The sequence below is a fragment of the Rhagoletis pomonella genome, unplaced genomic scaffold, assembly GCF_013731165.1.
Source record: "Rhagoletis pomonella isolate Grant_MI unplaced genomic scaffold, Rhpom_1.0 Rhpom_scaffold_00001, whole genome shotgun sequence".
Classification (NCBI taxonomy): domain Eukaryota; kingdom Metazoa; phylum Arthropoda; class Insecta; order Diptera; family Tephritidae; genus Rhagoletis; species Rhagoletis pomonella.
Genome location: NW_023458555.1, coordinates 62,860,770 through 62,932,858, shown reverse-complemented (window position 1 = coordinate 62,932,858; position 72,089 = coordinate 62,860,770). Strand labels below are relative to the sequence as shown.

The window sequence follows — 72,089 nt, the reverse complement described above, 5'->3', positions numbered from 1 at the left end:
AATATTCCACCAACATTTCTAGCATATTTGCTGCTGATTTTTGTTTAAAAGTAAAAACAAAACATTGATCAAAAAAGAAAAAAAACCTCTTTCCCGAGGACTCGAACACGGGAACAAGGGGCACTGCAGCGCTGTGACCACTCGGCCATTGCGACGTTGGACCACCGCCAGCAAAAAGGCATACATCTATTAGTTCACTGTCTCTGTTTGTTTTCACCACACATTTTTGGTGAAATTGTTGTGACTCTCTGGCTGTGTTTCATTAACCCTGTTCGCGTACGCACTATCCAGTAAATCCAGTACTAATTTTACTGGTTTTTCAGCGCCGAGCAGAGAGGATTTTTGAGAATAACTTTTGTGTGACGTCACACTGGTGCAATTGCGAGAGAGAAATGCCAAAACGTGAGCAAGAATGGAAGAAGAAGAAAAAATGTTACAAGGAAACGTAAACAAGTTGCACAAGTGTGACGTCATGCAAACAATGATTCTGTCAAATTCGTAAAGAGAGGAATAGCGGCCCGAGATCGGCGCAACCTTTGTATTCTCTCAATAGTGGTTTTTTACTGGATGACGTTTTCGTACGGAAAAACTTGCAAGAAAATAGCAAAATAGGGGAATTTGAGAGAGCAAAAATGACAGCTGAACTTGAAAGTTTTACTAGATTTTTACTGGATGAATTTTTACTAACTTCATGGCTTTTATCTGGCCATTTTTTACTTAAAATATTCATAACAAATTTCGGACAGGAACTATTAAAAGCTTACTAAAAAGCTTTAGTATTTCTAAAACAACTATTTGCCGTTGAAATATTACAATAACAGTGCAAAGGTCCATTTCTTTGAGAAAATTTCTGTGTGAAAATATGAGTATTAAGAAATTCATTTTAAATCGTATATTTACTCTATTAACTCTATTTGTTGGCGTACTACTTGTGTACTCTGATGTAGAAAATATTCAAATTTTTGCATTTTTCTTATACTAAACTAAAATTTTTACTACATATATGTACGTGTTTTGATGAGAATGATTTAAAAAGTTATTTACAGAAATCAGTTTCGCGGAACTTATCCAGTTTTTTAGGAATGAATATACTGACTTCTTTTTAACTTTAATTTTAATAGCCTATGACTTTTTCTAACCTTTTTTAAAAACGAAATTAGCTTCGCTTTTTGCGATCATCTGGACACACTGGTATACAATGCTAGCATAGTATATAAACCATATGTCTGTCAGGGCTATAAGTGGCTTGAGATGAGGCTGCATTACTGAATATCAGGGTTAGACTAGCTGGGAAGCAGACAGAAAATGCTAAAAGAAATTCGTAAATCTTGATTGCTATAGAATTTGTACGGGCTATCCGCTATGCGCTTTTCGTGAAAATTCTAAACGAAAATTTAATTGAAATTTTTCTCAATTATGGTAATTTTTAATGTGGTCTTCTCAATCGAAACATCCGGTCTTTTAACACAAAATTATTCGTAAAAATAAGGAAATAAGGGACTTTCTTGTTTTTCCCCGGGTTATAAAGTCTTTTAGGATGTTTAGAATACGAAATACTTGTAGCACCTTGACGCGATGCCAAAGCCGATTTTCGTGAGAAGGCATTTCGGAGACAGATGACGTTAGTGCCACAATCGAAAACAAGTAGTGATGAACATCTTAAATACTTTTGTATCGAAGGTACCTGTTTGAATACTAAATACTCAAATACTGAGATAAACTAACAGCGGCCGCTGTGGTGTAGTGATTAGAAGTGTGCTCTACCAATCTGCAGGTTCTGGCATCGAGCTTAGTTTCCGACAAACATCAGACCAGACCAAAAACCAAAGAAAATGAAACGTTTCCGACAAATATCAAAAACAATAGAAAAGGAAACGTTTATTTTAAAATCGCCACTCAGCAGGCAATTGGCAAACCTCAGAGCAGTGTGTCTGCGGGTTTGTTAAAAATTGTAGCAAAGAAGAGTTTTAAAATGCATCAATATGTACCACTTTTTTATTTTAAGTATCAAAGTATCAATATAGAATAAAACCAATATTTTTTATGAAAAACCATCTTCCAAAACAACTTAACATTTATTGATTGCAAAAAAGGCACACTAAATACTAAATAGCATAATAATAATATCGAAAATGTCTTACATGTATGAGTTTAACTGGGTATTAGTATAATATAAACAGCAAAAATGTCTTACCTATGTATAATCTTATTTTTAGTTTAAATACTTTTTGAACTTATAGGACTCAGAATTAAAATTTGTTGCTAATTTTTAAGGCGTTTCGAAAACATTATGCATTCCACTATTGGCAAAGTTATTTTGTTCTATTTGTTTTGATCAAATTCAGATCTGAGAAAATGCGCTCTGCAGCGGTAGAGCTGTGCGGCAAACATGACAAGTTCAAAATAAAAGAAGTTAGTTCGAAATATTGCTCTATGTCTTACGCAATCTATTTTATTATCGAATTTCAAAAGTTGCCATTGTATGCAAATCGTCTCTTTGTCGCTTTCTTTGTACAAGTTAGGAAAATTGTTTAAAACTGTTAAAAATGTCGAATTAGTGCTTTCTTTATGCGACAATGGATCAATACATGCAAGGCGTTTCAAAATTTCACCGTTAAAATCAAATATCTTCTTTATTTGCAAGCAACGATGAATATTTATAGCATTGATGAATATTTTTTTTATTTTTTAAATTTAGAGTTTACTTAAATGTGCTGTTCATATATACGTCTCTGCGGCACAAGTAATACATACTTCCTTAATAGGTAAATGATTATCTGGGTTACAAACGTCTATATCAGCTGGATTACTTGGCATACAGTTTAGTTTGACAAAAAAAAGACAATATAAGTTTACAGTTACTTTCAAAATTGTTATATAAATTATGCAATCTGTATGATTCACTTTGAAATTCTGTGTTCATCTGATTGACAGTATCAAAAATACTTGATAAAAAGAAATAATAAGTTTTTATTAGTTCGGAATGAATTTTTTCAGGAATAGCTCGAGCTTGGCTCACAGCGTCGTCGAAACAAGATGTGAAAAATAATTACAACGCGCTCCACTCGGACAGTAAACGATCAACAGCTTGCTTCATCGATAGAGCTGGGATACTATCGATAGTAATATCGATAGTATCGATAGTTGAAAACTGTCGCCTCTATCGATTGTTTTTGAAAACTATCGATGTCGGGTTTAGCGAAACTTCTCTCCTCACATCTCTTAACATTACATTAATTTTTTTTTATCCAAGAAAATTCACAATACAATCGGCAAAAAAAAATTTTAGTTATTGGAATTTTTAGCAACTATAAGCTTACACTGAGGTATAGTAAAATTGAATAAGCTATAAAACCGCTTACACAAAATTCTTATAGAAATTCGAATTAAAAAGTTTGAAATTTGAATGATTTTGTAGTTTTTTTATGTTTAGTACAACTACTAAAGTACTACTAGTAAACAAACAAAAAATAGTCAAAACTGCTAAAAATGTTGTGTTGCTATTATTTTGAGCAGTACTTTATTCGTTTTCTTATAATATGGTAAAATCTTAATAGTTTCCTTTGTCCGGATTTCGATATGCGCCGCCGCATTTGATCTCAGTTGAACTTTTATAAGTATGAGTTGTCAATTTAAACGAATATCTTTTGTTTTGTTTTGTAGTATTAGAAATGTATTATTATAGCCAATTTCACTTCTTTGCACTTCAAAAGGGACAAACATATGTATATATAATTCAGACGCATAAATGAAATAATTTTATTTTATTATGATAAGTATTTTTGGTGCACTCAAATTTAAACAAATTTATATAATCTCTTTAACTTACAAAATAATTTATAAATTTTATAAATTTATTAATTATTTAATTTTTAAGCAATTTAGCATTTCAATTCAATACCTCTCACGACGATAGTACTATCGATGCTATCGATGTTTTCAACTATCGTTTCGAAAACTATCGAGTGGTGGTACTATCGATAGTATCCCAGCTCTATTCATCGATAACCAGCGAACGTTTGACACTCGTAAAATTTTATGAGTTTTACCACCAACGTAGTTTTGAAACGCGGCAATTTACCCACCCTTTTAGTACTATGTGCGAAGAAATTGTAAACATCTCTGGCAAGTTTTTCGACTTCTACCGGAATTTTTTACATGATTGGAAAAGTATCAAAATTTAAAAATAAGTATTCCTTCAAAATTCATCGAAAGATGTATTACTTTTGATCGACTTGGATCAAAACGGTTACACTGCCTCAGAGTGAATTACCGAGTAAAAATAAATCATCGTTCGGAGGCGGCGCAAACTGTGTGACAACATCACGCCACAAATCGGAGGTGAAGCTCGGCCCAGCATTAAGATATTGTGTAAGCGCACATCAATTATTATGTCGTTAATTAAATTATTAAATTAAAATGTTTTGTTGGAAGATTTTCTCGGGATTCTTTATGTTTTACTTTTCGAAAATTTTAACAATTTGGAACTTGTTGGTACCTTTCTGTTTTCTTTCAAGACATTTCGAGATTCTTCGTGTTTTAGTTTTCGGGATTATTATTTCTATACAGTAATTAGAGAAGCCATAAAAGCAAGTTTTTTTTACGCGGTATTATTAAGGTAAAAGTAACTATACACTTTTATTAGGGCTGCTGATACCCGGGGCTTTTATTACCCGATTTGTTCGGGTACCCGGGTAATATACATATGTTGATGTCGGTTAAACGAAAAAAACACCCGACATAAAGCTTCTTGTATAATCTTTTTGGTGAGGATAAATATTTTTCTAGTGAGAAAATTTGTTTAATAGTTTTTTTTTATGTCTAAAACTTGAAAAAAGGCATATATTTTTGAATTTTGTTATGTACTCCCTTTATGAACAATGTGAAGGTCCTATTAAAGATATAAAAAAATACAAACAGTGGTCAAAAAATTATAGCCGAACCACTTTTTGCCAAGTTTTAAGGTATTATTTTTGTTGTTATTTGATTTAAGTTGTTTTTTTTTTTTACAAAAATACAGTTCATTCTTTAACAAAACCTGTGCAAATCCAAATTTCCAAATTTGTAAATTTTTTTAATTTGTAGTTTTTGGTGAGTAACGTACCAGTATTTAAAGTAGTTTCATGTCCCCTAACAATACAGTGCAAAATCTTTCTATATTCTGAAAAAAATAGCATAAAATATTAACTACTTTTGCAAAATTCGCTATAATACTTATGTATGTATTTATACACTTTTAAACGTCTCCATCTTCTGATGAACTTAGAAAACTGCAAGAAAACGTGGTAATTTCGGTGCCTAGTGAAAGGCGTCGTAAAAAAGAAGCAGATCAATCTTCATGGAAGAGAGAACGCGAAAAGCTAAAAAAGATAGCTATGCAAAAGTTACTGTTTCAAAAGTCGCTATATTAAATTTTTATATATAAAATTTGCAAAAACTACCACACTGCGATTTTGTTTTTTAATGTTATTAGGTTCTTGTTTATCCAAATTTTCAGATAATAAAGATAAATATACAATTTGGATGTTACTTGTTGTTGTAGAGGTTTTTTTTAATTTATGGCTTACTATTATAAAATCACATAACGCTGTTTGCAAGTGCAATATTAAAAAAAATATCAACAAACTTTCGTACAAATTTCGAACTTTTTTAGAAATTCTAAAACATTTAGCCATTTAAAACTTGTACTTTATTCTACCAGAATTCATTGGGCTACAAAACTGCATACCCAATCGTGTGACACTGCCTTTAAACTTGCATTTATACGGATGCTTCTAAAGAATGAACTATAAAAACTAACCAAAACTAAATAACAGCAAAAATAATATTTTAAAACTTGTGAAAATTTGGTGCGGCTATAATATGTTCGACTACTGTACATAAGTTGAATATGATTACTCGGCCGTAGCACAATGCCACTAACCACATTTCACAATTTTCAGGATCATGCGATTATCGATTATATATTTTGTTGTTGTGTGAAATATTTAGTTTTTATCAGTAGTTTTCTTTTAATCAAAATATATTGAAATAAGAGTGAAACTAAAAAAAAATTGTGCCAAAATTTTGGACTAATTTGCAATATTTTGTACTTCAGGTCCTGTAATTCTTCGATCTTCTGGGCGATAAATTCGTTTAAATCCTTCAAGGCGCCGGGGACCGATGGCATCATACCTACGCAGCGCCAAAGGGCTCTGGAGTTGTGGTGCAGTTGGTTGGCTCCTATTTATGCGAACTTGGTGAATACCGTATACATACATCCCCAAGGCTTGGAGGGTAGTCAATGTTGCGTTCATCCCTAAGGCCGGAAAAGGCTCTCTTGGGATTTTACGCCTATAACCTGTCTGCGTTTTTGCTTGGAGAAAGGGGGTTGAAACCAACCTAATAAGGTTTAACTACAGCTTACTTCGTGACAGCGGCGGAGTGGGGGGAGCGGCTGCAGTCAGCACAGAGTCAATGGGGGCACTCGGAAGGTAGTCTTCTATCTGCCCTGCTCTCGATTATGGTTGTAAACGACCTTCTAGAGGAACTGGAAAAAGTTGATTGTTTGGTGATCGCCTATGTAGATGATGTGGAACGTTTGGTTAAGGGACGATTTCTAGACACCCTTTAAAATCTGGCTCAAGGTTACCTGAACCAAGTAAGCAAGTCGGAGCTGGTATTGTTTACCAGGAAGTACATGATACCCGTTGGGCCCTTCCTTCGAGTGGAGGAGTTCGCCTGCGGCTCTCAAACAGTTTCAAGTACTTAAGCTTGATCCTCAATAGGAAGCTGTCGTGCACAGAGAAAAAAGCACTTAATGGAACAAAACTAATAAGATATCTCTTCGGTTTTTTGTTAAGAAGATATTTTGGATTTGGATTTTATAAGGTTGTATAATTAAATTTTTTTAAATAGAAATTAAAAAAGGTCCACGCCGACCAGTCCTCGAACCCGTGACCTTCTGAATGGCAGTTTACAGCTCAACCTACCCGGCTACGGTGGTCATCTTGCCAATGGTGTTCTATTGATTGGTATGAATGTAATATAAATCTAAGAAGTCATCACATGAAAGTAAGAAGAAAACTTTTCAACAAATTCAAGAATACATCTAATGAAAGAAAAAAACTTTTCAATAGATTCAAGAATACATCACATACAATTAAGAAGTAATTTTCATGAAGCACTATTACATTGGTTTGTTAAACATTTCCAGTAAGCATTAGCAGCGAGAACGTAAACACAAAATTGAGATAAAAGAAATAAAAATAAATCAATATACATACATACATACATATATGTATATAAAATAAAAAATAATAATAATAAAAATAATAAAAAAGATAAGATGTGAAACCAGAAGATTGCCATCTCCCTTAAAATAAGTAAACAAATAAATATTTGGTGCTAAAATATTTTTCTAAGTGTTTGGCCGAACTTCTGCTCAAACTTGAGGCATGAGTTCTGATTTTATAAGAAGAGTTTTCAAGGCAGAAATATACTCGAAGGTTTGCCATTGCGTGCCGAAGGTCGACTGCTATTTTGGGCTATGATCTGACCAGGTATTTAACCATGGTCCTATGGAGTGGAAGTACGCACATGTAATCACCCTGCTACGGCGGCCGCCGTAAGTACATGCTATACATATCGTCGTTTAAAGTACAAAACCGCGTATCAAGAAAATGCAAAACCGCGTAATTGCATAAATTATTTTCTAGAGAGTAAAGTCACCCATATTTCAAAATGGTTATCTTTTTTATAAAGCAAACGTATTCTGGCTAGTATATTTCAGGACGAATGGATAAGAATTGAGCCAAGAGTTTTTGTGAGCAAATCTAATTTTTGGCAGCCAATGTCAGTCACACGGTTTTGAAGAATGACGATACGCGGTTTTGTACTTTAAACGACGATATATATGTACACATATTAGATTATTTATTCTCAAAATGCATGAAAACTATAGTATGCTTGCAAACAATTAATAACATTTTGTGATAAACAGTTTTACAAATGTATTTGCACTTCAAATTTGTATTTTAATAAAGTATTAATTAAATAAATTATTATTGTAAATTATTATTTTAATAAATAGATATAAAGATATTTATACTTGGCAACTCTTGGACTTTTCTTCATTTGTAACAAATGACAGACGTATACAAAATAAAAAAATAATTGTATTTTTACAAATTTAAAGCAAACGGGCGTTCTTTACAAAAAAATGTAGTTATGGATCGAATTGCGCATATTTTTTTTACAATATCAAGTGCGCACAAGAAGTGTTAAACCACTAAATAGCTTAAAAAACGCTTTCGAAAATTCGAAACGAGAGTGAAGTGCAGTGTTCAATTGTGATCGAAATTGCAGTCAAAATGTGTGCGTGTGTAATTAATGTTTTACTTATTTGAAGAAATGTTGCCCGTTGTTATTAAAAATAAGGAAACCAAGACCCCCGCTTTCCACTGGTGGTTACATAATACTTGAATAGCTCCTTAATTAACATGTGTTTGTTTTGAGCACGCACGGCCAGTTAAACAGGCAAGTCTGAATCGATTTCCTTCATCATTCTTAGCAATTTGATGTGCATTTTTATTGTTATGTGTCGCAAACAGACATTTTAGGAACTAAATAGGTTCTAAAATCTCTGTACACAAGCGCACTTATTTTTAACAGTTTCCAGTTTATGTAATATTAATCAAAACAGCTTTTATTTATTTTATGTATTATGTGATTTCTGGAAGCGTCGAATACAAAAAAGGGCTGTGACTGGGTTTATGTAATTTGAAATTCTATTGATGATTACTAATAATAATAGAAAGGCGCTTACATATCGACACAACTAAAAATTTCATATATTTCAGTAGAGCCAATTAAAGATTTTTTGTTTCGTAATTTAGCAATAATATGTCTTGGAATGTAATTATTCCGGATTATATGCAGTCATACTGTAAGCTTTCAAATTATGTATTTTTCTAAACCTGAAATTTTGAATTGTGCCGTTATTGCAGAGGACCACCGACATATGTTAGGGCTACTCCTCCGATTGTGGCATGCGCCTTGGCGTTGTCGCACAAAGGGGAGGGACCTACAGTTTTACGCCGACTCCTGCCGGGGGACGACCACTATTACAAAAAACATTTTCTTTTTTTTTGGCCGGAACTGGGCTCGGACGCTCACCCTGCGGAATGGTAGTGCGCACTTCTAACCACTACACCACAGCGATCGCTTAATTAATTTTAATCATTAATCGCGATTAACCATTTATTCGTTAATTTTTAGTCATTCATTGACTAACATTTTGTCGACAATACTCGCATAAGATAGTCCCAAATTTTCACAAAAGAGAAAAGTGATTTTGTTCAAAACTTTTGAATGACGTGTTGACTGAACTTACTAATTCGGAATTTCTACTATTACTTATAGAGTAGGCTATTCATAAAGTCTGGGTAATGAAATAAAAATTTTTCTATTATAAGTTCCATAAATATAAGGAGACTTTTATTGTTTAATTTATTTTTTGCACATAAACTTGTATCTTGAACTTCTTTTTCCAAAAAGTGAGGATGTCAAAATTTCAATAGATATCGGAAAGAGATCTCCTAATAGATAAGTTCATGAAAATTATTCCAAACGAAAACTTAAAATTGATAAAAAAAAATAATAACTAAATTTAACTAATTTATATTAGAGGTTTGAAGTTTATCCCACTGTAAGTATGAAATCTTCAGCTATGTGTTTCCATTGTCATTTTTTCGTAGCCATATCAACAGCCTGACAATTAAGAAGATTGTGACGTTTCATGCTACCATACGCAATCTCTTAAATCCTTCAAATTTTATTATTAACCTTTTGTTTGTTAAAAACATTTTCTTCTTAGATTCGAAACTTGATCAAGCAAAATTGCCTTTGTGTTTGACTAAGAGATGCTCAATAAGCTCAGAATTGTAGTTCTCATTTGCATACATAACAATAAATTATTAATTTTTGTTTCACACCAACTCCAATATTGAATAGTAAAATATATTTTAATCTTACCCAAATAAACAACGATTTAGTTCAATGGTCAATCACATATAGAGTATAGGGTGGTAATGTGTTAAAGTTTCAAAGTTTTTAAACGTAAAATTACGGCTAATACCTTTTTAAGCGTTTTGTAATTTAACCAAAACTCATTAGCATCCACTCAAGCAAGGAATTATTTACTTTTCAACATGCATTAGCAGAGTGCACTTCTCTTTTGTTTAGAATTCGGTTGTCAAACACACTACATCGGATCTTTTGACAGATTTACCAGAATTTTCCACCAGGTAGCTTCTGACAAAGAGATGACCTTACGTACTCTCTTATTTGTCCTCTCAGTTGCCAGAAAACCAAGTACGATTTCCGGTAAAATCTGGAAATTCTGGTAAAAAATGGTAATTTCGGACTCATGCGGGTTCACAACTAAATAATATTGGGAATACTTTTGAGGTGTTTGAAGAGGGTTGCGACCTGTTTAAAACTAAATTTATTTATAATAATCATATTTTGGCCTTGCCACTTTTGCTAAGTTTTGGCCGAGCTTCTCCTCCGATTTGTAGCGTGCGCCTTTGCTGTCACACAAATGAGAGGGACCTACAAACTTACGCCGAACGGCGATACAATTTTTATGATGAGCTATTTTTTTATTAAAGACACTAAGATTTTTAAAATATTTTCAATAAAATTTTATCAACCTAAATGTAAAGCTTATGCGAAGTAGTTATCTAATTTAATGAAAATTTTAAACATTTTGAAGGTAAAACATGAATTATATTTAAAACGTAAATGTTAATACAACTGTTTTATATATAATCCCAAACATATGATATAAAATCGCCTCTACCAAAAAACTTAAATTGGGTAACGCCGGTTTGAATTTTTACAATTGAGCAATTGTCAAAAATCTTCCTTTTTATCAAAAAGTTATTTACCAGGGTGTCTTTGAACTAATGATTGGTACTGAGTTAAAGAATGCACACACATAAAAGATTGCAGCCTTTTCAATACTCATTCAGTGTTAAACCTTTTTTTGATTGGGCATTGGTTTTTTCAATCTTGCTATGAATATGTTGATGTGTGAATTCATAACTGCTTTGAGAGAATGGAAAATTCAAAAATTTTAAACCTCAATCCTAAGCGAAGAATAAGTAATGAAAACTGGATAGAAAAAAATTTTTGATTTAAAATTGAAAATGATATCACACTTACACAGCTCTGTGGTCTACTGAGAAAACATGGAAAAATACAACCTTCAATTCATTGTCAAAAAATCAAGAAGAATTTACACACGAAATTAAGAAGAAATCTCTATGGAATTTTCTTCGTTTTTTCGTCTATTTTACCCCTTAGCCCAGAAATGTTTCATAAAGACAATCCTCTTGTTTATATGTGTCATATTTTTCTCTGTGAAGCTCCTTCTCTACCTATATTCCCCTCCCCCTCAAACATTTAAACACACATTTAAACATTTTAAAACATTTTTAATACTTATTATAAGTACTTCCAAGGAATTTAATGAATAATACTGTTTTCACTTTTGTTTGTATTAATCAGTAGTAAATATTTACATTATTTTAGCCTGTATCCATTCGCGGACAGTATTATTTTAAAGGTTTGAACTTAACTTGTCAAACTATTTAAGTATGTATGAACTTAATTGTAAGCGGAACAGTGTAATATGTATGAATTGAGAAAATAATACATCACTCAAAGCGCAGTTAGCGTATGGAGACCACAGGGGGAAAAACCTATTTTCCCTCAAGAGAGGACTGGGTAGGGTGGGGTTACTCGAAGAAGGAAGCGGTAAACTTCTTCACGGACGGATCGAAACTTGGAGAAAAGGTTGGTGGGAGGTTTTTCTGTCGGAAACTCTCCACCGAAACTATATTCAGGCTTCCATACTTCTGCAAAATCTTTAGGTGGAAACAGCTGTCATCAAGGATGCGATAGATTTACTGCTAAAGGGTGTGACGGTGCGCTTAAAATCGGTAAAAGAATGTCTGACCTCTCTATCAATCGCGTTGGAGTGCTTCTTAATAAGGCTAGTTTCGGTTCTGAGTCACAGTGATCTCGCCGGAAACTGCGTGCCTGATTACCTGGCGTCGGAAAGGCACCCTAAAAACGTTATCGCCAAGTAAGGAACAAGTAGGGACGCCTCTGTCCTCCTGCGGTACACTCTTGGATGGTTGGACCTAGTGTTAGCTCGGCGAGCGCTGGATTAGCACGCATATTTCGTACTCGCGATAATGAAATTGAATCATCTACTATATACCTAATAAAATGGAAAAAAGAAAGCGATGCTCCTTTTTCAAGCGCAAGACACAAGTCACCCATCGTTACCCCTTAAATGTGCCGAAGAACACGTTACCTCTCAAGTGCTGATATGCCATTGTCTGATTCGTATTCACGCGGTAAGGCTAGGAATTTCACCTGATCCCTTTTGTATCAGCTGTCAAGAAGAAAATGAGGTGGAATCATCTCCACACTTTCGTTTAGACTGTCCAACCTTCGCGAGGTTAAGATGGAAGCATTTTGGTTCGCACTTCTTAACATTCGCTGACTACATTAAGGCCTATATTATGATTCACTGCTTTCAAGATAGTTGAGTTGTAAGTTGTAAATTGATATTATGGGACACAGCTCAACTCAGCTATGAAAACATAGGTGTCTGGCAGTTGTCTGGCACCAGCATCCTCGGACTTATTAGTAAAACATAATCCATAACTGATCTCCAGTTTCTTGCTTTTAATTGCTTTAATATGCATAATCAAAATAACATTATATGAATAAAATATCAAAATTTGTATCAAATTGCCAACTTTTTCAATGGCTACAATCAACTGAAAATATATGTGAATGGCAATAGCAATAAATAGTTGAGTTGTCTACAAGTTGAGTTGTCTCAGACAGAAGAAGAATCACAAAGGAAAATCTTTTAATTGACCAAGTCTGTCCGTTGCCTGGGGCAACCACTTTAACACAACCCAACCTAACCTGTACTTCTTTGACCTATGAAATAGTTGGTCACATTAACCATGCTAGACAGTATGCAACGGATCGAGAATACTCCCAATGTATTTTCGTTTGAGATAGGGCCCTTTTCAACCAAATTCTGAGATAGGGTGTTTTTCAATAAAATTTTGAAATCGGGCGTTGTTGAAAAGTTGTCTGAGATAGGGCGTTTTCGAACAGGCTGCCGAAATAGGACAATCTTGCACTCAGCCATCGATATGTAGTATTTTCAAAAGAACTAACTACAATTTGACATACTCTGATAACCAGGGAACGGATTTTTAGGACCTAAAAACCTATAAACAAGGCAAAATAAAATAACGTAATAGGGTGGAAAGGGCAAAATAAAATAGCGAAAAAAGCAGGAAAAGGCACTAGGTATTGCAAAAAAGGCAAAAAAAAAGCAAAACAAAATAGCGAAAAAGGCAGGAAAAGGCACTAGGTATTGCAAAAAAAGCAAAATAAGGCACTAAAAAACGACAGAAAATACGAAGAACAATCAAAAAATACATTTATTTTGAAAATGTTTATATTACAAGTAAAAAGAGAAAACCTATGAACTAGTTTCATTATACGAAAAATTTGTACTTTGAATCTTTGACTATTTTATCCTTTCGAGTTTCTAACTCATAAAACTTCAATCTGTATAGTTGTAGTAACATTGAACCACAAGATGCATTTTGACGTTTTCTGGCAGCATTTTCATTCGATTTTCGCGAAGAAAAGCCTTGAATGTACTAAATGTGCGCTCGACGTAAGTTAATACAAGTGGAGCCCAATTTAAATATGGAACGTTTGAAACGTTCATATTATCAGGAATAAGGGCGTTTCCCTCGCCCTTTGCAATTTTATCCACACCCCTTATTGTCTCCAAGCCTACGGTAGCTGAGGAAACGGCTTTGAATTTTACCAACACCAATTTGGCAAGAGGTCCCTGCGCTTCAATAAGCCGCATGGGCATGTGTATATTTTTTAATCATAAAAAAAAAATTGTAAATGCTTTAATCACTTTTTTAAAGGTAGAAAAGGAAAAAAAGGCAAATGTCTTAAAAAAGGCAAAAAAGGCAGCAACAAATGTGTATATATGGAATCAGGGAAAGCTAAATCGTGGACATTCTTAATCGAACTTACTCTATCTCCTAAGTAGGAAAAAAGGCAATTTCCATAAAATCCGTTCCCTGCTGATAACAAATGTTGAACTTAATATTATGCATTCACAACAGCTCATACTCTTGAACTAGTGAACTAGTCGCAACCTACCGATTGATCTACCAGAACTATGATTAACACACCACGAAAATTAGCTGTCAAAAATCTCATGCCCGCGTGAGATTTTGAATTGACGTTTCGCTCAGTGAACATCTAAAAAAAATTGACGGAGTGCGTAAACAAACGGCTTGCGTTTATATTGGACTGTAAAATGACATGTATTAATACACTTGTACATAGATATGTACATATGTAACTTTTAATAGTTTGCCATCCACACTCTTGTGCTTTTTGTTAAAAGAACTCCATGACTACAGTCGCATCGACGTTGTGGTAGTGGGAATTTTCGGTCGCAGCGTATTTTTGCAGAGTCGGCTGCAGATGAGACGCCAGAATGCCACACGGAAATCGATGCTGTAAAATGCATAAATGAAGGGATTTATTGCACTGTTGATCCATCCCAGCCAGGTGAGCACATTTGTTAGGGTCCGGCTGACCTGAGGCGGCTCCAGAAACGGCGTGAGCAGATAATAAATGAAGAATGGCAACCAACAAGCGATAAACCCACCCACCACAATGCTTAAGGTTTGTGTAGTCTTATGCTCCTTTCTGATCGAAATTATGCAATTCGCCATCGAGTTCAATTGTTGATGTTGCGGTTGAGAATCGCTTGTCTGCAATTGTCGTATCAAACCGGGTGGACATGAGTGGGCGTATCGGTGGCGCTTGACGTTCGAGGAGTAGTGAAATACGGCAGCTGGCGGCGATTTAAATGACACTGGCCGCATCAACTCACAGCTATTGCCTTTACCGTCTTGTGTCAACGGTACACTGAGAAGTGGCCGGGCATTCTCCACATCTGGCATCATAACCTCGTGCAGCTTATTAAGTATGGTTTGATTCGGGAATCTGCGCTCACCCGTGCTCTTTTCACAAGTCAGCTCAAAAAAATCCTGTTCAACATATTTGTCCGTATCGGTGGTGGTATACCGCCTTAAGTGCTGAAAATGAAAGAAGTACATTAATCGTATGTACATATGCATGGGAGATGTAAAACTTGTCTACGTGTCTAAAACTATGTTCACATTACCAACATAAAATACTTAGTTTCGTTTAAAATACCTCACTAAATTAAGTGCGTTCATACACGCGTTTCTTTATTAGTCTTGACAGCTTTGTAGCAACCCTGTGTGTGTATTTAACGAAAAGAGATCGCGAATGTGAGTAATTGCGTATATTTTTATATTCTGAGTTGTTTGTGGTAATTTTTTAGATTTTAGATGAGTGATCAAAAGAGAAAGCTTCTGGAAATATTTTACAAACTACCACGCGCGATTATTAAAAACAAAAACGTCCAAACACAATGGCATATCAGTTGTGGGACAATACTTTTTTCGATTATTATCGATAAAATTAGAGCCGACACTGATTTGTTCGTGATTTGGTTCTTGGTTTAAGATAAACTACGTACTTTCATCTTAATTTACTGAGAGACTTTACAAGGCGAAATTACTAAGTTTGTACTTAATTTATGCGTAAATTAAGATTGACCTCTAAATTACGCCATTGGGAACATAGTTTAAGAAAACAAGTAAGAAAGTCTAAGTTCGGGCGGAGCCGAACATTAAATACCCGGCGCAAGTATTAAATATATGTTTTTTCACCTTTCCGAAACCTTCCGCTAGATGGTAAGCCGGGGTGTATCAATTTTGAGTAAATTAGCGTCCTTCAATTTCGAAATATTGAAGTTTCAAGCATTTCTGAAATTTACCGTTATATGAGAAGCGGCCGTTATTTTAGTCCGATTTCAATAATTTTCAACGTTTTGCTTACATGTGGCAAGCACAATAACCACACCGAGTTTGGTACAAATTGGTAGAACGGTTACCGATATACTTATATGTGATCATAAGTGGGCGGTGCCACGCCCATTTTCCAAAATTTTACCATAAACGTATTTCTTGGTAAAGAATTGTTGCAAGCATCAATTTTGAATAAATTAGCTTCAATATTTACTGATTTATCGAAGGTTTTTTTATTTCTAAATTACCGTTATATGGGATGTGGGCGTGGTTATTGTCCGACTTTAAAAAGTTTCAGCGATTTTTTATGCTGTACCAAGGCCAACAACTGTGCCAAGGTTGGAAGAAATTGGTGCAGCGGTTACCAAGATATACACATGTAACCATAAGTGGGCGTGGCTACGCCCATTTTCCAAAAATTTATAATATTCTTATTTTTCGTCTAAAAATTATTGTAAATATCAATTTTGAGTGAATAATCTCCAGTAGTTACTAAAATATCGCAGTTTTCGTATTTCTGAAAATTACCGTTATATGGGAAGTAGGCGTGGTTATTGAGCGATTTTAAAAAATTTCGGCCATTTGGTATGTTATACACATGTAACCATAAGTGGGCGTATCTACGCCCATTTTCCAAAAATTTATAATATTCTTATTTTGCGTCTAAAAATTATTGTAAATATCAATTTTGAATGAATTATCTTCAGTAGTAACTAAAATATCGCAGTTTTCGTATTTCTGGAAATTACCGTTATATGGGAAGTGGGCGTGGTTAAAGTCCGATTTCGCCCATTTTCAATACAAACCTACCTTGGATTAAGGGAAACCTACATACCAAATTTCGTTGAGATATCTCAATTTTTGCTCGAGTTATCGCGTACACAGTCGGACGGACAGACGGACAGACGGACGGACAGACAGACATGGCTTAATCGATTTCTTTTTTCATCCTGATCATTTATGTATATATTTGTCTATATCTATCTCGATTCGTTTTGGCTGTTACAAACAACCGTTATGTGAACAAAATAATATACCCTTGTGCACAAGTGCGCTCGGGTATAAAAATCGCGGAGTCAATTTCAATATACAAATTTAAAGCATTAAAAAAGTAACAGTGAAGGATATGTTGAAAATATTCCCAAGTTGTGGATAAGTTCTAGGACTTAAAGTACATTTACATATAAATATAATCTGAATCAAGCTCGCTTGTTAATCACCCCGTTTACACAAACAAACGTCAGATTATTAGCCGACAGATTTGTTGTGCTTGTTATTCTCGCAACTCAAAGAAAAGCTTGGTTTCTTCTCTGTGCAACCGTTGTAACTTTTTTGTTATATTAAGCAATTCAAAAATATTTTAACTTAGTATTTTATTAAAAATACTTTTCCAACCCTCTTTTCCTTGCTAGCATCCATTTTTGTTTACTTTTTAACCGACTTCCAAAAAAGGAGGAGGTTATCAGTTCGTCGGAATATTTGTTTATTTTATTTATTTATTTATTTTTCATATATGTTACCGCATAACTTTGGACCACGTCAACCGATTTCGATAATTCTTTCTTTTGCATCGGAAAGGTAGTGTCTCAGAGGTGGTCCCATACTAATCTGGTTAAGATCCGATGAGTGGATCATGAGATATATATATATATATTTTTTTATATGAGACTTGAAGTCGGTTTTTTTTCTAAAAATTACTTGTACATTTAATATTTCTTCTCTTGTTTGCAATAATAATCGATAAAGCTAGTAGCGCAGTAAAATTAGATAAATTTGCTAGGAAATTAAAAAAAATTGTAACAGCGATTTTTTATGCAGTTTACTTCTATTTGACACGTATATCATGGATCCACAGTCTTGCCCCTAAATTTCATTTGGCAACATTCCGCCATCTTAGATTTAAGTTTTTTTTAGGTTTTTTGCGATTTGCAAGCTTATTTTGCATTTTTCATAAAAAATGGTTAAAGGCAAATCTGTAGAGAATTTAATTTCACACATTTGTCATATAGAAGGTTTTTTTAAAAATAGCATTTTTTATTGTAAATAAATATTCATTTCCGTATCACGTCAACCGATACAGTACGATGGCCAAAATTTTATAGGACGGATTACAGAACTTGACGAGGATTCAGATGCTGAGCTACAAAGCTGGGAGTCTACAGACAATGAAGATGACTTAAATCTTCCAACTTATCCTACAAAACGAACAAGATTCTGATGAAAATTAACCTTACTTCACCAGCTTTCATTAAAAAAAACGTTGCCCGTGGATTAGGCCTACTGGGGAAACCATGTAAAAAAACGCGCCGAAAACTCTACCTCATCGGTGGTATGGAAATGAGTTTTACGGCGCATCCCGTACATCGCTGTGTTTATCGCGTTCCCGGCCGTAATCTAAGCGTCGTACAAGAAAAAAATTTTGTACAAAAGTTGTGGAGAATGAAATTCTCTACAACTTTGGAATTTCAATATGCTATGTATTTTCAACAGAAATTGTCAAAAAATGGCGAAAGCCGTGACAATGTAAATTTTTTTCGTAGTTTTTGCAAATTATTTACAATAAAAAAATGCTATTTTTAAAAAACCTTCTATATAACAAATGTGGGAAATTAAATTCTCTACGTATTTACAATAAAAAAATGCTATTTTTAAAAACCCTTCTATATAACAAATGCAAAATAAGCTTGCAAATAGCAAAAAACCTAAAAAAAAACTTAAATCTAAGATGGCGGAATGTTTCCAAATGAAATTTAGGGGCAAGACTGGATCCGTGATCTACGTGTCAAATAGAAGTAAATTGCGTCAAAAAATCGCTGTTACAAATTTTATTTTATTTTTTGAGAAAAAGTCTAATTTTACTGGGCTAGTTGGACACCGAAAAGTTATCGGATTAATCTAAGACTATTTTATAACTAGCAGACCCGGCGAACTTCGTCCCGCCCAAAATTTTTATATATTTTATTGAAACTTTTTGGTCCAAAATTTTCACCAACAATTCGTTTACGATTTTCATTGCCACATTTATCTGCTAAGATTAAGGTTTGGTGGTAATTTTCCGCTTTAAATAACCTAAGGAAAGTGTTATATCCGTTCTTGAAATTCTCCAGTTGTGCGGCATTTCATTGCACGATTATTCACAAAGCGAAATACATTTTTTCCTCTTCACTCCCTGGCGGCAACAATGATCCGGTTCTATAGTGAATGTCCTAGAAGCTTTACAGTATAGTAGGTGGCAATTTCAAAATGGGTGCGAATCATTGTTTTACAGAAATGCAATATACATATACTTGATTCAAACGAAATACCTTAAAAGTTTGAACGCATAATAATATTGGAAAATCACATCCATTGGGCCAATTGCAACGCAGGAGCGTTCGATATACTAAATGGTGCAACAGGTCGATTTAATCTGACCTTCACGTCCTCTTTTCTCACTTTGCTATTTTTAGTAATAGCTCGACCTCAGCACCACTTGGAAGCACGTTTTTGCAATAGTATTGCATATATATTTAAAACATTAGCCAAATCGGATCATAAATAAGATTTTTAGTAATAACTCAACTACAGCGCCAACTGCCGGATTAAATTGTGAAACTAAACCATCCAGAGACCCACTCAAATACACAAAAAGTTTCGTTAAAATCCGTACAACCATTTAGGAGGATTTCACTCACAAACACACCTACGCCTCACACCCCTTTTCAAATAACCCAAATTTTCTCCATGAGTATGGGCTTGATTTCAACTATATACATATCGCCATACGAAGTTCCAGTACTGTACCATGAATACTTTCAGAGATATGCAGTATAAAAATTCGATTTATATGGGAGGTGCCACGCCCCCCTTTCCAACAGCTGCCCTCTTTCTTCATGAGTATGCGAATGATTTCGTATATCTCCATACCAAGTTCCGGAACTCTACCATGAACACTTCCAAAGATAGGCAGTATGAAAAATTCGGTTTGTATGGAAGATGCCACGCCCCTTTTCCAATAGTTCCAATTTTTCTCCAAGAGTATGCGATTTATTTCGTACATCTCCATACAAAACTCCAGAACTCTACCAAAAAATTTCCAGAGATAAGCAGTATGAAAAATTCTGTTTGTATGGGAGATGTCACACCCCTTTTTACAATAGCTTAAATCTTTCTCCAAGGGTATGCGATTGATTTCGTATATCTCCATACCAATTTCCAAAACTCTACCATGCACACTTTCAGAGATATGTAGCATGAGAAATTCGGTTTGTATGGGAAGTGCCACGCCCCCTTTACATATAAATTTGTTCAGCCTAAAACCATCCTTGGGACACGTGCGGCAGGTGGCAGTTTCAAAAAAATCGGTTCAGCCGCTCTCGAGCCTTGCGAAAACTAACAAACGGCTTTCTAAATAAATATTAGTTGACATATATTATATATTATAATTATATTTTGACAGTATCCGTTGTTTCAGATTGGCGCAAAAAAATCTTGCCTAGTGACGAATTCGCCCCTTGATATGGTCGTTACTTAAAGCTATTTATATTCGAAATTGCATGAAAATTGGAAAACAGGAATCTATAAGCTTATCCAGGCAAAAAGCTACCTACGTACCGAATTTTAAGCAAATCGGACCATAAATACGATGTCTTCGAACAGATCGGTCTCTAGTCCACTTCTCTGACAAAATGGATCATATATGCTAATATATGCTAAAAAGCTACCTACGTACCGAATTTTAAGCAAATCGGACTGTAAATACGATTTATTCGAATAGATCAGTCCCTGGTCCACTTCTCGGAAAAAATGGACCTCATATCCTAATATATGCTAAGAAACTACTTACGTACCGAATTTTAAGCAAATCGGACCATAAATGCGATTTTTTGGAATAGATCGGTCCCTGGTCCCCTTCTCGGAAAAAATTGATCACATATGCTAATACATGCTAAGAAGCTACCTGCGCACCGAATTTTAAGCAAATCGGACCGTAAATTCGATTTTTTCGAATAGATCGGTCCCTGGACCACTTCCCGGAAAAAATGGGTCATATATGCTAATATATGCTAAAAAGCTACTTAAGTACTAAATTTTAAGCACATGGGACTATAATAAGATTTTTTTCGAATAGACCGGTCCCTGGTCCACCTACCCGAAAAAAAGTAAAATTTTTTTAGCCTAAAACATGGTGGTTACCGAAAGCTATTTGTATACAAAATTTTATGAAAATCGGACCAGCCGTTCGCGAGATTACCTGTTACAAAAAAAAGGGACTTCTCTTTATATAATTAGTATAGATAGTATAGATTAACGAGGAACGAATTTTTGTATGGCTAATCTCTGTTTCTAATTACACATTAAGTTAAGCTCGAAAATGAGGGTAATCTACTTATATGTAAACATAGTATTAAATTTTACGGATAAATATAAATAGAGTAGTGGGAAACGCTTATGCTTTACTGCGCAAATTAGGGGTTTGCGCTATATTTACTCCAGTGGAAACCAGGCGCAAATCAGTGCTCCACTAATTTTTGCAATCGTCACCCTCTCTGACGCTGTGTACAGGAAAATAGATTCGATATATTGCTATGAAGGCAAAGGTCTTGGTATGTAGCCCTACGAACTACCTGACAACTAGAAGTTGTATGTTTATGTACATATGTACAAACCTTCTATGTGGACGACGCGAACCCCTCTGTTTGAGAAGTTGATACAATAAAGTTTCGGGGACACCACAGCCTTATCGTTTTAAGGTTTAATTACCATACCTCCGTAAAGGCTGGCCTAAATAGATTCAGCTATAAGACATTAATTATTATCTTTCCTTTTAGGTAATACATAACTCATTGTTCAGGAAAAGTTGTCATTTAATTTAGATTTAGATTTAAGCCATCATTATCATTTTAAATCCCCTGTACAGTATACGATAGTTTAAGTACTATTAAAATACCTCAGCCTCATACGAAAAATAAATTAATATATCACTTTATTGATTTCGCTTTTTAATGTCTTTTATGTTGCAACTTATTAGTCTTAATTGATTTACCTTATTATGTACACTAATGTGAGTCATTTTGTCATGCCTCGTAGCGATGACGCAGGAAATACGAGCATAAACATAAATCATCACAATCATTGGTAGAAAGAAAGAGCCGCAAGCCGAATAGATGACGTATCCTTTATTTTGATTATAACGGCACTCGTTTCGGTCACGTCGACCTGGTTCATACCTATGGCATAATGGAAAAATATATAGAAATAGCTCTAATTCATTTGCAATTTAGATAAAAGGTAACCATAAAAAAGCATTCATTGGCATTTTCAAATATTTTGCAACGTCACCAGCATTCTAATCCAAGTCGTGCTACTTCATTTCCCTAATGAATCCATTACATTACATTAAAGCGCCCAAACTGTGAACAACTTACCAGCCAAGCATTGGCGGACACGTTATGGCCAGTGCCATCAGCCATGCAAAAAGAATCATCCATAGTGCCAAGCGTTTAGAACGACGTTTGCGTGAGTACTTTAATGGTTTTGTTACAGCCAGATACCTGCAAGCATGGTAAAAACTGATTATACATGCACATATAACATACAATGTATGTATGTATGTTTAAGTATGTACATCCAAAGAAGGTAGACCGGAAGCAATCAAAGTGTTGTAGACGATTTCACCCTGCTTCCTAATTGGTTGCGGCAAGCGAATGGGCAAATTGGAGAACTCACCTGTCCACGCTGATGGCACACAAGCTGAGAATGGACGCCGTGCAAAGCATTATATCGAGAGATACCCAAATATCGCAAATTATCCACCCCAGACGCCAAGACCCTAGAATTTGTTTAAAGAGATCAATTGTGCGCAAATATATTAAAACTTACTAACTAAATCGAGATAAATATAGACATATGTATGTAGACAATATACGTGCAACCGTATCAGTACCAAACGGAGGAGAATTCCCCGATTTTGGTGGAATTTGAATTTCTCGGGTGAATCGGGGAATGACTTTAAATTTTGGGGGAATTCAATTTACAAACGATTTTTATTGAAAAATTCCTACTGAGAATAAAATTAGAACTTGTGATAATAATCTCTCATTACGTTATTACGGATTTAAAACATAATGTAGCTGCATGCAACTGTGTGGATATTAAATAAATTGCAACCGTGCTTAGCGACGCTTTTCACTTGACCTTTATATATGACACTCTCATTTTCCACTTCGTTTTCGGCGCCAAGCCAACGTCTGGCAAAGTATTGAGTAGTATAATAAATGTAAGTATTTATCGTTACTAGAAACGACTAAAGACGCGCGTGTTTTGACGGCGAAAAAGGACGCGTAAAAAAACTACGAAAAAGGACGATTAAAAACTTCGACAAGGACATGTAAGCATAGATTTATGCCTGGCCAAGGACTGTCACTTCAGCATCATTTCCCAAAAACTCTTCGAGGAATTTAAATACTGTTACACTCGCAAACATTGTTGACCGCGAAAATAAGTTTACGCGTCTTTCTTCGCCGTCAACTATGTTAAGAGCTTTTTTTCGCTGAATTTTTTTTTATGCGTTTTTTTTCGCGGGCAACTTATAAGTTCGCGCCTTTATTTGTGTCTAATTAATTAAAAAAAAAAACGCAATCAGAAATAGGCTTGGCGTTGAGTCAATTTTACTTACAAAACAACTATCTAAAAATAAAACGCCTTATCATTTAGGTGCGACTTCTGAATAATTACAAAAATTGTATCAAGAAATATATGATTATAGGGAATAATCAATCTATGCCCGGTATTCTTATATGATAGATATGATTGATATTCTCAGAAGTACTAGTTTATTTATTATTAAAATACTGTACTTATTATCTCATTATAAGTAATATTTTTTCCGTTTTTTTTTATAAAAATGAAAATAAAGTAAATAGCAAAATGTTTTTTGGGGGAATGCCATTGAAAATAGGGAATGTTTTCTGGAATTTGGGGGAATTAGCATTAAAAGAGTGGCATCCCTGATAAGTATGCACATATAATGGCGGTTTTTCAATGTCTGATTAATAGCCCTGTTATGCATACTTAGCGTTGCATGAGAGTTGTCACATAAGAATCTGTTAAATGGGCTTTTCGTGTAAGCGGTTACCCAACGCATAGCACTTCACATGTAGAATTCTGTTGGGTTTTGATTTTACGTAAAAATGCTATAGCAGTGCAAGTATGCATAACTGGGCTATAACACAAATCAATGTTGGCAAAATGGTAATCTGATTAACGATTAAAAATTAACGACTAAAATGTTAATCGCGATTAACGATTAAAATTAATTAATCGTAATCATCCGTTCGATTAATGATTACATTTTTTAATCGTTAATCGTCGGTTGTGATTATGATTAATTAATTTCAATCATCAATCGTTAATCCAATTTAAAAAAATTTGATTAAGTCTAGTTTGTCCGAATTTGAAACCAAACACGGTTTATAGTTCCTTTGTTTTGTGTTTAACGCTAATATATAAAAAAATAAGTATTATTATCATTAGTAATGTGGATTTTTATAACCCATCGCACATGTGCAGAGGGATAATAAAAACTAGTTTGCTTAGCGTCTGTTAAAATAGATCTTAATGAAAGTGCACACCAAATTGCTTAGATTTATGAGGAAAACCGACTTTGCCATACCCGTGGCCTTGTGTGCTTAGTAAAATTTCAGCATAAATTAATTAATCACAAAACCTACTTTATCAAATTAAGGGTTAATGATTAAAAATAAATTTTTTTTTTAATCGCGGTTAACTGGCCTTGTGTGCTTAGTAAAATTTCAGCATAAATTAATTAATTACAAAACCTACTTAATCAAATTAAGGGTTGATGATTACAAATTATTTTTTTTTAATCGCGGTTACGATTAACTGTTTAATCAATTTAAAATTAATCATAATTAACTGCAATCGGATTGAATTTGATCGAATTAACAAATTAATTAAAAAATCAACCGATTAGTGCCAACACTGACACGAATCGAAGGTAGAAGCTCTGGTTACAGACAACGACTGCTTTATCGATCACATGTTATATGCATGATATCGAAAACGTCGATAGTGTTGTGGTAGTGATAACCAGACAATGAACAACCGGCCCAAAGTGTTTCCACACATGCATGGGCATAGTCATGAAGGGACAGGAAGATGTTCGGGCTTTATAGTGTCGAAATTTTGGGTGTAAAAAAATTGTTTAGATCCGCTAAATCGCGTTTGTTTGCTATAACTTTCTTTATGTCACTGAAAAGGTCTCGGTCAGGACTTTTAAGTTACACTTCACCAAATTTTGAATTACTATCCCTAGATTTTTATTTTTATACTATAAATCTAAAGCTCTCAAAAACGATGAAGACCATGCTAAAAAGGGTTAGGCTGTCCTCAGTTAAAGTTCTGAGCGAGGCCTTTTCGGTGACATAAATATTTTAAAAATCGGATAGGAAATAGGAAAGTTATAGCAAAAAACGCGATTTTGCGGTTTTGAGCGGGTGCATAAAAAAAATGTACATCCGAAATTTCTTCTCGACATAAGTGTTCAAATAAAACTGACACGATAAATTTTTTTCCTGATACGCCTTAATGTACCTATGTACCAGGGTTGTTGCGAATATTCGCATTCGCTTTCGTATTCGCAATAATCAATGCGGAGCTTTTGCGAATGCGAATGTTGTGCAAGTGCACTGATAAAACTTATATATGGCAAACAAAATGACAAATTGTAGCCAATATTTTTGTCTGTGTTCGTGGGAGTATTTGTGTAACAAAACTGGTCAAATGTCGAATTTATCAACTTTGGTAAAAATGTCTTTAAACATATTATTTCTTAAGCCATATAACCGAGCTATCAATGGGCAGTAGCGTGGGCCGAAAACCCACTTTCTTAGAATTTTGATTGGTAATAGCAAAATTATGGTTTATTATGCTTTAAAAAAAATCTGTGTGAAATTTGGAATTTAAAAATAAAAATTTATAAATAAATTATTTAATAAATTTTTTTACGAAAATTGCAATAATCTTCTAAAGTATCAGTCCTACATAATTTGGTATATGGACCTTTTTTGTAGAGAATCGAAGTTAGCTAAGAAAAAAATTTGTTTAGTACTTGAACTTTGATGGACGTAGGCGAGCCTAGGATATTGACCAAAAATTTTCACATTTCAGACAGATATTTTTTAAAGCATAATGAACCATATTTTTGCTATTACGAATCAAAATTCGAAAACATCGGATTTTCGGCCCCGCTAATGGGCAGCCATACAAGTTTCAACTTCTACTTGACCTTTGATGTACGTCAAAGAGAACATAGTCTTTTTAACAATGTGTTTTTCTGTGCTTTAAACACCTGCATTGCTTTCATTCTTTATTATGACTTTTTTGGACCAATCTTAAAAAAACTAATAGACACAAATGAAGAAAGTGTGCACTGCAATTCTTAACCAAGTTTTCGTGATTTGCTTTTGATGTTACATATATTCGTTTCAATAATTTCAAATGGGGCTCTATGGGGAATTTATTATTAGCAGGGAACGGCTTTTTAGGACCTAAAAACCTATAAAAAAGGCAAAATAAAATAACGAAATAGGCTGAAAAAGGCAAAATAAAATAGCGAAAAAGGCAGGAAAAATCACTAGGTGTTGCAAAAAAGGCAAAAAAAGGCAAAAAAAAATAGCGAAAAACGCAGGAAAATGCACTAGGTATTGCAAAAAAAGCAAAATAAGGCACTAAAAAGACAGAACATACGAAGAACAATCAAAAAATACATTTATTTTAGAAATGTTTATATTACAAGTAAAAAGAGAAAAACTATGAACTAGTTTCATTATATGAAAAATTTGTACTTTGAATCTTTGACTATTTTATCCTTTCGGGTTTCTAACTCATAAGACTTTAATCTGTATAGTTGTAGAAACATTGATCCACAAGATGCATTTTGAAGATTTCCGGCAGCATTTTCATTCGATTTTCGCGAAGAAAAGCCTTGTATGTACTAAATGTGCGCTCGGCGTAAGTTAATACAAGTGGAGCCCAATTTAAATATGGAACGTTTGAAACGTTCATATTATCAGGAATAAGGGCGTTTTCCTCGCCCTTTGCAATTTTATCCACACCCCTTATTGTCTCCAAGCCTACGTTAGCTGAGGAAACGGCTTTGATTTTTTGCAACACCAATTTGGCAAGAGGTCTCTGCGCTTCTATAAGGCGCATGGGCAATGTGTATATTTTTTAATCTTTGAAAAAAAATTTTAAATGCTATAATCACTTTTTTAAAGGTAGAAAAGGCAAATATCTTAAAAAAGGCAAAAAAAAGGAAAATATCTTAAAAAAGGCAAAAAAAGGCAACATCAAATGTGTATATATGGAATCAGGGGGAGCTAAATCGTGGACATTCTTAATCGAATATACTCTATCTCTTTAGCAGAAAAAAAGGCAATTTCCATAAATTCCGTTCCCTGATTATTAGCAAACATTTTAAAAACAATAATTTTGTTTACTTTTCGGGCAATATTTTTTTCATAGGGATATACATTGGATCCTTGGCTATAAACTTCTGCGGTAAAACTGTCCCTTCTTTGCTATTTAAAGCCAAAGAGTAAGCTCCTTCAATAGAGATTTCCGGCAGAAATGATAAACGTCTGGCTGTAAAGAGAATCGATGCTCAAATAATTAAAAAAATATAGATCTGACCTTTAATAAGATAAGAATTACGTAACTATCTGAGATTCAAATGCTTATAAAAAACAGGGTGCTTTTTTTAAATAACAACATTCTGATCTGATTCGGCTGGCAGCCACGACTTTATAAACAGAATTTTGTTCAAAATTTTCATTCCTGGAAAATAATAATTTATTTTTCATATCCATCTATTTAGCTCGCTATAAGCACAAATTTTTCAAACCAGTCGTAGAAAAAAAGTATTAAAAATTAATTACAGAAATTAAATCGAAAAACGTTGATGAAGTTACAGAGTCCTCAAATTCGAAACAGCCAAAGTAATGAGAATGAAGAATTCTTTTTAAAAGTTTTAGAAAAACCTGGCACATCTGGTTTGGCATCGCCCTTACGCTAGATTCTAATTGTTTCTTAAAAATACTTGACATTCGCATTCGCATCCGCGGATGTCTAAAATTCCACATTCGCAACATCCCTGTAATGACTGTAGTATTGGTTGCAACACTAGCGTACGGCTCAGGCTGACTTCCAAAACGTCAATACATACGTACAAAGTATAATGTTCCATAACACCGAGCTACAAAATATTCACAATGTATACTTGTCCCAAAACGCATCCGAAAAGTTATCGAAACGCATCGCTAGAGCAATCAGCGCATCAGAAACAAAGTTAATGCTTCGTTTGTTATTGGTTACCATTGGTGTTTTAAAAATGGAAAATTCATAAAAATTGTTCATTGCTATATTTAATATATAAACAAGTAAGAAAGTCTAAGTTCGGGCGGAGCCGAACATAAATACCCGGCGCAAGTATTAAATGTATGTTTTTTCAACTTTCCGAAAGCTACAGTAAATTAGCGTCTTTAAATTTCGAAATATTGAAGTTTAAAGCATTTCTCAAATTTACCATTATCTGAAAAGCGGCCGTAATTTTAGTCAGATTTCAATAAATTTCAACTTTTTGCTTTAACCATACCTAGTTTGGTACAAATTAGTATAACGGTTACCGAGATACATATACGTGATCATAAGTGAGCGGTGCCACGCCCATTTTCCATTATTTTATCATAAACGGATTTCTTGGTAAAGAATTGTTGTAAACATCAATTTTGAATAAATTAGCTTTAATATTTACAAATTTATAGAAGATTTTGTATTTCTATAAATTACCGTTATATGGGAGGTGGGCGTGGTTATTATCCGATTTTAAAAATTTTCGGCCATTTGTTATGTTGTGCGATGACCAACAACTGTGCCAAGTTAGGAAGAAATTGGTACAGCTGTTACCAAGATATACACATGTAACCATAAGTGGGCGTGGCTACGCCCACTTTCTAAAAAATGTATAATATTCTTATTTTTCCTCTGAAAATTATTGTAAATATCAATTTTGAGTGAATTAGCTTCAGTAGTTACTAAAATATCGCAGTTTTCGTATTTCTGGAAATTACCGTTATATGGGAAGTGGGCGTGGTTACAGCCCGATTTCGGCCATTTTCAATACCAACCTACCATGGATAAATGGAAACCTACATACCAAATTTCGTTGAGATATCTCAATTTTTCCTCGAGTTATCGTGTACACGGACGGACGGACAGACAGACATGGCTTAATCGACTTCTCCATTCATTCTGAGCATTTATGTATACATTTTTCTATATCTATCTCAATTCGGTTTGGCTGTTACAAACAACCGTTATGTGAACAAAATTAATATACCCTTGTGCACAAGTGCGCTCGGGTATAAAAATGCAATGTATATGGTTGCAATGTGTCGCAACTCTGCATATACAAACAGTTTGAATACCGCAGTATAACAGTTTCCAAACATTGTATTGATACGTTTTGGAAATCAGCGGAAATAACGCCATATGGCTTTATTTCCATTCACATTGAGAAATAAGACCATATGGCTTTAATTACATGGGGAAAGTGAAATAAAGCCATAACCAAAAATTCTACATAAGTATGAGAAATAAAGCCATACGATCTTATTTCAATACAAAAAGTAAATGTTGTTTCGTTAGCGATGGTCCGCGTTGACTCTCCACCCCGCGGCCGAACGCGACGCCCCCCACGTAAATAAAACTGTTGCTTTCCTCATTCTCCCTGCTTGTCATGATATACATACATACATCAGGTTTTCTTTTAAATCAGTAAGATATCTTCACTAGACACGAATAAAGGGGCGCTGGTGTTTTGACGATGAAAAAGGCTCGTAAAATAGTTTACGAAAAAGACGCTTAAGAAAAACTTATCGCTTAACTTAGTTGAAGGCGACGAAAGACGCGTAAACATAGGTTCATACCTGGCCAAGGATTGTCACTTTAACATCATTCCCCAAAAACTCTTTGGAGAATTTACATACTGTTACACCCGGAAACGTAGTTGAAGGCGAAAATAAGTTTACGCGTCTTTCTTCGCCGTCAAATAGGTTAACGCGTCTTACTTCGCCGTCAACTTTGTTAAGAGTCTTTCTTCGTCGAAATTTTTATAATGCGTCTTTTTTCGAGGTAAATTTTTGAGCATGTGACTTTATTCGTGTCTAGTGACGGTATATTTATATATCTGTATACATATATGCATATGAGGTTGAGGTTTGTATAAAATGGTTATTGACAAAACAGAACAGTACTCCACATAGCAGACTGAAAACTGAATTACTACAAAATATAAATAAAGTGGCAGCACTACACGACAGCTTGCATTTTCTCGCTTCAGTTCGGGAACATTGTTTACTTGTTATTTGAAAACAAAATAAACAATCTGTAGTTGTAAAAATATGTGATTATTGAATAAATTTTTGAAATAATATACATATTTAATAGTGTTTCAAAAGTGAATATTGATAATTTTTACCATGCAATTGCTCACAAACAAGAGCGATATTCCAAAAAAAAGTGTTTTAATAACTTTAAACGGTTAACAACATTAACTTTCTACCTCCGAATTGTTAATAACATTTTTCTTTTGCTAGTTGTACCTTAAGCTAGATAATTACCGAGTTACTTTTTAAATGCACACCAGCAGTGTACTGGGTAAACATTACGCAAAAAAGTATCAAAGGGTGCAATAATGCCATAATGGCTTTATTTCACTTTCACAGTGAGAAATAAGCCATTAGGCGTTATTTTGTATGGCTTTATTGCACGGCACTCTAGCGTACATAACAAGTAACCAATCGAAAACATCGCATTGAAACGGAATTCATGTGCAGGCGAGAACAATTGTATGCAAAAGTCGAAATTTGCACATCTCTATAAAAGTGCCATGCCATGCGATTTATTGAGAACAAGTAAGAAAGTCTAACTTCGGGTGGAGCCGAACATTAAATACTCGGCGCAAGTATTAAATGTATGTTTTTTCACCTTTCCGAAAGCTACCGCTACATGGTAAGCCGGGGTGTATCAATTTTGAGTAAATTAGCGTTCTTAAACTTCGAAATATTGAAGTTTCAAACATTTCTGAAATTTACCGTTATATGAAAAGCGGCCGTAATTTTAGTCCGATTTCAATAATTTTCAACGTTTTTCTTTTACGTGCCAAGCACAATAAAAATACCGAGTTTGGTACAAATTGATAGAACGGTTACCGATATACATATATGTGATCATAAGTGAGCGGCGCCACGCCCATTTTCCTAAATTTTACCACAAACGTATTTCTTGGTAAAGAATTGTTGCAAGGATCAATTTTGAATAAATTAGCTTCAATATTTACTGATTTATCGAAGATTTTGTATTTCTCTAAATTACCGTTATATGGGATGTGGGGGTGGTTATTGTCCGATTTTTTAAATTTTCGGCCATTTAGTATGCTGTACCAAGGCCAACAACTGTGCCAAGTTTGGAAGAAATTGGTGCAGCGGTTACCAAGATATACACATGTAACCAGAAGTGGGCGTGGCAACGCCCATTTTCCAAAAATTTATAATATTCTTATTTTTCGTCTAAAAATTGTTGTAAATGTCAATTTTGAGTGAATAATCTTCAGTAGTTACTTAAATATCGCAGTTTTCGTATTTCTGAAAATTACCGTTTTATGGGATGTGGGCGTGGTTATTGTCCGATTTTTTAAATTTTTGGCCGTTTAGTATGTTGTATCAAGGCCAACAACTGTGCCAAGTTTGGAAGAAATTGGTGCAGCGGTCACCAAGATATACACATGTACCCATAAGTGGGCGTGGCTACGCCCATTTTCCAAAAATTTATAATATTCTTATTTTTCGTCTGAAAATTATTACAAATATCAGTTTTGAGTGAATTAACTTCAGTAGTTACTAAAATATCGCAGTTTTCGTATTGCTGGAAATTACCGTTATATGGGAAGTGGGCGTGGTTACAGTCCGATGTCGCCTATTTTCAATACCAACCTACCTTGGATTAACAGAAACCTACATACCAAATTTCGTTGAGATATCTCAATTTTTGCTCGAGTTATCGTGTACACGGACGGACGGACAGACGGACAGACGGTCAGACGGACAGACGGTCAGACGGACAGACGGACAGACGGACGGACAGACAGACATGGCTTAATCGATTTCTCTTTTCATCCTGATCATTTATGTATACATTTGTCTATATCTATCTCGATTCATTTTGGCTGTTACAAACAACCGTTATGTGAACAAAATTAATATACCCTTGTGCACAAGTGCGCTCGGGTATAAAAATGATACGACGGGTAAGTGAGTAAATTAATAGTAATTAAATATTGTTTTAACGATTTCATTTTGAAGTTTGTCACCAGAAGCTCAAAGCGGTCGAAAACAGAGTCAACCGGAGATGAATCATTGTGCAACCGTTTGGAAGACCAGTTGCTTCCAATATTTGATTTCAAATGCTTCTTGTCTGATATGTATATAAAAGCCTGTTCCTGAGTACATTTTTTATATTAATGAAGACAAAGAGCAGCAAGTTCAACTAGGTCATTGAAAAGAGAAGACACATCCTGGTTCGAAATTTAAAATTAACTATTTTTAGCCCTACTTCTATACCTAAATTAAGAAATATTTAGTCATTTGCCACTACTTTCGGGGTGGCGGAGGGGACACCATAAGTCCTACCCATGTTATAAAAAGTGCATATTTCAAACCGAATTTGTGAAATTAGTGCTCGGAAATTTTAAAGTTTTGGTTTAAATTTAATTACAGTCCTCTTACTATACGTGTAAGTCATTATTTTTTAGATCGGGTCAATATTAGATTTCGATACAATAACCCGATATCAGTGAGCAAATAACTATTTGTTAAGTAATCAGCTATATTTTTATAAAAAAGAATAAACATAAATAAACTAAAGCAAAATACCCAAAACTTGCGTCCCAGTGTATATTTGAGTCACTGTATTTTTTCATAGAAGGTAGCGGGGATATTTTGACAAAATCTTTGTTATGAATGGCTTAACCAGAGGTGGGCACTACCGCAAATAAGCGTTAGCTAAAAGTGAGAATGTGTTAGTGTGCCTAATTCATATTGCGTCCCTGCAAAAAATTGGACTAATCCGGGATGACCCCGGAAGCAATCGCAAAGGAGCATGCGACTAATACCACTTTTGATCTCTTTATATGGAATGTACTGATCACTTTTGTTCGAGCATGTCCTATGAAGAGACAATTGTTCACCTTTATACCCGAACGGGTATAAAAAGCGACTAGTCACTTTTAAAAAATAAAAATAAAAATTTGCGCCAGCACTCTCTCTGTGTGCCAACGCCGCACATCAAATTTCATTGACTAAGTGCGTACATATCATTAAATCGTTAATAGTACCGGTTAGAGATTAGTTGTGGACCAATTGATCTCCAATTATACCCATAAGGGATGAGTCGAGACTAATTGACCTCCATCAATACCCTTGTGAGACTAGTTGGGGCTAATTAATGCCGAATTGTACCCGATTGAGAGTAATTTCGGAATACTCTCTTTAGAGATTAGTCGCACAATTTTTTGTAGGGATGCTGTTGCGTTCTCATCGTTACGCTCTTGCTTGTATATGTACACAGGATGATTACGCTCTTTGAGCGTGTGCTCGTTCTCTGCCCATGCCTGGTCTTAACCTTCATCTGGTCTTCGCGTCAAAAATGACGCATGAGGGTCGACAATGCAAGTTTTTTTTAGAGCTTATGAAGGTTAAATTTTAGTGTGAAGTTTTATTCGCAACACTTGGAAAAAACGGATATGAGAATAAAAGAGCACGAATTTCCATGTGAAGCAAAACTCTCTGGGAAGACAAAATCTATGAATCAAGAATTATAGAATACAAGATTGCGCCGATTGCAGCAGAATTCGTGAGAGTAATTTTGGCATGACGTCATCGTAGAGTTGACGACTGAGAACAGCAAATAAAACTGCTCTTTAGTGATGTGCTGAATTGTCGGTACCCAATACTTAAAAAAGATTTCGGTACCCAGTACTTCCTTTTCGGTACCCGATACCAATTTTTTACATTAAACATTCGCCATTATATGCATTTCAAGTTTAGAAAAAACTTTCATTACTAATTTAAATGATATCGGCTAAAATACACTTGACCTTATCGCAACAGAGAAATTTTATTTTATCAGTTTTAACTAGTGTTGGGAAAAATCGAGTGTTTTGAGGATCGAGTTCTTTGGTATCGATACTCTTAAGGATCGGGTATTTTTCATAGTACTGAGTACTTTCTTTAAATATACACTTGTTGGTAACTTTTAATAAAATTTCTATCTGTTCATATTTTTTGCTTTAACCGATATGAGTGCCTGGAGGCACTGTTTCATTTATCTCACCTGGAAGTCAAACGAAGCGACAAAATGGTATATAGATGACGACATTGAGTTTATCATGCCCAAGTTATGCCAGAAAAAATTCCCAACCATTTCTGATCACTATCTCAAAGTTGCCGGTTTGAGGGTTAATTGCTTTTCTTACAAATGTCGGCTGTGGCGTCACGTGAAAACTACTGGTTCTGGTTCTGGCTGGGATCGTAGGTTCGAGGCCGCTTGGAGGTGGTTAAGATTTTTAAAGTTAAATCAATGTAAGTAGGAATAATTATTGCAATTTAAATATAAATAACAAACTTAAAAATCTGGTTACATTACAAAAAAAAAAGAAAAAAATATGTGGAAAGTAATACTTGTGCCTAAAAAAATAGATTAAAAAAAATATTTTTTTTTAATTAAATTTAAGAATAACAAAAAAAAAACCCCTAAATCTATACTAATTATATAAAGAGAAGTCCCTTTTTTTGCAACAGGTAATCTCGCGAACGGCTGGTCCGAGAAGTGGACCAGGGACCGATCTATTCCAAAAAATCGCTTTTATGGTCCGATTTGCTTAAAATTCGGTACGTAAGTAGTTCCTTAGCATATATTAGCATATATATGATCCATTTTTTTCCGAGAAGTGGACCAGGGACTGATCTATTCGAAAAAAATCGTATTTACGGTACGATTTGCTTAAAATTCGGTACGTAGGTAGCTTTTTAGCATATATTAGCATATATTATCTATTTTGTCCGAGAAGTGGACCAGGGACCGATCTGTTCGAAGAAATCGTATTTATGGTCCGATTTGCTTAAAATTCGGTACGTAGGTAGCTTTTTGCCTGGATAAGCTTATAGATTCCTGTTTTCCAATTTTCATGCAATTTCGAATATAAATAGCTTTAAGTAACGACCATATCAAGGGGCGAATTCGTCACTAGGCAAGATTTTTTTGCGCTAATCTGAAACAACGGATACTGTCAAAATATAATTATAATATATAATATATCTCAACTAATATTTGTTAGTTTTCTCAAGGCTCGAGAGCGGCTGAACCGATTTTTTTGAAACTGCCACCTGCCGCAAGTGTCCCAAGGATGGTTTTAGGCTGAGAAAAATCTATATGTAAAGGGGGCGTGGCACTTCCCATACAAACCGAATTTATCATGCTACATATCTCTGAAAGTGTGCATGGTAGAGTTTTGGAAATTGGTATGGAGATATACGAAATCAATCGCATACCCTTGCAGAAAGATTTAAGCTATTGTAAAAAGGGGTGTGACATCTCCCATACAAGCCGAATTTTTCATACTGCTTATCTCTGGAAATTTTTTGGTAGAGTTTTGTATGGAGATGTACGAAATAAATCGCATACTCTTGGAGAAAAATTGGAACTATTGGAAAAGGGGGCGTGGCATCTTCCATACAAACCGAATTTTTCATACTGCCTATCTTTGGAAGTGTTCATGGTAGAGTTTCGGAACTTGGTATGGAGATATACGAAATCAATCGCATACTCATGAAGAAAGAGGGCAGCTGTTGGAAAGGGGGGCGTGGCACCTCCCATATAAATCGAATTTTTATACTGCATATCTCTGCAAGTATTCAAGGTATAGTACTGGAACTTCGTATGGAGATATGTATATAGTTGAAATCAAGCCCATACTCATGGAGAAAATTTGGGTTATTTGAAAAGGGGTGTGAGGCCTACAAACGTACCGACCTTTAGCTATCTTTGAATGAATTTTTTTATTTTTCTGTAGGTGTGTTTGTGAGTGAAATCCTCCTAAATGGTTGTACGGATTTTAACGAAACTTTTTGTGTATTTGAGTGGGTCTCTGGATGGTTTAGTTTCACAATTTAATCCGACAGTTGGCGCTGTAGTTGAGTTATTACTAAAAATCTTATTTATGATCCGATTTGGCTAATGTTTTAAATATGTATGCAATACTACTGCAAAAACGTGCTTCCAAGTGGTGCTGAAGTCGAGCTTTTACTAAAAATAGCCAAGTGAGAAAAGGGGACGTGAAGGTCAGATTAAATCGACCTGTTGCACCGTTGAGTATATCGAACGCTCCTGCGTTGCAATTGGCCCAATGGATGTGATTTTCCAATATTATTATGCGTTCAAACTTTTAAGGTATTTCGTCTGAATTAAGTATATGTATATTGCATTTCTGTAGAACAATGATTCGCACCCATTTTGAAATTGCCACCTACTATACTGTAAAGCTTCTAGGACTTTCACTATGGAACCGGGTCATTGTTGCCGCCAGGGAGTGAAGAGGAAAACATGTATTTCGCTTTGCGAATAACCGTGCAATGAAATGCCGCACAACTGGAGAATTTCAAGAACGGATATAACACTTTCCTTAGGTCATTTAAAGCGGAAAATGACCACCAAACCTTAATCTTAGCAGACAAATGTGCCAATGAAAATCGTAAACGTGAATTGTTGGTGAAAATGTTGGACCAAAAAGTTTCAATAAAATATATAAAAATTTTGGGCGGGGCGAAGTTCGCCGGGTCTGCTAGTAAAAAATATAAATAAAAGAAATATTATAAAAAAATAAATAAAATTTTCCTTGCGCCCGGGCTTGAACCTGGTACCTCAGGCATACAACACGAGTGCGTTGCTCTGTAGGCCATTTCGACTGTTGGAGCGCCGCGAGCAAAAAGGCTTACTAATGCTTTTCATGGGGGATGAATTGGCAGACTATCTCATCAACTGGTATGATGCTACTAGTATTTCTACTAACAGATGCTGATGCATAGCCTGACAATTGACATCTCGTAGGACATCGCAATGTTAAAAATACCAGTCGCTAACATTGAAAAATGGTAGAACGTGAACTAGTTGGGCTGAAACGCAAACTGGTAGAATTCTAGTTCACAACTAGTAGCTTTCCCTGCAGGGTACCTTCTGTATAACAAAAAATCGCATATCTGAAAAATCAGTTGTATGGGAGCTATATGTAAAAGTGACCCGATCTTTGTTATTTTCCCTGTAAGTATTCTGTTGATAATGGGTGGAAGTATTGCAAAATTTCAAGCTTGTAGCTGCTTAAATGGAGGAGTTATAACGAAAGTTCTCATAACTGAACAATCAGTTGTATGGGTGATATATGTTATAATGACACGACCCTTGTTATCTTCACTGTAAGTATTCTGCTAGTAACGAAAACGGTGCGAATTTTCATGTTCCTAGTTGCATAAATGGAAAACTTATGGCAAAAAATCTCATATCTGAACAATCAGTTATATGGAGGCTATAGGTTATAGCGACCCGATCTTCGCCATTTGCACTGAGTATTCTTTTGATAATGAGTGACACCAGTGCAAAATTTCATGTTCCTAGCTACTTAAATAGAGGAGTTATAACGAAAAATCTTATATCTGAACAATCAGTTGTATGGGAGCTATAGGTTATAGTAACCCGATCTTTGTAATTTTCACCCTAAGTTTTCTTTTGATGATGGGTTGAAGTACTGCAAAATTTCAGTTCCTATCTGCATAAATGGAGAAGTTATAACGAAAAATCTCATATCTGAACAATCAGTTGTATGGGAGCTATATGTTATAGTGGTCCGATTCTTCCCATTCCGACACATGATTAATACATTATAAAAAGCAACCCCCCTACTAAATTTCATCCGGATATCTCGAAAACTGAGAGACTAGATTGCATACAAACAGACGGACAGAGGACATGGCTAAATCGACTCAGCTCGATGTTCTGATAATTTAAGTATAAGTAGCAGCTCCAATCCAGCAAACATTTAAGTATACATTTTAATGGGTGTATCTCTCCTAATTCTGGTACTTACAAACATCGGACCAAAGTTATAATACTATTTCATGCTCATGAAAGGTATACTAAGGCTGACGTTTTTTTCTCGAGTGTTGTTAGTTATCTCGAAAATAACTTTCAGTTTAATAACAAAAAATTTGGATATTCGAATGGCTTTTGCCTACGACATAGTTTTGCATGCAAGACATAGAGTTTAGACACTCTTTTCAGCGAATTATTAGTCTTTCAAAGTTTTTGTCTAGTTGAAAAAATTAACTTAAGCCATGAGGAAATATAGAAGAAGTCTTTAAATAGTGGTACTTTTCCACAGTTTGAAATATGTATTTTTTTGTTGTAATTCCACACTCAAACGAATCATCTGAGAGTATAAAGTTTGCTTCCTGGCGCAAAGAGAAAAACCGGATTCTAATTAAATTTTTTTAAAGTAAACTTCAAATTAAAAGTAATGTTAAAATGAAATATATAGAATTCTTTTACTATTTAAAAGCTCAAGATGGAAATGATCTCCTTATTGCTATTCAACAATGTCACAAATATAAAATAATTTATTGGCTTCTGTGTACAATGATATGTAAACTCATGTTAAAATGAATGACACTTTTATTTTTTATGAACTAGGTTTTATTTATACCCCAAAATATTGTTAAAAACAAGTACTCTGCTGTTTTAAAGTATTGTCTGTTACTTACATTCATAATTTTGCTTTGAATAAAAATGTACTAAAAAGTACTGATTTTTTAGCATGAAAAAGTCTAACGTACTGATTTCCTGCATACAAAATCTGGCAACCCTAGTTGTGGTTATCAAACCCTCTGCTTGACACTGGCTAATGCTTTGCTCGATTTGGCGAGAGAGAATAATGTTGTTATTGAACAAAAATATCTCGAACTCGGTCATTCGCAAATGGAAGTCGATTCCATTCATGGTGTAATAGAAAAGAAGTTGCATGGCCGATAACGAGATATTTTTGTTATTAGTAGTATAATTAAAGCAGCAAAGCAAGATCCTGAGCCCTATAGAGTATTTTATTTAACCTATAAATACTTCTATCGCTTTTCTCAGGGCAAATATGAAAGCTTGAGGCCGGGAAACAAAAAAGGTGATCCGTATGTTACGAACATTGTAGCGTTACATTATAAACCCAGCGAGAGTAAATTTAAATTCAAAACTGACTGATCAGTCATGTGAATATTTACCTAGAAGACCAATGACAACTACTTCCGTACGCTCAAGTGAACGCCCTCCGCTTTATCAAAAGCCACTGACTATAGAAGTAACCAAATTTGAGCATCTTTAAGAAATGAGTACTTATACCCTCATATCATCATATTGTCTATGATACCTTGGAACATGGCTGCTCAGGTATTGAAACATGCCTTCATATTCGTAAATTTTAAGTTTTACTGTGTCTTGGCTAATCCTTAATTAAGTAAATACATATGCACCGGTCAAGCAACAAATTCGTAAAATAAACCATAAAATTTATGTACACTTTTTGAAAATTCATGTTATCTTTTTTAATTTTAGAGAATAAAAGAAGTATTGTATGTTTTACTAATTGTTTTATTCAAGATAGGCTCAAGACGATATATAATGGTAAACTACAATTTTGATATTGTAATTTCTATACCACGGCATAATGTACAGATCTATATATGTATAAACTAAATTCTTTGGTTCTGCAACCAACAACAAAAATTAATTACGGGAAAAAAACAATATAATTTGCCTAGCTCAAAATTATTATTAACAGGCCCTATTCTGCTTTGGTCACAAAAATTTTGTTACCAGTAAATAAAGTTCCTGGTAATTTTTAAACTGTTTTCGCATTCTGCGCACTGGTAGATTTTGTTACTCATAAGCAGGTAACAAAGTATTGTCCCGTGAAGTATGCAACACCGGAATTTATACAAAACTTCATAGCTGAATTTCTGAATAGATTAAATTGCGATTAAAAGAAGTGGTGTTATTTTTTGATAACAAAATTTTCCGGTGTCAAAATGTTCGGTAACAAGCAGAATAGGCCTGTATGTAGAAATTATTATTTTCGATTTAGGTTTTTGGACCAAGCCTTGATATACATTCTTTATATGTGACAGGACAAGTTAAAAGAGAGGTTTATAAGATCCATTTCTAGCTTATTAGCGATTTTTATAGTAGATGCAGCGCTCTTTTTGGCTAAATTGTTGCTTTATGATTCAATAATTAAAGGTTCGATAAACTGACAGTGGTCTCTCTCGCACCGCTCCGTCAGCAGAGGTCATTGTTGCCAGTTTAGCCGTGTTCCGAGAAATCTCGATTTAGCCGGCAGCCGATTGGTTAGCCGTTTTGCAAAAAAAGTTAGCTGTTTTTAGCCGATTTCGCTATTTGCCGTATTTCATTAAAATTCAAATATATAAACATATAAGTTTCCATTTTTACAAATTTAGCGACTCAAAATGTAATAGAAATTGCTAGTCTTATCTCGGAGAAAATTTTCATGTCGGGCTGTGTTAAGTATATGGAATTGAAAGAATTTTCTATAATCCAAAAAGTCTTAAAATACTGGGCCGATTTCAATTTTTTTTATGTGAATATACAGTGACCCAAACACGAACTAGGACGCGATATTTTAGCTTATTATTTTTTTATGAAATTATAGCTGATTACTTACAAACGCCATTTAAATCCAAATTTCATATTTTATGCAAAAATTAAAAAAAAATCTGCATTTTTAGTTTAAAATTTTAGGATAGTAAAGTGCAAATTTGAGGTGGCTGGCAATTATCGTAGATTTTTTTTGCAATTTTTTGTTGACGTGTTCCGCATTGTTTTCCGTATAAAAAAATTTTAGAATATACTTTGTATGGAAAAATTTCGTACACTTGAAATTTTGCAGAATATGCATAATTTTTGCACAGTCTGAGAAAATGAGACTTATATGGTGTTTGTTAAGTAATCAGCTACATTTTCATAAAAAATAATAAACATTAAATAAACTAAAAAAAGTTCAAAAAAGGACGTAGTGGGGACTTTCTTTATACAATTTTTGTTATGAATGGCTTAAATTTAAGTGCGAAGTTTTATTCGCCACACTTAGAAAATAACGAATGAGAATAAAAGAGCACGAATATCGATGTTTAGCAAAACTCTATGGGAAGACAATACCTGTGAATAATTGTATCATGGTGCCAACATACTTTATTGTTGCTTATTATTGCTCCCATACAGGCATGTGAGAGAGTGAGTAGGACATTAAAGGCAGGAGTTTCGAATATATGGACATCAAAATACAATTAAATATTTAGTTGAGTTGTTAAAAACTTGAAGAGCGACCGGCTTGTTCGATATAAATTAATGGCATTTTATTTTCTCGAAATAATGTTGGCCTGTTTTCTGCAGCCCTTTCACAGCTTCACGAGTTCATTTCTCAAAATATCGCCCTCTGACTAAACAAAATACTTAATACTAATATATGTAGTCATTTTTCAGGACGAAAAGTTACCTAGTGCAAATGTTACACTCTAAGGCAAAATTGTTCAACAAAAAAGAAAATGCCATAAGTTTGTAATTGATCTCTTTTTTATATTTAAGAACCACAAACATGACTTCTGATCTACGCATAACGAGTTCTTACTTACTAGCGATTTCTTTGAATAAAATATGTGAATTTTAGTCGAAACATTTTAGTCTTTTTTAGCCGGGAAATATGTTGTTACCTGCTCATGAGATGTTAACAAAATTCACCGGTTACAAGAATGGTTTCGAGTTTACATAAAACTCATAGTAATTATATTTTAATTTTGAGCCCTTTTTAGTTTTTATACCGCTATATAGCAAACAAATTACATAATTCACGTAGATACATATCTTAAAATCTCGTTCAATATTTCTTTTAAAATGCCAAATTTCTTGCAAATACATTACAATTTACAAAAGTAATTTCACCAAATACTAATTGCATACTTTGCGTATTTTTCTACTACCATTTTCGTACCAAGGGATTTCCTTCTTCCCCTTTCTCCGTCTTTCGTAAATGCAACCGCTTGTAAGGGAGTGTCAAACCGCCGCTGTCAATAATTATCTAACCTTTTATTTTTGAATCATGCCTAGTGATATATCGATACAATTTACCAAGTAGTTTTTTACTCGATACTTTTTACCGCGATCCAAGTAGGTATCAAAAAAAAGTACCTGTATCGGAAGCGCAAAACTTATTATGCTTCAGCATCTTTTTTGAAAAGCTACCTATCAGAGGAATGGGAAGATATGCGCACTACATTTCCGCAGCTATATAAGCAAGCCCGTCTATACATAACGGTTGTTGAGTCATCTGTCCCTTGCTAGAGGCTTATCTAAAAAACAGGTACAACTATCAGGCATATTCTAAAATTCTAAAATTTGAAATCGACTCGATATCAATAATTTTCCCGATGTTTTTAACCCAAAAATTTACAAGTCGCGCATTAAAATGACTTATTCCATATCGCTGCTGCTTCTTTTACGGTTTTTAATTAGAATATTCACTCTTTTCATCAGATATAATTAAAAAGCATTTGGCAAATCGAGTCGAGTTAAAAGTTTCGAACTTCAGAACATGCCCGTATATCAAAATCTCTCCTTTCAGGAAATCATTTGGAAAAGTTGATTTTTTTGGGAGAAATATAACAAAAAAAGAATTATTTTCTCAAATTTATTTTATATGAAAAAACTTTATCTATTAATCTGGTAAAAATGTATGCTATTGTTTTGGTATGAAAAAATATTAGAAGATAAATAATCTTGTAAAAATGCATATTTTTTGTGAAAAAAATTCAATAACTTTGAAAAATTTGCAAAATCGTAGTTCTAAGTACAAGTACTCGATACCTTTCCGATACTGAGTAGGTATCGATACCTTGTTTGATAAAAGTACAAGTACTGATTTGAGTAATACCTTGATGGTATCGATTTATCCCTAATCATGCCTATAACCTAGATTTATTTCGTCCCTCTTTTTACTAATTTGCAATATTTGGGGAGTTCGTACTGATATCAACTTATCTTATTCCACCATGGTATGTATAAGTCAAAAAATTAGAGTTTTGAATTGTCTCTCTTTAGATCTAAGTATGCGATATATGTACATATACTACATGTATAAACAACTCTCACTTACCCACTAAATGCACTGCTACCGCTGGCGGCATCACGAATACTCCCACCAAGAAGTCAGCCACTGCTAGACTCATAACAAAACAGTTTGTAACAGTTCGCAGACGTCGCGTGGTTATTATGGCTACAATAACTAATGTGTTTCCCAACACAGTGATCACGATGAGCACACAGAATATCGTTATCAGAAAAATACTTTGCCAAGATATCATCAAGTCATAGAAATGCGCCCACTGCTCCGCGGATGAATTTGTCATATGCTCCGACTTTGCGGATGTGTCTGTCCCTGTGGTGAGTACCATAGCAAAGTCCGGATTGTTAACAACTTGTTCATTCAAAACAGGCTGCGACATGTTTGAGGTCTTCGTTGCGAGTGCGGTATGGTATGCGAAGGATGTGTGGCTTAAGATAAATGCATTTTTGCTTATTTCTTTCGCGTGTGCATCCATGACTTTTTTTGTTAGGTTTAATCTTCAGTTATATATGTACTTACATACATATATAATTGCGACTTTAATAAAAAAAAGAATAAAAATAATTGGTGAGGAATTAGTTAGGTAAAATGTGAATGTCAATTAGTTACAAATATGCCTAGAAATCTGTATCTAAATGAGTTCATTGTACAAATCGTGTGATCCCTGCTTTAGGGAGCTGCTTCCAGTAACTGCAATTTTTCTAAACTGGTTGTTTCGGCTGACTTTCTAAGCAAAAACAAACTGCGTTGTAAGCAAAAGCAAATGCTTATACTATTTTGTAGTCAGCAAATCAAACTCTTCTGCAGAATATGGTCAGATGAACTCTTTCTCGACGAATGGAATTTAGGCCTGCTTGCTGACCTGCAAGTGCAGCACACAATTCATCGGAGGTCGACACAGAGCTACATGAAGCTCACAAAACTCCAACGATGCCTCCGAGAGCAGCAACAACAACATACCCGCCCCTACAATAGGTGCTGGAAAAGCCCAAATGAACGTCGGACCCATCGCATCTCCAAAGCCTGCAAAACGGCCACCACTACGTGGCAGCTCCAAAGCGGCTACTTCCAGCCGTAAGGGCAAGGGAGACCGAGGAAGCGGTCTTGCTGGAAGGAAACAGTGGGAAGAAGGTGGCTGCCTTCAGCTGTCGCCCAAGATCGGGCAAAGTTCCGACTCCTAGGGTAGGTTGAAGAGGCAGTACTTGCCTCCGCGTACTTCCCGGGTGAGGAGGAGATAGCCCCGACACCTGAAGCAAAGGCACTAATAGATCACTTCCGGCAGAGTGGTACACAATGGATCCTATGCTGTGATGCAAATGCTCATAGCACTGTTTGGGGAAGCACGACAAAAGGGGTGAATTCTTCCTTGAGTTTATAAGTAGTTATGATATAAGTATTACACCGTGCGACAGTAAATTTTACACATATTAAAATTAATATATTCGCGAAAATATGGGCAATTGTAGTAAAATGCGTTTTAAATGTTTCACTCTGACGTCAGGATTTTTTTAAAGGACTTTCAAATTTCAAAAAGATGATTAACAAATAAAAGAAAAAATCCTGTAGAATTCAAACATATAAAACTTTTTGGTGAATAAGGACGAATGGTTTTGGAAAATTTCCTTTTGAAATTTTATCCTTGAATATCCTTGAAAATTTGCAATATTTTTTTTTTAATACATATAAATGACTGATATACACACGACTACATCCTCGAATTACGTCCTCCTAACTTTATTAACTTAAAAAAATAAAATTAATTGAAAAGCGCATTTTCAATACTTATTCGTCCTTGTAAACCAAAAACTGTATTGTTTTTCAATTTTGCAGAATTCGCTCTTTCATTTGGTATGGAAAACTATCGATACTATCGTGATAGTATCGTTAAGAAAATTAGCCAAATGAACAGTATATTTTAATAACTCGTTTTGAAAGATTTAAAAGAATTTATTTCTATTAAGTCAAACAGTATTGAACCCTAGAATACTAACGTTCGCCTGTGAGGCGGAACGAATTCGGCTTTCTCGCGATATTTCAGGAACGATTTTAATGATCAAAGTAAGCGATCCTGCCAACTCAATCTAGCGCCGTACGAGGTTGTTAGCAGGCGCACATTGTACAGTGGCCTTGCACGGCTTAAGCTCTGATTATGCATACTCAGTATATGAAGTATGCATATGAAGCATATGAAGTATGCATAATCAGACCATTAGTTCCACACACTCTTCTTGACGCCTGACAGGCGAACGTTAGTAGTAAAGGTAATTTGGTTGCTGTACTTATTTCAGTTTTTAACATGTTTGTTGGCTATTTTCTGTCTTTAACCTTTTTTTTACTTTTCGAGAGGGGTATGAAGAACAAGTTCTAAAATGGTTGGAAGAAATATCGTTGAATGAAAGCAATAGTGAGAACAATTCGGAAGAAGATTTCAGTGAATGGGCCTTATGAATCAAAAACCTAAGAAGTTTGCTTTTTCTTAAGATTTCAAACCTTTTGCTTGATTTATTCAAATAAATTTAAGTAAAAGGTCTGAAATTTTAGGAAAAATCAATTGCTTAGTTTTTATTCATAAGGCCCAATGTGATACAAAAGAGTCGATTTCATTTGTAGGTACACTGAGGGAAAAAATATTAAAATCAAATAGAAACGTAATTGTTATTCCTATAAACATCAACGAAAATACTGTATATTGGAAAATATTCAAATCAATTACTTGTAGTTAGTTTTTTTGCAAAATTTCTATAAAGTATATAACTTGTAGTTAGCTACATAAACCTAACTTGAAACTAGTTGACAAGTAATGCAGGGGTAATGCAGTCGCAATCGCGAGATTGTTTTCTTTAAACGCGTTTCTATTTAAATATCCTGCAAATACTTTTTCGAATTGAGGTCAAATAAAAGGATCGAAAATTCGAAAAAGATCGAAATTTTATATTATTATTTTGAAGTTATCTTTGACGGGGTTCGACTATGGGACCACCTACAGCAGAATATGTAAACATATATGAAATGTAATAAAATAAAGTAAATAAATAAATAAAAGAAGTACAAAAAATAAAAAAATATTTTGTTTTTACTATTGATATTTTATGTCCAAAAGTAGTTAGTTACATCAAATGCAGAGGTAACCACTCTTGACTATTTCGCGGTCATCGCCATACAAGTATAGTTAGCTTTCCTCAAAGGAAATATAGAAATAATAGTGGCCTTTAGTTCCTTCCTAATCAACTTCAAGTTAAATTATAGTTAGATACATTTCCTGCAAGGCATGTACTATGTATGTATGTGTGTGTTGTCGTCGCTCTGCATGCTTGGGATGGGTGGAGTGCAATTAGGCCCGCGGAAATAACGCCCAAGGGCTTTACTTCCCCCAAAAAAAAACAGAAATAAAGCCCTCGGGCGTTATTGCCTTTTCGAAAAAGAAATTAAGCCCGCGGGCTTTATTGCCTGTTGCCGGTGGGCATTATTTCCCTTTCGATATGGCAATAACGCCCGCGGGATTCATTTCCTAAAAACTGAAATGAAGCCCGCGGGCGTTATTTCATCTTTATTGTGGCTCTTGTCTCCATTTTAAAATATGTACATCCAAAACCCCCTGTTCTAAATAAAATCTAACTAATGTGATAACATTGAACTAAATATTTGTTGTCCTTTATTATATAAAGAAATTGAAGTTAACAAATTTCAATGCATATATTTAATATATATGTTTGCATGTATGTATATGTGTTTGAATATTAAATAATTCAAAGTTTCAACAAAAAAAGGAACTTGAAATAGCAAAAAGTTAAGTAAATAATTTCGTCGATTGTCGAATAGTTTGACGGCAAATTGGACACAAAATACTTGTACTACCATTTAGATTACGCCTACTGTGCTCTGCAAAGCAATCTGTGCAAAGTTTAAAATCATTGGCCGAGCTTCTCCTCCGATTGGCGGTGTGTGCCTTGATGTCACACAAGCCACTCGACCACGGCTGATTTATGTTATATATTCTGCCCTTTACTCATTTTTGTTGTTTGCGAAAATTTTCAGTCGCCTTCTCAGTTAAAACAACCCGTGCATCATCCACATCACCACTGTACTCTGCGGCGTGGGTACTATTGAATACTTTAATAATTATGAATGTATTTTCCTGTGTTCTGTATCCTAAAGATCCTAGGCCTGATCTTGTTGATATTCTAAGGGATGTTTGGTTCTGTCTTAGCGGCTGGGTTATTAGCATTCAGAGTGAATCCAACCATTTTATTGAGCTTGGGACCGTTTTTTATGAAAAATGTTGTGGAAAAGCAACAATAATTCACAACATTCACAGGTATGAAGTTATAGCTGCTACTTGGGAGATCACCACATCTACTAATCACAACCGCGGTCTCTGAGGAGATGTGGTGAACTCCGAAATAACAGATATAACTTCTACCTTTTGTAAATTATTGTTGGTTTTCAATAACATTTTTCATAAGGAACGGCCTCAAGCTCAATAAAATTGTTGAATATAATTGTTATAAGGCCATGAATAACAAAAAAAATTCTGAATGAATAATAAATTTAAGGTCAGTCAAACATACCGAAAGAAAGTCCGAGAGTCTCCTTAAAGTCGATGTTTAAAACATCGGTAAAACTTCCATCGATGTATCGTCAATTTCGCGATGTTAGTAAATTGTAAACATCGAGGGCAAACATCGAAAATTGAACCGATATTATCGATGTTTCAAAAACATCAATGCATCATTTGCATCCCTACCTGTAAAAGGGGGAATACCCCGCGCACAGACCCCAAACCCATCATTTTGCAAACGGTCTCGGTCGACAGGAGACAAACTCTCCTGCCCACTTAAGCTGAAATTAGTCAAGAACGTAAACCTACCGGTACGTAAACCCGAATCAGCTGACACGATCTGTCTTATCAGAGCGCCATGTAAATAAAAACTCAACACCGCAGAATTTTTCTGTAGTTGTAGCTAGTGATGGCACGATTAATCGAATAACCGATTATAATCGGTTATTGTCATTCGGTTAACGATTTAGTTGTATCGAAATTTTCATTTCGATTAATCGAGCGATTAACCGATTAATTTTTCAAAATAATCGAAAAGAAACCATCAAAAATTTAATATTTTACTCACACAATAATGTATGAATCAAAATAAGTTGGTATGTTTTTTTACATTCTCGTATTCTGCAAATTTTTTAAACGATATTTTTGCCATAAACGTCAACGCAAGCTTAACCTAAGTAGTGCTAAAAAATCACAACCAAGGTATGCACATATTTTCATTTTGTTTTCCGAATTCGGTGTTGCGCATTTTCTTCTTTTTTATATTGAAGAAAATAAGCAACACCGTTACCAAACAGAAAAATACCAAAAATCAGTGGTAAGTGCCAGATACTTCAGTCTTGGAATTTTTCATACAAAAATTTAATGGGCTACAAAACTGCATACTGAAATCTTTCCAAGAAAGCTAATTAAAAAGCTGTAATTTTTTGTTGAGTTTTTTTAATATTTTATTTTAAAGTTTGATATATTCATATTTGTACGTTTTTTTTGCTAAAGAATAAGCTATAGTTAAAAACATATCTGAAATTAAAGAACAAAAATATCTCGTCGCGCGCTTCAGTTTTTATAACTTATAAATGGTTTTTATTAATTTTCGATTTTAATCGAAATGACCGATTAATCGGTTAATTTCTTACGATTAATTGCAATTATTAATCGACCGCTTTCGATTAATCAATTAACCGACTAATCGATTATTAAATCTTTTTTGCCATCACTAGTTGTAGCCCGTAGCGCCGAAATCTGCGGAATTTAGATTTTTCCGTGTCAGCTGATTTCTTCCTTCTATAGATGGTTGCCACTTCATCAGTTTTGCGGATGGTAAAAAAGTTATAAGTTCCTATTCAAAATACGTTTAAAATATTTAGTTTATATTTATTTAGCTACAATCTATTACAGCACGAAAAATTGTAGTTGAAAAGGTAAGTTTAGGAAAAGGCATTGATGAATGGCAACACTGTAGTCAGCAACACTGAGGGCTCCAGTAATCGACAAAATTCTGCGTATACCGACTGCGTTTAAGTATGCGTTCTGCGCTCTTGACTAATTTTAGCTTTAGAATACCGCGGGGCGAGCAGGCACTGTGCCGAGGCGGGTAAACACGCCACACAATTCCAAGCAGCCACGATTTACTACATTAGAGGCCTTGCCGCCCTGGGGCCATACTGACCAGCTTCCGTAAGTGACCGTTCGGACCGCCAACACTATCTGCCGCCCCTGGGCCGAAGTCACGACCGAGAACCGCTACCAGCTAGGACCGCTAACCGTGCCATCATCGCCATCCAGGGCCACTGCCACCGCCACCACCTATTAGGGCCGAGCTATCACCTTCGTCATCATCAGGGCCACCGTCGCCATTAGTCGCCCCTAGGCTAAACCGCTACCGAGGACCGCTACTTGTGGGCTATAAGGGCCGCCATCATCATCGTCATCTAGGGCCGCTGTCACCGCCGCTACTAATCAGGGCCGAAGTTATCATCTTCGTCAAACAGCCGGGTCGCTACCGCCCTCGCCACTATTTGGGGCACCGTCAACATCACCGCAGGGCCGTCACTACTACAAGGGACCACTACTGCTGTCACGATCAGCATCGCCGCTCTCATTGGCTGCAGTACCCGTGCTATGGGCGTTTACCATCATCACGATCGCTACCGCTCTCCCTGTCGTTATCATTAATCACCGAACCGTCCCCGCTCTCACTGTCATCATCATTAATTATCAGACCGTCACCGCTCTCACCGTCACCGCCACTAGCCACTAGACAGTCTCCGCCCTCTGAACCACGACGCCGACCGCCGACCAGTTAGTTTCTATCCCTCTCAGTATCTCCCTCTCTCTTCTTGTACGTCAAGGTGCCGGCATTCTGACCGAACAGCCGCGTGTGTGTAGTTGTGTTCGCTACATTAAACTACTGTGTTTATTTTATTTAGTGGGGGCTAGTGGGATCTCCGCCCAACCCTGGAGCGGCTGACCTACCTCAGCCTTCGATAAAACCCACCTCATACATTGCACAGCAATACAATAAAAACCCTTGCACGGTGCACGGATTATAAGGTTCGCAAAGCTTTCCCAGGGAAACGGGTTTTTACTGCCCACCGTATAAGGGCTTTGCATGACTTCGAGAATACCCATATGGTTTTTGTAATAGAATGAGCTATATCCAATATATAAAAATCAAGTCTCATAGTGTTTGTGGCCGAACTCCTCCTAAACGGCTCGACCGATCTTCATGAAATTTGTTGTGTATATATGGTATATTTGATATCGCTAGGTGCGAGGGCCTGGCACCTCCCATACAAACCGAATTTTTCATTCTGCATATCTCTGGAAGTGTTCATGGTAGAGTACTCGAGCATGGCATGGAGACATATGAAAACAGTCACATACTCATGGAGAAAAATTGTGTTTATTGGAAAAGGGGGCGTGGCACCTCCCATACAAGCCAAACTTTTCATACTGCATATCTCTGGAAGTGTTCATGGTAGAGTATTGGAACTTGGTATGGAGATATATGAAACCAATCACGTTCCCTTTTGTTTGTTTACATTTTTGTTGTTGCCTTTTAGGCTTCAGTGACATCAGCAGAAGTTAGCTGTGTTTCATTTATGTCAAATTCAACATGCGAAGTTTGCTGCGATGAAGGCAGTGGCAATGAATTTAGAATTTGGCCTAAAGTGAGCAGTACTGCTAGCTGCTACTGCTGTATTGTGAGTCCCTCCATTGGACACCACACTTTCTAAAAAACAGCTGGGCATGAATCACGTATGGGAACAATCGTCTGAACGATATCGTGTCGAGATTGTGTTGCTTCATGAAAACAAAATATTGGTTGATCGTTTGTGCGATATTGTCAACTCGATTCTAGTTTTGCTTCACGTAACAGTAACACGTAACAGCAGCACAAATGCATAAATCAGTGTTTTATGAGGTCATTTTGTCAGTGTCGTTTGAACGACTCACAGTGTTGCGAAACCGGAATTTTTTGGAAATCATATTGCCTAAACTGTAATTTTAATTGTATCGATGAGAAACTTCTACAGATTGGTCAGAATGAAATCCCAAACAGAATGAGTGAAGAAAAAATTTACACCGAAAAAAATTGTTGGGTCAAATTTTCAACAAAAGTCAAAAAAAAAAAAATTTTTCGAAAAATTTACAAAAAAAATTTATTTTAATTGTTCTTTTATTTCTGATAAATACCCTATGATTAGTTTTTTGAATAAACTATAGGGTGGTCCGAACAAGAATTATAAACGTCAAATTTTCATGATTTTTCGATATTTGTTGAAAAACTCTGAAATTTTATATAAAACCAAAATCTATTTCATTTCTTATTTGAAAGGTGGCAATAGAAGCTTTAATTTGATACCGGTTTGAAGTCAATAGCTTCAGTTTTAAGAGAGTTATGCTCATTTTTGTGGAGTGCTAGAATAGATGTAGAATAAAAAAAAAATTTCAAGATACTATTTTATAACACAGGCATATTTTATTGCATTCTACAGAAAAATTACAAATTATCAGTCATCTACCAATAAGTTCATTGCTTCCTCTGATAATCCAGGTGTTTCTTCTCCTTCAGTATTCTCCACAAGCTAAAAGAAAACACTATATAAAGACGGACACACATGCGGACTAATTAGTGACAAAAAAGAAAACACTGAAGATGGCGATTAGCCGAAACCGGTCTGAAAATAATAAAAATTTGACGTGGGATGACGGAAAGTCACCCGAAAACCAATATGATTAAATTATTCAATAAGTGATTCCGAGAATTTCCGTTCTATTTCTATGGAATAAATACTGAGAGTGATATACTAAAATCGCTATAACTCCCAGGAGGGCAGGTATGGGCAGCTGATTTTTTCACAGTTCGTTGAAAACAAATTATGTAACATTTTTGTAGTGGTTTAGAACTGGGACTCTCTGGGACTTTTTAGATATTGCTTACCTAACCCAAATTTAAAGGAAAAATGGACCTTTAGTCGGGTTTTCGCTCTAAAAAAGGTGCATATGAAAATGTCTCAAACAACATTCCTTTTTTTTACAGAAGATACTTGTCCGAAGGCAGATTTTTTTTCCGAATCAAAATATCTGTCACCAAAATCAAATGAGATCATTTTGAATACAGCCCTGAAATCCCCTCTTTTCGTGAAAATTTTGTATATTTGACTTCTAAAATCAATTAAAAATCAACGGGCCAACATAAAAATAAGCTTTATGTGTTTTTTGTTTACTTGGAATGTCTGTGACAAAATTGCATCATTAAAAACACCGAAAAAAATAATCGGAAAAAAGTTACTTTTCCACTAGCCGCAACACAGTGCGACTGTCGTTTTAAAGTTACGTGATTCATACCCTGATTTCGGAAAACTGCCGCTGCCACTGCCACTGCATTATTGTATTTTGGGCTTAAGACCTCTCAGTCACTGCCAACTAGGGATAAATCGATACCATCAAGGTATTACTCAAATCAGTACTTGTACTTGTATCAAACAAGGTATCGATACCTACTCAGTATCGGAAAGGTATCGAGTACTTGCACATAGAATTAAGATTTTGCAAATTTTGCACAGTTATTGAATTTTCTCTCACGAAAAATATGCATTTTTACAAGATTATTTATCTTCTAATATTTTTTTATACCAAAACAATAGAATACATTTTTACCAGATTAATAGATAAAGTTTTTTCATATAAAATAATTTTGAGAAAATAACTCCTTTTTTATTATATTTCCCCAAAGAAATCAACTTTTCGAAATGATTTCCTGAAAGGCAAGATTTTGATATACGGGCATGTTCTGAAATTCGAAACTTTGAGCTCAACTCGATTTTCCAAATGCTTTTTATTTATATCTGATGAAAAGAGTGAATATTCTAATTAAAAACCGTAAAAGAAGCAGCAGCGATATGAAATAAATCATTTTAATGCGAGACTTGTAAATTTTTGGGTTAAAAACCATCGAGAAAATTATCGAAATAGAGTTGATTTCAAAGTTTCTAATTTCAGAACATGCCTGATAGTTGTACCTGTTTTTTAAAAAAGCTCTAGCAAGAGACAGATGACCCAACAACCGTTATGTATAGACGCGCGTGCTGATATAGCTGCGGAAATTTAGTGAGCATATCTTTCCATTCCTCTAATTGATTGCTTTTTAAAAAAGATGCTGAAGCATAATTAGTTTTGCGCTTCCGATACAAGTACTTTTTTTCGATACCTACTTGGATCGCAGTAAAAAGTATCGAGTAAAAAACTATTGGTACTTGTATCGATTTATCCCTACTCTCAACAATGAAACCTTTTGGCATGGATTTTCTTCCCCAAATGCAGACCTTAGCAAATGTGGACGTTTGCATGCAAAATACCAGGGCGGGTGGCGCGACAGACATTGCTACCCTTTCAGAAAGGAATTATCCTGAGCAACAATTTGCTAAGAGGTTTATACCAGTACCTGAAGTAAAAGCATGACTTCAAATATAAAGTAGAACTTTTCGACACCTAAAGCCCGATGCAATTTAAATATAGATTGCGAAAATATTTGCTAGGTATCTTTTTTAATATTGTGATTTAATTAAGTCCTAACACTAGTTACTTTATTTTAGCTCGTAACACAGAAACTTTGGCTGCTCATGGAAACTTGGAAACCGACGAAACCGAGTGGCTTCGCCTCAGTGACAAGCTTAAAACGCATATGTACCAACTTATAAAGCACCTCAACAAGTCTCGAAAAAGTAAAGGACATTTCTCCCATTGAACCCAAGGTAAATGAGCATTTTAAATTTTCAAACAAACATACATACAAAAATTAAAGTATTAATTATCTTTTAGCAAACAACTCGCCGCTTATTTTTGCTTACTGCACCTAATAAATGTTCATATCTGTTCTCCTGTTTTTAAATCCTAGTTTGACTTTGCAATTACTTCTTTATTTGCAGTAGATGAGGCAAACAACTCTTTCCTGCCTAAAAATGATACACCATTTGCTGGTTTCATCGAAGTTCACGGTATTTCGGGTGTCAATCTATTTATGTATACGTTTTTCAACCATGAAAACTATTAACAGCCAGTGTAGGAAGGGGTTGTTAATGGTCCCGACATACGGAAACTAATGAGTCGTCAAGATTTTGACCAAGTTCTGACAGACCGAGAATTAAATGCATGTCTCGCATTGAAAGCAGTCATTAAAGGACTTTTGGGTAAAGAACGCAAAGACAACTACAGGCAATCTGTTGCAAACATGTTGGCAGCTTTCGATGAAATTGGGGTTAATATGTCGTACAAAATCAGGGACCGAACATAACAGTTATTGATGAAATCTGTCATGGAAAAATTCACTATGAAGGAAATGTTCTACAACTAAGTGAAACATACCAATCGATTTCATTTTGCACCGAGACTCAAATTTGAAAATAAATTTTTATTTGCAATTTTTATGCAAAATTTAAAAAAATAACAATTATATTTGATTTTTATATTATAAATCCAAAATAACAATTATTTTTGATTTTTATATTATATGGCTGAGATAACAGTTATTGAAGAGTTTTATTTATAAAAGTCATCAATAAAAATCAGTCAGTGACTTTTACTTTTAAAAGTCATTAATATAAATCAGTGACCGACTTTTATTTTTTTAATCAATCGTATAAAAGTCATTAACATTTTTCGCAGTTAAAAAGGTGTTGGAAAACAAAAGTTTACTACGACTTATTCAAATGACTTTTATAAGTATGATGTTATTTAAAACATATAATTTAAAAATCAAAAATAACTGTTATTTGCAGATTGTTTAAATAAAAATCAAAAATAATTGTTATTTTCGATTTATAAAATAAAAGTCAGAAATAACGGTTTTTAAAGAGTAATAAAATAAAAGTCAAAAAATAATTGTTAAAGAGGGATTTTTTTAATAAAAGTTGTAACTGTTACGGTCCCTGTACAAAATTCATCTCTTGCATCAGCATCTTGATCAACTCGCTCAACAATTGCCAACTGAATCTGATGAGCAAGGCGAACGTTATCACCAAACTGCGCTTCCATTTGAAATAAGGTAACTATAGAGTGCAAGAATGATAGAATACAAGATTGCGCCGATCAGAGAGGATTTTTGAGAATAACTTTTGTGTGACGTCACACTGGTGCAATTGCGAGAGAGAAATGCCAAAACGTGAGCAAGAATGGAAGAAGAAGGAAAAATGTTGCAAGGAAAACGTAAACAAGTTGCACAAGTGTGACGTCATGCAAACCACGATTCTGTCAAATTCGTTAAGAGAGGAATAGCGGGCCGAGATCGGCGCAACCTTTGTATTCTCTCAATCGTGTATAGAGTGTGCATATTTTGAATTCCTAGATTTTTCTAATATCTTTGTCAGAGTGCACAATTTAAACATGTTAACGATTGGAAACTATTTTCGTTTCAGGTACAGAGGAAAGAAATCTCCAGATGCAATACTCTCTGAAATTTGTTGGTGGTATAAAAACACCTTTGAAGACGAGGAATACGAGGAAAAAGAGGAAGAAGGGGAAGAAGGGGAAGACAAAGATGAAATTCCAGAATATCTGTTGGACGAAATTATCGACCTTTCTGATGATGATGACGATGACGCGGACCGCGTCTGTATGTTTACTTTTTTTTTTGCTTTTTACATGCAATAATTAATTTTTTACCAAAGGTCCAATTTCGAACTTCGAAGGCCCATATCTCGATTTCGGAGGCTAACTTCGAAAAACGGAGAACTTACTTTTTATGACTCTTCTTCTTATTTGGCGCTATAAGCGCCTACGCGATTTTGGCCGAGTTCAACAAAGCACGCCAGTCGTTTCTTTTCTGTGCCAACTGGCGCCAATTGGAAATGCCAAGTGTAGACAAGCCCTTCTCCACCTGATCTTTCCATCTCAGTGGGGGCGCCGGTTACCACAAAATATAAAATTATTGCATCCAACCATTTTAAACCCAACTGCATGCATACGCTGGGAGGATGGTTCTGTGCGCAGATGTGGAAAACTTTTAACTGGGAGTGGCCTGAAGCGATTATTGTGCGTACGGTTCAAATCGCAGCTCACAACGTCCGGATATTTATATCCACGTATCCTCTGGGTAGCGACCAAATACCCGCTTGGGAGCGAGCTAAATTGAGAAGGAGTAAAACTTCGCGTGCGCTGGGTTTGGGTCCCGCCACGTTAAAACCCCGCCCAATGAAAAACAAAAAAACAGCCTCGGAGAGACCCCCTTTTTCTGATGTCGACCACGGCAAACGTATAAAGGACTATGATTTAAGGGTATGCACCTGGAATATCCGGACCCTTAATGGGGAAAGTGTTTCTGCCCGGCTGGTTGATGTCCTCGGGAAGATAAAGGCTGATATCACCGCCATCCAAGAAATGCGATGGACGGGGCAAGGAAAAGTAAGCGTGAAGCCTTGCGAAGTCTACTACAGTTGTCACGTAAAGGAGCGCAAATTCGCCGTAGTGTTAGCAAAAATGCAAATAAGGGTAAAGCTAATAACAACAAGAAAGGTAAAGCTAATAACAACAAGCAAGTCATATCTGATGATCAGCCAAACTCTGCTAAGTCTGGCGAACGGAATAACTACACCTTTCATGCGCATATGATTCCGAGCCCTATTAATGATACACCAGTTGACAAGTCGAATAAAAACAAAAGCAATGCTGTGGGCACTGAAGTGATTGTTGATAAAGTAACTGCTGCTAAAAGTGTTGTTAGTGCAACGAACACTACATCTGGTCCTGCTGTTGAAGCTGCTACTCTCGCTAGTGCTCACACTTATGCTGGTGCTGCTAGTTTGTCTTGCGCTCATTCGCTTTTGGCGCCTTGTTCTTCACAAAGGGCGTCGACGTCGGCCGCCGCTGTTACTGCTTCTGTGTCGAATGCCTCTGCCGAGAACGAAGTAAATGCACCCAGTGGGAATGCTGGCGTAAACGTAGTTAATGCACCCAGTGGGAATGCTGTCGTAAATTCAATTAGAAATCTGAGCAATCCTATTGTGGTTGGTTCGAGTGATAACCTTGAACTTCAGGTTGCTCCTAAAATGATGTGGCTGCATCTGTCGTCTTTTTCCTCAAACGTGACGAATGCTGATATTATCGCCTATGTTTCGAAGCACGCTGAAATCAACCCTATGTTTGTGGTGTGCTATGCCCTCGTTAAGCGGGATGTTGATATTCAAGAGTTGGTTAAAGTTAGTTTTAAACTTGGCGTGCCGCTCTCCTTCTACGATAAGGTAGTTAACGCCAGCATCTGGCCTACGAATGTTCAGATACGGCCGTTTCGTTCTTTTCGCAAGGACGGGCCACCTCAACACGGGATTTAGTAAATACACATTCTCACAAAGGTCTTAAAATTTACTTTCAAAATGTATCAGGCCTAAGAACCAAATCCGACTCACTCTTTATGATGAGTTCAAACCTGGATTATGATATCTTTGTAATAGTTAAGACTTGGCTTAATGATACCTTTATGGATGGTGAATTCTTCGATGAAAATTTATTTTGCGTTTTTCGTAAAGATCGCGACGCATTAAAAACTGGTCTGTCTAGAGGAGGAGGCGTTTTAATTGCGGTTCGACGAAAATTTCGTGCGACTTTGGTGCCTATGCCGAATACTGATTCCCTATTGGATATTCTCTGCATTTCTGTTCATGGAGTCTCTAAACTTTTAATTTGTGCTTCTTATATACCTCCTTCTAGTAGCGACTTACTTTATAAAGAGCATGTTGATAATATTTTAGCCTTAGCATCTAGTCATGAAAATGTTTGCGTAATTGGCGACTTCAACCTCAGTAATTTAGAGTGGTCTACTTTTGACAATAGTAGGGGGCTTCTTCCAAAGTCTTCAAATTCGTTTGCGGAAACATATTTGTATGACGGGTTTTCAAGATGTGACCTTAGTCAGATCAACAGTTTTAATAACAGTCTTCATAGAATATTGGATCTCGTATTTTTAAGTGATAACATGAGTTTTTGCCTCCAGGAATGTTTAGACCCTTTGTCCAATCCTGGTCCGCATCATGTTCCGCTGGTTCTTCATTTGGAATTTTATGAGTTTAATACTTACGTAGAGGATACAATTTCCAAGTTTTGTTTTAAGAATTATGATGTTGATGTGGTTAATGCGGCAATTGACTCTATTGATTGGGATACGCTATTTACTGAGGTTGATGCTACCGGTTGTTTCAATATTCTTAAGTATAATCTAAGTTGTATTTGTAGTGAGCACATTCCTACAGTAAAGAAAAAAGTTTACAAAATTCCTTGGTTCACGAAGGAGTTGAAAAAACTTAAGAATTTGAGAAACAAGTTTTTCAAAAAATTTAAAAATTCAAGGTTTCCTTTTTACAAAGAAATGTATTTAAAATATATGAACGAGTTTAAATCATTGAGTAAAGTCTTGAAGCAGAATTATATAAGAAAATTCGAAGAGGATATTAAACTGAATCCGAAAGCTTTTTGGCGTTTTGTGAAGTCTAAAAAATCGTGTTCGAGTATTCCCTCTGCTGTATTTTATAAAGATACACAAGCTGATTCAGCATTTGTAGCTGCAAATCTCTTTGCGGATTTTTTCAGCTCGAATTTTGAGGCTGACTCTAATTTGAGTAGTAGTGATTCTTACAGTGGGTTTGGTGCTAGTGGTTCCGCGCTAAACTTTGGGGCTCTTGAAATCTCTTTAGACGATGTTGAACTGGGGATTCGTCAAATCAAACTGTCGTCGCAGACTGATGTTGATGGTTTGTCGTCTCACCTTTTTAAGAATTGTTCAGCTCTCGCCTACCCAATATGGCTGCTTTTTAATAAGTCTCTTGAGCAAGGCGTTTTCATTGATGCGTGGAAAATCTCCCTTATTACGCCAATTTTTAAATCGGGCAATAAAAATGATATCACCAATTACACTGGACCACAAATTTCAACTTTTTCTCTTTACCAGAAACGCCGTTATGAAATTCTTATGTAAAATCACCCCCTGATTCCGAAAATCAAGGTTATTTTTAATTCTATGGTACCGTTTTTGAGATATTTGCAATTTACCGTTTTTGCAAAAAAAAAAAAAATTGGGTCCACTTTATCATATATATCTCAAGAACGAATTAAGCAATTCCAAAACGGTTTGAAGCTTTTAAAAGGTAATAAAGGTAAAGGTAATTTTCTATAAACTGTGCATACAACACTTTTTGCTAGGCCCTGTAGATTCAAAGATAACGAACAATCATTACCGATTTTTTCAATTTTTTTTGTAAAAATATAAAAAAAATTGTACTTTGCGAGGAAGGATCTCGAAAACCTTTTATTTTTTTGCAGATTTTTGTTTTCTCCCTAAGCTCTGTTGTATTACAAAAAAAATAAGCTATCATCGAAGAAAATCGATGCAAAACTACGTAAGTTATAAGCGATCAAATAAAAATACCCAGGTTGCGCAACTTCAATGTATGTACCTATACATACATACATATATTAAAGGTATAAAGTGCAAGTGAGATATTATCCGGATAAACGAATAACACCATAACAATGATAACACTTTTTCTTTAAATAAATCAAATAGTACTTTTAATACTCGAATTGTATTATAGTAGGTAGAGTGGTTGCATCGAAAGGAAGAGTGGTTGGGTTCGAAACCTGCTGTAGGCATGTAGTTATAAACATGTATTTCCGTCAGTTATGGGTAAGTATGCAGGTAGATTTTCAAAATTATAAGACACAGAAAATTTCTAAAGCCTACATCTAAAACAGGTAGTATTTTCTTTTCCCGGCTTGTTATAAAAAGGAACCTTTCTGTCTAGGTAAGATTTGATTTTTTCAATTTTATTCTTGTTCCGAGTATAAATAGGAGTTAATGCGCTTTGAAACTTCATAACATCTTCAAGGCTCGCCGGAGATAGTTCAGTTCATAAGTCTAATTTCAAAACCGTGATTTATTAAAAAAAATAAAATGTGTAAAAGGACGCGAGAATTTGAGTGTAATAAGGATCCAGATATGTTCTGTTTCATGTGTGGCCAATATACTATCATAAGGCGACGACGAGTGTTCTCAGATCATATCAAAACTTTATACTCCAAGTATTTTGGAATTGAGCCTAAAAATGCTGAAAAACCATGGACACCGAACACTTTGTGTACATCGTGTCGAGTAGAATTGATTCAGTGGGAATCAGGACAACAAACAAAATTTGATACACCAATGATATGGAGCGAACCTACTTGCCATTCAATAGAGTGTTATATTTGTCAAACAAAAGTACTTGGCGTTGGAAGATCAAGAGGAGTAACCTATGCTAGCGTACCTACAGTGACATTACCAGTACTACATTCAACGGCAGTTGCGGATCCAGTTCCATTGTCAACAGTAACATCTGAGTGCGGGGGATGTACTGAATTTCGCATGGAAAACGAAAGAAACGTTCTGTCACAAGCACAACTTAATGATTGGATAAGAGATTTGGAACTATCCAAGGAAAAGGCCGAGATCCACACTTCTCGTATGCAACAATTTAAATTTGTGTCATCCGATGTTAAGGTGACATATAGTAGAACTCGTCACGAACCATTTTCCAAACACTATACCAAGAAAGACAGTATATGCTACTGCAACGACATCCCTGCTTTATTCAAAGAGTTTGGTCAAACATATGATTCAAAAGAGTGGCGATTGTTCATAGACGGCAATAAACTGAGTTTGAAGGCTGTATTATTGCATATTGGTAACAAAAAGCCTTCTATCCCGATTGCACATGCAGTAAATACAAAGGAAACCTACGAGGAAATGCAAAAAATACTCAAATTTATCAAATATGAAGAGCATGATTGGAAAATATGTTCTGATCTCAAAGTCGTTGCAATGCTATGCGGTCTACAAAGTGGCTACACCAAGCACTGCTGCTTCCTCTGCAAGTGGGATAGCCGAGCTCGTAAGGACCACTACGTCAGAAAGGATTGGCCGGAAAGAGTCGAGTTTACCGTTGGTGTGGATAACATCAAATACACCCCTCTTGTCAAGAAAGAGAAAATCATACTTCCACCCTTACACATCAAGCTCGGTCTCATTAAAAACTTTGTTAAGGCTTTGGACAAAGAAGGCGAAGCATTCGACTATTTGAAAACAGTTTTTCCAGATATTTCTCAAGCCAAGATAAAGGAAGGTATTTTTGTTGGACCACAAATAAGAAAGTTGATCAACAATAATCAATTCAAAGGACTACTCTCATCAGTTGAGGCAGCAGCGTGGGAATCCTTTGAAAAGGTCGTTGCTTCTTTTCTCGGTAGACACAAAAGCCCTAACTACGAGCAGATAGTGAACGACCTAATCAATAATTATGCGAAAATGGGCGCAAATATGTCTTTAAAAATTCACTTTCTCCACTCACATTTGAGCTTTTTTCCGGCAAATCTTGGCGACGAAAGTGATGAACATGGCGAAAGGTTTCATCAGCAAATGAAATTAATTGAGAATCGATATATATAAGAGAAACCGATCCTAAACTGAATAAGCGTCAAAGTAGAACACATAATTATTTCGACAACATAGTAAAATCAAATTAAGATAAAGATTGTTAGAATATAGTATAAACATAAATAAATTAAAAAAAAAAGTTAAAAATATGGGTAATTTCATTCATAAATTGAACTTTTAACTCAATAGACACAGAGCATAGCTAGATATTTCACTCTTCTTTATACCATACATACGTTTTGAGGTATACGTTGAAATTGCGCAACCTGGGTATTTTTATTTGATCGCTTATAACTTACGTAGTTTTGCATCGATTTTCTTCGATGATACCTTATTTTTTTTGTAATATAACAGAGCTTAGGGAGAAAAAAAAATCTGCAAAAAAATAAAAGGTTTTCGAGATCCTTCCCCGCAAAGTACAATTTTTTTTATATTTTTACAAAAAAAATTGAAAAAATCGGTAATGATTGTTCGTTATCTTTGAATCTACAGGGTCTAGCATAAAGTGTTGTATGCACAGCTTATAGAAAATTTTATTACCTTTTAAAAGCTTCAAACCGTTTTGCTTAATTCGTTCTTGAGATATATATGATTAAGTGGACCCAATTTTTTTTTTTTTGCAAAAACGGTAAATTGCAAATATCTCAAAAACGGTACCATAAAATTAAAAATAACCTTGATTTTCGGAATGAGGGGGTGATTTTACATACGAATTTCATAACGGCGTCTCTGGTAAATTTTGGCCGTCGACCAGTGTTATCGTCCTATTTCCAAAATTTCAACTGTCTCAAAACTTTTTGAATGTATAATAAATAATAAAATTTTCTTTTCCATTAGTCGTCTCATCTCAGTAGATCAGCATGGTTTCATGTCGGGGAGATCAACTACTTCTAATTCAGCAGTTTTCTCCGAATACTGCATTGAAGCTTTTAGTAACCGGGCCCAAGTTGACACCGTGTATACCGATTTTTCGAAAGCGTTTGATAAAGTTAACCATCGTATATTGTTATCGAAGTTACAGAGTTTTGGCTTCCACTCAAGTTTTTTAAGCTGGATCAAATCGTATCTCTCAAATCGATCTTGTTCAGTTGTAGTTGACGGGGTGTCGTCGTACTCTTTCATTGCTTCTTCAGGCGTTCCTCAGGGAAGCATTTTAGGGCCTATTCTTTTTGTGATTTTCATCAATGATATTACTAGTTGCTTTAAATTTTCAAAATTTCTTTTGTATGCTGATGACATGAAGATTTTTAGTAGTATTACGTGTTCCGCTGACTCGTTGAAGCTTCAGAGTGATCTAGACAATGTTGTAGCTTGGTGCCAGAAAAATATGCTCCCCTTAAATATTAAAAAATGCTCCCATGTCTCCTATTCCAAATCCCGTTCTCCTATCCCTACTTCATATTATATTGCAGGCTCACAACTAAGCATTGTTTCCAAAATCACTGATCTTGGGGTGGTCTTTGACTCGAAGTTCTCATTTCAAAGCCATCTTAATTATACTTTATCTAAGTCTTACTCTATGCTGGCCTTTGTCAGACGTTTCAGCTCAGATTTCTCGGATCCGTATACTTTAAAAACACTTTTCACCTCACTGGTGCGCTCGAGGCTTGAATATGCTGTTATCATTTGGCGTCCGTATTATTCCTGTCATATAAGTCGATTGGAGAGAGTGCAAAAAGTCTTTATTAAGTACGCTCTGCGCCCCCTTCATTTTGAACTTCCTGTTCCGGCTTATGAATCGAGATGTATGCTTATTGATCTCAAGACATTAAATTGTAGGAGAACCTTCCTATCTCTCACTTTCATTTTGAATTTAATATCCGGGGTGGTTGACTGCCCCTTTTTACTTGAACGCATATTTTTTCTTATTCCTAATATTTGTTTAAGGAGTCATGCCACATTTTACGTTGGGCTAGCGAGGACCAATTATGCGGCTAATGCTCCTGTTGTTAGAGCTCTTAAAGAGTTTAACTTGCTCCCAAATTCTTCAATTTTGGACTTCTCCTTCTGTGAAAAAAGATTTAAAATGCTACTAAATGACCTGTTAAATTAGTTGGTAGTCTATCTTAACCTGTAACTAGTCTGTAAGAGATGTAATAATTTCAAGACTAAATAAATGTATTAAATATACGTCATTAAATATACGTCATTCGTGGTAGGAGAGATTCTTCAACATCTCGTTCATCTGCGCCCATGCCCCGATGGAAGAGAAGGATGAGGCGTCCAAGGATCTCTTCTATGAGCGCATGGAACGTACATATGAGCGCTGCCCCCGACACGATGTCAAAATCGTGCTTGGCGATTTTAATGCCAAGGTGGGCAAGGAAGGGATCTTTGGCGCCACTGTCAGTAAATTCAGCCTGCACGACGAAGCGTCCGATAACGGACTGAGGCTGATCTACTTCGCCGGGGCCCGAAACATGGTAATATATAGTAGAGCTCTCGATTTTGTTCGCACATTTTCAAACAGCCCGGGTATATGAGCAGCGAGTACTCGCACACTTGTTCAATGCTCATTACTCGAAAATTTTCGAGCATGAGCTCGAGCAATTCGAGTTTTTTCGAGTATTTTGAGCAATGTTTTTTTTATTATATTGACATTTTTGATAGCAACTTTTTAAATTTTTCAAATTATTGATATATAATGCAAAGATCGTTACATTGGTATTTAATAATATAATTTATTTAACATGAATTAGAAAGCAGCTGCTGACAAATACAATTTAAAAATTTTCTTTTGTTTATGAAATTGTTCAAAAACTCGAAAATTTTGAACAAACATTTGAGCAGTTGAGCAATGAACGAGTTTCGAGCGAGTATCGAGCTACTCGCATTGCTCGATACCCGGGTATCTAGAGCTCTAATATATAGTACTAGGTTCCAGCATAAGAAAATCCACCAAGCTACATGGCTGTCTCCAGATCGAAAAACGAGAAACCAAATCGATCATGTTGTGATAGACGGAAGGCATGCTTCAAGCGTTTTAGACGTACGTACACTCCGAGGGCCAAACATCGACTCGGACCACTATCTTGTTGTAGCCAAGATACGCACCCGCTTCTGTGCAGAAAACAATGTGCGCCCAACAATGCAAGGAAAGCTTAACGTCAAAAAGCTGCAATCACAACCGATGGCCAATTTATTCGCCACTCGACTCACACACCTGCTCTCTGAGAGCACTCTTCAACAATCCGACATACGCGAGCAGTGGAACCACATTTCGCGCTCATTAAGTACCGCCGCCGAAGAAGTAGTTGGATTTCAGCGAGCCCGAAAGAACAAGTGGTACGATGAGTAATGGCAGGAAGCCGCAGAGAAAAAAGATGCCGCCTAAAGGGCCACGCTGCGATCGGGCGCAACGCGAGCCATGTGGGACCGTTATAGGGTATTTGCCGTAATAAGAAGAGAGAGGCCGAAATACGTGAGTGCGAAGAGCTTGAGATGCTGGCCGACAGGAAGAACTCCCGAAAATTCTACCAGAGGGTTAGGCGCCTTACGGAAGGTTTCAAAGCCGGGGCGAACTCCTGTAAGAACAACAATGGCGACCTAGTGACCGATGTCCAGAATATATTTAAATACAACCTACTGAATGGCAGCAGCGCTGACAGTAGTGAAAAAGACGAACTCGAGTCCCTAGTCGATGATGATGGAGTAGCTGTCCCACCGCCTGACTATGATGAGGTACGAATAGCGATTACGTGGCTGAGAAACAACAAAGCTGCTGGAGCTGACGGCCTGCCAGCAGAGCTATTCAAGTACGGCATCAGCTCGTATGCAGAATATGGTCAGATGAACGCATGCCCGACGACTGGAATTTAAGTGTGCTCTGCCAAATCCACAAGAAAGGCGACCCCGCTATACGCGCCAACTACCGCGGAATCAGCCTTATCAGTGTGGCTTTAGGCCTGGAAAATCTACCATAGATCAAGTATTCACAATACGCCAAATCTTGGAAAAGACCCGCGAGAATAGGATCGACACACACCATCTATTTGTCGATTTCAAAGCCGCTTTCGACAGCACGAAGAGAAGTTGCCTTTATGCGCGATGTCTGAATTTGGTATCCCCGCGAAACTAATATGGCTGTGTAAAATGACGTTGAGCAATACCACCAGCTCCGTCAGAATAGGGAAGGACCTCTCCGAGCCGTTTGATACCAAACGAGGTTTCAGACAAGGGGACTCCTTTCATGTGATTTCTTTAATCTGATGTTGGAGAAGATAATAGTAGCGGCAGAACTGAACCGCTCAGGCATAATACTTTACAAGAGCGTACAATTGCTGGCGTATGCCGACGACATCGATATTATCGGTAAAAACAAGGGCTACGTCTATTCTGCCTTCTCGGGATTGGATAGGGAAGCAAAGCGAATGGGTCTGGTGGTGAACGAGGACAAAACGAAGTATCTCCTGTCATCACACAAACAGTCAGAGCATACGCGTCTTGGCACCCACGTCACTGTTGACAGTTACAAGTTTGAAAAAGTAGACGACTTCGTTTATTTGGGAACCAGCATTAACACCAATAATAATGTTAGCCTTGAAATCCAACGGAGAATCACTTTTGCCAACAAGTGCTACTTTGGGCTAAGTAGGCAATTGAGAAGTAAAGTCCTCTCTCGTCGTACAAAGATCGCACTCTATAAGTCACTGATCATGCCTGTGCTGGTGTATGGCGCGGAGGCATGGACAATGAAAGCATCTGATGAGGCGGCTCTTGGAGTTTTCGAGAGAAAGATTCTTGGAAAGATTTACGGACCTTTACGCGTTTGTGATGGCCAATATCGCAGACGATTTAACGATGAGCTGTATGAGCTTTACAACGATATAGACATAGTGCAGCGAATTAAAATTCAGCGGCTCCGCTGGCTTGGCCATGTCGTTCGAATGGACAGAAACGCTCCTGCTCTGAAAATATTCAACGCGGGCCGCGATGCTGGTAACAAAGGAAGAGGAAGGCCTCCTCTGCGTTGGAAAGACCAGGTGGAGAAGGACTTCGCTTCACTTTGCGTTTCGAATTGGCGTCGTTAGCACAGAAGAGAAATGACTGGCGTGCTGTTTTGGACTCGGTTAAGAAGAAGAAGAAGCATGCATACGCTGACGAAAATCTTCAGACATATAAAGAATACAGGAAAATGCCATAGACAACATAAGAAAAATGGTTTAGAGAAAATAAGCAGGATATTGTCCACATCCGGTGGCTTTTAAGCAGATGCGCAAGCTATATGTAATATAAAACCTTACCAAAATTTACATTTTTAAAAAACCAAATGCAATTAAATTACGATATTGAAGATATATTTTTTAAATGCAACCAATATAATGATTAACAAACTGATAGGGGAAAAAGTACAACACATTACAAAAAATTTACATCTTTAAAAAACCAAATGTAATTAAATTTGGATACTCAAGATCTAACTTTTAAATGTAACCAATATAATGATTAACAATACTGATTGCAGAAAATACTTGAAAATAGCAGAAAATACTTGAAAGAAGCGCTTTTTTCGACCAGTTTTATCTATATTCCTTTCGTGTATTCATTATTTAAATTTTTTTTGTAAAATTCTACCTCATATTACATATAACTAAATACGTATATATGAGCATTTCTCTGACGTAATGATTTTTATACCCGAGCGCTCTTGTGCACAAGGGTATTATAACTTTGTTCACATAAAGGTTGTTTGTAACAGGCAAAACGAATTGAGATAGATATAGACAAATGCATACATAAATGATCAGAATGAAAAGAGAAATCGATTAAGCGGTGACTGTCTGTCCGTCCGTCCGTCCGTCGTGTAAAAATTGAGATATCTTAACGAAACTTGGTACGTGCACTTCTTTCTGGCGTAGGACGGATGGTATTGAAAATGGGAAAAATCGGACAATAACCACGCCTACCTCCCATATAACGGCAATTTACAGAAATACGAAAACTGCGATATTTAAGTAACTACTGAAGATTATTCACTCAAAGTTGATATTTACAATAAGTTTTAGACGAAAAATAATAATATTATACATTTTTGGAAAATGGGCGTAGCCACGCCCACTTATGGTTACATGTGTATATCTTGGTAACCGTTGCACCAATTTCTTCCAAACTTGGCACAATTGTTGGTACAGCATATCAAATGGCCGAAAATTTTTAAAATCGGACAATAACTACGCCCTCATCCCATATAACGGTAATTTATAGAAATACGAAATCTTCGATAAATCAGTAAATATTTAAGCTAATTTATTCTAAATTTATGCTTGCAACAATTCTTTACCAAGAAGCACGTTTATGATAAAATTTTGGAAAATGGGCGTGGCACTGCCCACTTATGATCGCATATATGTATCTCGGTAACCGTTCCACCAATTTGTACCAAACTCAGTATTATTGTGTTAGCTTGCTGCATAGAAGAAAAACGTTGAAAATTATTGAAATCGGATTAAAATTGAGGCCGCTTTTCATATAACGGTAAATTTCAGAAATGCTTGAAGCTTCAATATTTCGAAATTTAAGGACGCTAATTTACTCAAAATTGATACACCCCGGCTTACCATGTAGCGTCATTTATATGTATTTAATGTTCGGCTCCGCCCGAACTTAGACTTTCTTACTTGTTTTAAAAGACTTTATAATTACAATGATATTATTAGTTCCAAAACTTATTAGGGGTATTCTCTGAGTCTTGCAAAGCCCTTGCATGGTGCACAGATTGCACGGATTGCACGGTAAAAACCGGTTTTCGTATGGGACAGCTTTGCAAACCGTGCAATCCGTGCACCGTGCAAGGGCTTTGCAAGACTCAGAGAATACCCCTATTAAAAAATTTCAGTGCAATGTAAAATTTTTTTGGTTTCACAAGGACCAATAGGAATGCCCCTTTATTCTATGTTTTTAAGCTAATAAAGTTAGTCCTTAACATATAATTTTTTTTTAAATAAGAACTAAAAAATTTCAAGGATATTCAAGGATAAAATTATAAAAGGGCATTTTTAATACCTACTCGACCCTTACGCACCAAAATATTTAATCTGTTCTAACTTTGCAGAATCTTCTCTTTAATTTGATACCCATACTGGTTTTTTAAGTTTGCACATTGCACTGAATTTTTTAAATCATTTTTTGAATTACTCATATCTTTCAAATTTCAAGTTTCTTTAAAAAAATCCTGACTTCAGAGAGGAAAATTAAGATCGCAATTTTATTGTATTTAGCCCTTGGTTTCGCGAATATATTGCATTTTTGTGTGTAAAATTGCCTGTTGCTAGGTATTATTTATATGTATATTTATACAAAAAAAAATATTAAATATTAAACATACAAAAGGAAATATAGCCAAAACTGGTCAATATAAGGCGTTTCTATTATTGCCACAAGTGTAAATTACAAATCCCGAAAATCCCGGGATTATTTGCCTAGACTTAACATTCCTAGTGCGTATCATAGACGAAACATAGCTTCGAGCAGACCAGCTCACTTCTTATGAAAAAAACTTTGTTTGAAATTGCGAAATTTGTAAGATTCGTAATATTCAGGTTAGGAAATTAAGGTGTTGCACACTAGATATACATAAATATGAAACTTACGGAATCTGTAGTTCGTATGTTTAATTTAAACGGCTGGACCGCTTGTATTGTTGTTTTTATGTTTAGTACATGTGTAAGTTTTTTTGTATAGCCAGAATTGGCCTAATTTTTCTATTAGAAATTTTCGAAAATTGTCATAACCACGGCGTTCGATACATTAATCTTATGTAGAATCTGAATCCAAATATGAGATGGTCTTACATTAGTGGAACGGTTTTCGAGATATTTTAAAATTTGGCTCGTTTTGCTATTTTCGTGTTTTATGCATGTGCAAGTGGTTTTTATATAGGGAAAATTTACCAACTTTGTAATTTTATATTGATTACACTGCCCAATAAAATTCTGTTGCGTACATATTGTAGCCGATTCTTATAGGATTTTCCCGTAGAATACGAATCTGGCCGAAAAGATATTGGATTGGCTCTAGTTTTCGCGCAACCTAGGTTTAAAGGTGACAAAAAACGTGTTTTGAACACTTTCCAGCCTCTGTAAAACAATAAATTGAGGCAATATATCTATCTGTGTGGGGGGATATGAAAGCCTAGATACTTCCCTTTAATAGTCAAAATCAAAAAATTATGGTTCGAACACTGAAAGCAATTGGAAAAAAATTTTTTGTACGAATATGCACAATTTTTTTTACTCTTGTTTTGTCTATTTTTGATCACTTGTGCTAAATGAATCTGAGGCGCTGGAAATTTCTAAAGAGGCTGAAATTGAAGCTCAAGCGTTCACCTAGGAGAACATAACACATCTAAGAGAACATATTAAATCTAAGAGAGCATAACACAATTTATGTTGACTACAATATTACAGACGATCTTTATAGGATTTGTCCTGTAGATCCCAAATCTGATATTGAAAATTTTTAATTGGCTATAGCTCTCAAGCAACTTAGGTTTAAAGGTGTCTTCGTCATCTTCATCTCCCCCGCTAGAGTCAGTGTCCATCGGTATTTGGTGATTAATCCATAAAAAATCGAGTTATACTTCAAAGATTACTACAGGAATTTCTGCAGTATTTGGTAAAGGCCGTTAACCGTTCAACCATAATTTTTTGAGTATATTAAGAGTATTATTTTTTTAGTATATTAAGAGTATTATAGGGCTGAACCTGAATATTGCGAATTTTAAAATTTCGCAACTTTAAGCAAAGTTTTTTTATAAGGAGTGAGCTGGTCGGGTGTGCAATATGGTATAGTCGTTGTGCTGGGTATGCAGATACAGTTGCACGGTTATACTCAATCCCGAATCTTGCGTCCTCGTTCGCGCCTCTGGGCAACGTGAGCAACCCATTTGAGAGAGGCGGTAACCAATTCGAGTGGAGCCTTGGGGCACTGCAGAAAGAGAGGACCACTCCGGCTTATGCGGTTTAAGGGCTCACTGAAGTATGCAGCGTCTGTTCACCTGTAGGTGCTGCTGCAAGCGGGCATCTGTCTTGGAGCAAATGGCTCGCTATATAGACGTGTATTCGGGTTCGGACCATCCCGCCCCAGCAATGGGTTGTGCGCTGAATTTGGACGAGCATCTAACCACAATCCGCATCAAAGCGAGATTCTTCAACAACTCGCTAATCTGTGCCCATGCCCTACGGAAGAGAAGGACGAGGCGTCCAAGGATCTTTTCTATGAGCGCTACGATCGAACGATGAGCTGTATGAGCTTTAAAACGATATAGACATAGTACAGTGAATTAAAATTCAGCCGCTCCGGTGGCTTGGCCATGTCATTCGAAAGGACAGAAACGCTCCTGCTCTGGAAGTATTCCACGCGGGCCGCAATGCTGGTAACAAAGGAAGACCTCCTCTGCGTTGAAAAGACCAGGTGGAGAAGGCCTTAGCTTCACTTGGTATTTCCAATTGACGTCAGTTGGCACAGAAGAGAACGACTGGCGTGCTTTGTTGAACTCGCCCAAAATCGCTTCGCTGGTTACAGCGCCCAATAAGGAGAAGAAGAACTGATCGGGTAGATACTTAGTTGTATTTCGTCTATGCTACGCACACTTAATTCCTGAGTAACATAAGCTGCTTACTCTAAACGGTGAAAGCGCCAAAATTGTCTTTACTTGCATTAAAACTATCGACTTTTCCCTCCAAAACGCCGCCTTAAGTGGGTACATATCTTAAAAAGGAAATATTTCAGAGCTAAATTTATTAAACCATAAAAATCCAGATTTTTTAAACTTTTGATTCGGACAGGCGAAAACGAGCGTTTCTAAGAATTTAACTTACGTAAATTCTGTTCTTTGCGACCCTAAAGAAGAGTTTCTTAAATTTACAGCAAAATTCAAAATGGGTCCTCAACGATTTTTTGTATTTTCTGAGTTTTCATATGGAATGACTCTTCAATATTAGCTTATGTGATGAGTTTCAAAGTAATATGCAAATGTTTAATGTTAAAAATCAGTACAATGCTTATAGGTTCGAATACTTATTTTTTCCTTTAGCTTATTTTTAAAAAAGTGCCGTTCTGGAATACATTTTACAAAAATGCGAAAATAAGAAAAAACAAATAATTTTTGAAGCGCCTGAAAGCAGTTTCGTATTCTGCACAAATTTCACGTCAGTAAACGATTTCAATTTATCAATCCTAAAAAAATATTAAACAGTACCTGTCATG

General features: G+C 35.6%; 1 protein-coding gene across 1 annotated transcript; it reads right to left on the bottom strand.

Moving 5' to 3' along the window:
* Positions 1–14,112: 14,112 nt before the first annotated feature.
* Positions 14,113–43,884, bottom strand: LOC118751810 (probable G-protein coupled receptor No18). The gene is made up of 5 exons (XM_036486628.1): positions 43,396–43,884; positions 22,731–22,833; positions 22,430–22,555; positions 22,048–22,231; positions 14,113–15,221 (listed from the first exon to the last, which is right to left on the bottom strand). The coding sequence occupies exons 1-5, from the start codon at positions 43,838–43,840 to the stop codon at positions 14,532–14,534; spliced, it is 1,548 nt and encodes a 515-aa protein (XP_036342521.1). The 5' UTR covers positions 43,841–43,884; the 3' UTR covers positions 14,113–14,531.
* Between the last annotated feature and the right edge of the window lie 28,205 nt (positions 43,885–72,089).

Coding starts and splice junctions, on each gene's coding strand:
- LOC118751810 (XM_036486628.1), bottom strand. CDS start 43,840: ATGGATGCACACGCGAAAGAAATAAGCAAAAATGCATTTATCTTAAGC. Junction 22,834..43,395: donor GGTAGCAGTGCATTTAGTGG/GTAAGTGAGAGT, acceptor AACAAATTCTAG/GGTCTTGGCGTCTGGGGTGG. Junction 22,232..22,429: donor TGTCCGCCAATGCTTGGCTG/GTAAGTTGTTCA, acceptor ATTATGCCATAG/GTATGAACCAGGTCGACGTG.